This window comes from Coenobita brevimanus, chromosome 112 (assembly GCF_032717465.1).
Source record: "Coenobita brevimanus isolate Jiangsu-jjx chromosome 112, ASM3271746v2, whole genome shotgun sequence".
Classification (NCBI taxonomy): domain Eukaryota; kingdom Metazoa; phylum Arthropoda; class Malacostraca; order Decapoda; family Coenobitidae; genus Coenobita; species Coenobita brevimanus.
This window is the reverse complement of record NC_137065.1, coordinates 23,318,545-23,390,633: the sequence shown is the minus strand read 5'-3', so window position 1 is coordinate 23,390,633 and position 72,089 is coordinate 23,318,545.

The window sequence follows — 72,089 nt, the reverse complement described above, 5'->3', positions numbered from 1 at the left end:
TAGAGTCCCTGCCGTAGTACGAAGCCGAACCCTGAAGGGGTACCGTTAGCGTACTTCCACGAAGCGGGGCCTTAGAGGTCTGGTTATAGGAGGCGGCAAGGGTAGGCATTCTGTCTGGGCTAGGTTAGGCAAGACCCTCACGGGGCAGTGACGGGGTCTCTTGTGACACCCTCTAGAGGGTGGGGAGTTAGACCCCCCGTCATTGTAGGGAACCGCTGGACTGCAGCTGATAATTTGTTTTTCTTGTTGTTCTGTTAGAAGTATACATATAGGTTCATGCAATATATATATTGTTACGGAACAGAGAAAACTGTCCCGCAAAGTTCCAGGTTCAAAACAAAAGAGTTAGGTAAAATTACAAGTTAAAGTTTAATGCTCAAACTAATAATTAAACATCCAGGACTCATAAGGATAATGTAATGGCAAAAAACAGGTTAAATATATGGTTAACTGCAATAGCCGCTATTAACAGGAAATTAGCAAGAGTAAATTTCTCTAAGTCAGCCCTGGTAAAATGAGAAAACAGGATAATGTTCAGTTAATGCAAGATATATTATTACAGATACAAAATATTATTACTACTGGCTGACAGTAAAAACTTCACATTAATCACAAAAACCTCACCAGGCCCACAAACTAACACCTTATGCTATACAGTACAAGAAAAAATGTAATAACACTTATACTCAAATTACACAGCAGCTAGATGGTTGGAGACTTCCTGAGCACTCACAAAAATAATAACAAATGTACAGGGGAGGACAGAGATGTAAACAAAATGAGGAGTAGATCTAAGTGGCAATTAATGCAGAGACTGAGCTCATTATATAGGGGCTGGCAGAGCTTGATACAACTTATAAGAAGGACGAGCAAATGAAGCCATAGGGGACAAAGAGTTGACACTCCTGCTCTGAACAACAGAAAGAACGACTTACTCTACTATAAAGGAGGAGGGGGGGAGTGAGGTAGAACACGCACTATGGAAGCCACGAGGCGAATCGTGATCAAACATGCAGCATACTGTACGTTAGAATTATACAAAGGATGATGAAATCATAGGCTATGTAACACCTCCCCACAAAGAAAAAGAAATTTACAAAGGAAATTTCTTATTACTCTAAAACAATCTGTCTAAAGTCTAGATAAGCAATCTGCAATAACATTTTCTTTCCCCTTGACATGTTATATGTCTAATGAATACTCCTGAAGAAGTAGACTCCATCTTGTCAATCTCTGATTTTTATCTTTAAACTTACTAAGGAATTTCAGAGGGTTATGATCGGTATAAATGACTATGGGGTCAAAACCAGAACACAAATAAAATGAAAAATGCTGTAAACCCAAAATCAAGGCCAAAAGCTCTTTCTCAATAGTTGAGTAGTTCTTTTGAGGTGGAGTGAACTTCTTACTGTAATAAGATACAGGGTGTTCAATACCCTGATCATCCTCTTGCAGCAAAACAGCCCCAGCTCCTGTATCACTTGCATCAACAGCCATCTTAAAAGGCTTAGCAAAATTTGGAGTAGCGAGGACTGGCTGACTTAACAGGATAGCTTTAAGTTTGCTGAAAGAGGATTCACAGTCATCGGTCCAGACAAATTTAACCCCCTTTTTCAGTAGGTCTGTAAGTGGTGATACAAGAAATGAAACGTTAAGAACAAATCTCCTATAATAACCTACCATTCCCAAAGATCTTTGTAGCTCTTTCCTACTTTTAGGTCTGGGAAGATCACTTATAACCTGAACCTTAGCTCCTGGTGGTGCAACATGTCCATCACCAATTACATACCCAAAGTACTGAACTTTAGCTTGACCAAACTCACACTTTGATAAATTAGCTACAAGATTAGCCTGAACCAAACGCTCAAGAAATTTACTGACATGGCATAGGTGATCTTTCCAGTTGTCACTGAAGATTAATACATCATCAATATAAACAACACACCCTGCCAAACCCTCTGTTACAACATTCATGAGCTTCTGAAATGTGGCTGGTGCATTCTTCATACCATATGGCATTACTGAACATGCAAAAGTCTTTCCTAGTGTTACAAAACATGAGATCTCTCTAGCACGTTCAGTCATAGGTACTTCCCAGTATCCCTTTAACAAATCAAACTTACTTATGTACCTAGCCTTTCCGATCTTGTCTATGCAATCTTCCACGTGAGGGAGAGGGTAAGTGTCTGTTTTGGTTATCTGATTAACACGCCTGTAGTCGATGCAAAGCCGCTGTGACCCACCTGGCTTAGGGATTAGAGTGACAGGAGAACTCCACTCGCTCTGACAGGGCTCAATCATCTTGTGGTCCAACAGGTAGCAAGCTCCTTCTGGATGAGAGGAAATTTCACTGGGTTCACACGGTAAAGAGGCAGTTTAATTGGCTTTGCGTCTCCAACATCGACATCATGCATCAACACAGTGGTTCTTCCTGGAGTGGCACGGAACACTTGCGGGTATTCCTGCAGTAATGCCGAAAACTCCTGCCTTTCCTCGGGAGGTAGATGAGAAAGCTTACTCTGGAGATCATTCATGATATCAGGATTCTTCCCCAAATCACTCAGGCTCATGCTGCGTGGGAGAACTTCACTTGCAGACTCGGGTGGAACAGCTACAGTGCAGACTGGGTTATTTTCGTCCCGCCTGTGATATAACTTTAGCATGTTGATGTGACAAAGTTGCTTATTCTTTCTATGATCTGGTGTGGTGATGACATATTTGACATCACTGAGTTTCTTCTCCACGAAATAAGGACCACTAAACTTGGCTTGAAGAGGTTGCCCATGCACCGGTAGCAGAATCAAAACCTGATCTCCTGGCTGAAAGTGGCGTAACCTGGACTTCTTATCATACCAAGTCTTCATCTTCTCCTAAGCAGCTCCTAAATTTTCTCTCGCCAGCTGTAAAGCAGTGGACAGCCGTTCTTTGAACTTCATCACATACTCCAGCAGGTTGACGTCATCTTCCTCCGACAGCCAGCATTCCTTGAGTAGCTTAAGGGGTCCTCTCACTGCATGGCCGAACAGTAGTTCAAAGGGTGAGAAGCCCAGTGATTCATTTGGAGATTCTCTTGCGGCAAATACAACGAATGGATGACCTTTATCCCAGTCTTTCTGATGTTCCAAACAGTATTTCTTGAGCATCGATTTGAGTGTTTGATGATATCTCTCCAACGCTCCTTGGGTCTGGGGATGGTAAGCTGAAGACGTGATCTGGGTGATGCCCAATTCTTTCAGAGACTGCTTGAAAACATTTGACATGAAATTACTTCCCCGGTCTGACTGTATCTCCTTGGGCAGACCAAACTTTGTGAAGAACCCTAGCATTTCCCTAACCACGTTCTTTGCTGAGATATTTCTAAGTGGAATGGCTTCAGGTTAACGAGTAGCCATATCAATCAGGGTCAACACATAAGAAAATCCTGAAGAAGTCTTAGGAAGAGGGCCCACAATATCCACCAACACACAGGTGAATGGCGCCTCAAAAGGAGGAATGGTAACTAGAGGTGCAACCTTTTCGGTCTGATTACACTTCCCCACAACTTGACAGGTGTGACAAGACTTACAATACCAGGAAACATCTCTGAAGATACCTGGCCAGTAGAAGTGTTTCAAAATGCATGCCACAGTCTTCCTCACTCCAAGGTGTCCTGCCACACTGGAATCATGAGCCACTCTAATGATATCCTGCCTACAAACACGAGGGATGACAACTTGATGTACAACCTCCCATTCACAGTCGGCTGATGCTGTTGGGGGTCTCCACTTCCTCATAAGTACTCCTGACTTTACATAATAACAAGTAGAAGCACCAGCTGCCTCTTCCTCAATGTAAGCAGAGTTAATTAGACCTTTCAACTCAGGGTCAGCAACCTGCAACTCAACCAACTCTTGACGAGACAAATTATCAACACTACGGGGTACTGCCTCATCTGGTGAGTGGTCCAAATTAGCAAGAAAAGTGTCAGCTAGGATAACATCATCATCATCATTATCCTCTAAGTCACCAGTAACTTTAGACTTAGCCCTAGTGACAGCACATGCAGAGAACACATCAGGGACATCACAATCCTGGTTCGCAGCCACTGGCTCACTAGACAACTTAGGAGCTGGACACACTTGACTTCCACCAATATCATTTCCAAGTAAGAAAGTTACACCTGACATTGGGAGTGTCTCAACCAACCCAACCATAACGGAACCATTAACAAAAGCAGACTCTAAATTCACTCTTCACAAGTAATTATTCCCTACACCTTGTAAGATTACAGTTTCATCAGAGGAATTAACATTAGAGCCTAGAACACTGGTCAGCATAAGGGATTGGCAAGCACCTGTATCACGATATATTTTAACTGATTTCCTGTCATTACTGTCCAGAGGACTGACAAAACCATCAGACAAGAAATTAGCACATGAACTCTTGAGAGTGTCACCCACGTTACTGCTCAAAAGAGGAGCTTCATCATGAGAATTTAATTTACCTCTCAAAGCAGGTTCAGTTAACTCAGTTAAAGAATTCTGGGAACTCTCAAGGGTGGACACTAGACCAATTGACTGACTATTTAAAGACTCCTTTTTGTTCACATCACGCTGTCTCCTGAAACATTTCTCCGTAGTATGACCAAGCTTACTACAATAAGTACATTTACTTTTCTGAAATCTAGAGGTGAAGCTGGTATTTACTTCCTGAGAAACATCATCTTTATTCTCTTTCCTGTTACCTATACTCTGAGTAGAGGCAACGTACTTACTCTCAGCTTTCCTTTTTTCTTTAGAATATCTCTTGTGAGTGAGAACATATTCATCAGCTAAAACTGCAGCATCAGACAAATTATCTATTCTTTTCTCATCAAGATATAGGCTTACATCTTTATTAATACACCTTTTGAAGTCCTCCAGCAAAATCATCTGCTTAAATTTACCAAAATCAGAATCCACATTCTTAGAATTTAACCACTGCTCTAACAGATCTTCTTTGATTTTTGCATACTCAACATGGGATTGCTTACCTTGCTTATAAGTTGTCCTAAATTTTACTCTATAGGCTTCAGGAACAAGCTCATAGGCCTTAAGAATGATGCTCTTAACTACATCATAATTATCAGATTGATCCTGAGGCAAAGATGCATAAGTTACTTGAGCTTTACCGGTGAGAACACTCTGAAGGAGTACTGGCCAATACTTTTTGGGTCAATTAAAACCTGTAGCTACCCTCTCAAACAACTGAAAATACTTTGTTAAATCAGATTCATTAAAAGGAGGGACAAGTTTAACATTTTTAGCCACATCAAAATCATCAGAGCTAGATGATCCAGTTCCACATTGTTTCATGCAATACTCATGGTCTGCCTGAATCCTAGCAAGTTCAACTTGTGCGTGAAACTCAGCCTTCTTAGCACGAGCCTCCTGTAGGGCTAGCTGTAACTTAGCTAATTCAATCTGCGTTTGCGCATCTGGAGGAGTTACATTAAACAAGCTTTTATTAATTATGTCAACAATTTGATCTTTAGAATGATGAGAGCGAACAGCAATTCCCAATTGTTGAGCAACAAGCATAAGTTAATTCTTTGTTCTGTTTTCTTCATCACACACTGTTTGCACCTTTGATAAAAAATCTTTGGCTTCATCAAGAGTAGTAATAGTAGACATCATGAATAAATCACAGTCGCAAAATATCAAGCAATATCCTTATGATAATATCCTGGCGAGGTCGCCAAATTTATGTTACGGAACAGAGAAAACTGTCCCGCAAAGTTCCTGGTTCAAAACAAAAGAGTTAGGTAAAATTACAAGTTAAAGTTTAATGCTCAAACTAACAACTAAACATTCAGGACTCATAAGGATAATGTAATGGCAAAAACAGGTTAAATATATGGTTAGCTGCAATAGCCGCTATTAACACGAAATTAGCAAGAGTAAATTTATCTAAGTCAGCCCTGGTAAAATGAGAAAACCGGATAATGCTCAGTTAATGCAAGATATATTATTACAGATACAAAATATTATTACTACTGGCTGACAGTAAAAACTTCACATTAAAAAACCTCACTAGGCCCACAAACTAACATCTTATGCTATACAGTACAAGAAAAAATGTAATAACACTTATACTCAAATTACAGAGCAGCTAGATGGTTGGAGACTTCCTGAGCACTCACAAAAATAATAACTGTACAGGGGAGGACAGAGATGTGAACAAAATGAGGAGTAGATCTAAGTGGCATTTAATGCAGAGACTGAGCTCATTATATAGGGGCCGGCAAAGCTTGATACAACTTGTAAGAAGGACGCGCAAATTAAGCCATAGGGGACAAAGAGTTGACACTCCTGCTCTGAATAACAGAAAGAACGACTTACTCTACTATAAGGGAGGAGGGGGGGAGTGAGGTAGAACACGCACTATGGAAGCCACGAGGCGAATCGTGATCAAACATGCAGCATACTGTATGTTAGAATTATACAAAGGATGATGAAATCACAGGCTATGTAACAATATATATATATATATATATATATATATATATATATATATATATATATATATATATATATATTTATATATATAGAGAGAGAGAGAGAGAGAGAGAGAGAGAGAGAGAGAGAGAGAGAGACAAACATACATACATACTTATATATAATATTTTTTTCCTAGCTTGATCCATCACAAACTAGAGTATGTCTACGGGCATGGAGTCCACTCTTGCCTCAGAACTGACAGCCTCTTCTTGGCAGTCGTCCAAGAAACAACGAACCATCGGCCCTGAATACAACCCTGACGACTTTTTTTTATTCTACCCCGGTCATGAACACTGATGTCTCCTCACCTAAGATTGACGACACAGCTGCTTTCCCTGCTGCTGCTGCTGCTGCTCCACCACTTGGGTCGGCCTTGGCACACTCCTCAGACCTCACTGCAAGCCTCCACCCACAGCCTAACAAACGCCCCCAATGATGATGATGGCTTCACCCTTGTTCAGAGGAAGCGCCGTCCTGCTACCAAGGCAGGCAACCCCCCCGCCCCCTCCCCCAGTGGGACTGTCGATCACACCTCATGGACCATGCATCCCAACCCCACACTGCCAACCATCCACAAATGACCCCCATTTCACCTGTCACCACCCAACGTCCTCACAAATATCCAGTATTTGTAGTCACGCCCAATGAACACTTCTGCACCACCTTCGACATCAGCAATGCCATTGCACCTGCGCACCCCGGCATCAACTTTAGAAAGATCCCGCTCAGTGATCAAAACACTGCCATTGTTTCCCTTGATGACCCCACCCATGAGACCCTCCTCACCCTTGACACGGTAGCTGGCAAGTGGATCAACATCGAAAAAAGGGACCCCAGCCTCACCCCGCATAAATTTGTGTTAACCAGGTACCCACTGTCCATGGCTGTCCTAGATCACGCCCTCATTGAATCTGCTCAACACTGCAGCATCAAGGGGCAACCGACCTGCCAGTTACTTTTCATCCTGTGAGGATCAGTTCCCCCCAACCTCGACCTGGGTCAGTGGGGCACATACCAACTACGCCCTTTCACCCCAGAGCCCCTACGCTGCTTAAACTGCCAGAGGTACAGCCACCACCAGACACAGTGCTCCCGCAACCCGGTGTGTGCTATGTGCAGTGGCAGACATGCCACCAAGACCTATCTATCTATCTATTGCCAGATGCCTCAATCCCATTTGGGGCGGTCACAAACAAATCGCCTCCAAGTCGCCCTGTCCCCCACCATTTCACTGCCCTGCTCCCAACTTACACCCTCCTCTCTCATATACCTCTCCACCCCATCCCTCCGGCTCATCCTCGGCCTCCCCCTCCCTCTTACCCCCTCCACCAAGACCTGCCTCATGAAATTCAAAACGAACCAGCTGGTCGCTGCACGTTGCCAAAGCTGTGGCGGGAAGCACCATGCTTGGAACAAGGCCTACCCAGTCAGGAAAGAATGTGTGCAGTGGGGAATGGAGAGGGAGGTGCACTGGGTCCAAGAAAGACTCGGAACAAACCCAGCCCCCACAGGCTCGTTCACATGGGGACAAAACACCGCAACCCCCCAACCCACACTTCCTTCCCCCCCTTTCCCACTGCACACCGACTTCCCCCCCCTACCAGCCCCCACCATGACACCCCAGACAACCATGACTTCCAAATCAGCCCCCCACCCGCGAGCAAAGCCACCCCAGCACCTACACACACCACCAATTCAGACCACCCGCCAGCCTCCATCCGTCCTACACATACAACATGCCAGTACCGAAACCACTGTAGATACATCCACTCAGACTTCCCAACCTGTCACTGCTCCCCCAGGCCACATCATAATCAAGAGAGAGGACCTTCTGATCCTTGCTTGGGAGCTGAGTTCAGCATTCGTGCAAGCCTTGTCGGCCATGACCAGCCTCCCACTCAACCCAGCTGGACATCATTATATGGCAGAACAAATGGTCGAGGAGTGGCTAAAAAACCCTTCCCCGGACACCGCCGCTACCGAGACCCCAACCCACACCCCACCACCACCACCACCATCGCCAGCAGCTCAAGCTCAACAACCTACCAACAGTCAGAATGCCACAGTCAGAATGCCACACTGCACCGCTCGCTGGTGCAGTGGTAACGTTCTCGCTTGCCATCTGGTGGATGGGAGTTCGCGCCTCGCTCAGGTTGTGAAAAGTTTCACTGAAGAAGTGGGTGGTTACTGTCCCCCTTGAGCAAGGGGACCGGTGTGTGGGTGTGTGAAGGTCACAGCCTTGCCCTTAGTTCGGACTATATGAGCTCTCAGCTCCCTTCTGGGAGGGTAAAATGCTGACAATCACGACCATCAAGTGATCCTGACCGACCCGGTGAATTACATCAGCCGAGCCAACAAGCCACACGCCCTCACCAACAGAGTGCACCCCGAGACCCCAGGAGCAGCTCCAAGTCCACCAACAGGCCCCACAGACACCACCATACGCTAGTGGTCACCAACCCCCATCAGCCCTGCACCCAGTCTGGGGGGAGAGGGAGACGACGCTCCAGATCCCCCCTGCCCACACCCACTCCCCCACCCAAAGGAAATTGAGGTTCCACCCAAATGCCTTCCAATTCGCAGACTACCCCTCCCCATCTTCACTCCGCATACTGCAGTGGAACATCCTCTGGGCTGCTGCAAAGCACTCCCTGCTGGAGGAGGCCGTGCATTGAGATAGCATCGATGTCTTCCTCCTGCAGGAGACTCTTCTCAGCAGGTGCCACCCACTGCGTATGCGGGGTTTCACTTCCTTCCTTCTTCCCTGTGCTCATGGCTGCCCCCGGGGCTGCGCCGTTCTTGTCCAGAGCCACATCCCCACCATAGCCATCAACCCCCTCCTGAACTGCGGATCCCATGCAGAAGTCCAAGGACTCGACAGCATACTAGCAAATGGCCACCTTAAGATCTTTAACATTTATCGCCCTCCCACTGGCGACATTTCCTTGGATGAACTTTTCTCGCTCTCTACAACCGAGCAAATGTTTATCGGGGGTGACATAAATGCACACCACTCCTGTCTAGGATCACGCAGTCCCACCAACCCCACAGGCCGCCATCTAGCCATTCTCATGGAGGAAACACCCTCCATCACCCTCCTCAATGACCCACTGGTACCAACACACCTGCAGGGGGGCAGCTTAGACCTCTCCCTCATATCATCAAACCTAGCACACCTGACAAAATTGGAGATCCACCCCACCCTCACCTCAGACCGCCACGCCATCATATGCACCATCGCAATAGCCCCACTACCTCAACCGCCTGGACCCCCTCCACAGCGGAACACTAAACTCGCCGACTGGACCCTTTTCACCACCACTCTTGATCGCCTATCCACCATCATCTCCCCAGACTTGGATGAGCACACTGCCCAGGTCACAGCTGCCTTTGAAGAGGCAGCAGAAAGTGCCATCCCCACCACCGCCCCCCAAGACGTCGCCACAAAGACCAGTGGTTCTATTGCCCTCAAATCAAGGAAATGAACCATCAACTGAACAGGGCGAAAAAGATATAGAGCCAATCCCACCCCAGATGCGCTCCGCTACCTCCAAGCAGTCATCCGATACTCCATAGCTGAAAAGAACAGTATTAAGGAGAAATGGTTGGAGGGGTGTCAGTCTCTTGGAGCTCACTCCAGCCTTGGCTTCATCTGGAGAAAGCTGAAAACCATCTCTGGTCCCCTTCCAACCAACCCCTCCTCCCACCCAGACCCCCTGGGAGAGGCCGAAAACATGGCTGAAGGGTTCACCCATCGGACCTCCCCCACCCAACTCCCAGAAGACACACGGCTCCGACAAGAGGTACTCCACCACCACAAGACGGAAGTAATTCACCCCAGCCAAAACACCCCAGCTGAGTCTGACAGGCCCTGCACAACACACGAGCTTGTGCAGGCCTGCAAATCCAGCTCTGACACCGCCCCAGGCCCAGATGGCATTACATACAGTGTGCTCTCACATGCAGGCCCAGTGGCAAGGGATGCCTTCCTGGACCTCCTGAACCACTCCTGGACACTGGGTCATGTACCCTTGCAATGGAAACATGCTGTCATCCACCCCATCCCAAAGCCAAACGACCTCAAAAGCCACAGACCCATCTCCCTCCTCAGCTGCCTCGGAAAAACTGCTGAGAGAATGGTCCCACACCATCTCATCTGGTGCTAGCTCCCTCCTCACAGCCATATCTTTGCCTACACCAGGGGCAAAGGAGCTGCAGAATGCCTCAGCTCCCTCCTCTCTGAGCTCTGTGGGGGCAAAGGATTAGCCGTTTTCATCGACCTAGAGAAGGCCTTTGAGCTCACATGCCCAGAGGCCATCCTTGCGACCCTGGCACACCTGGGCACTAAGGGTTGCCTCCTCTGCTGGCTCGAAGACTTTTTTCGGGATCGTGAAGCAGCTGTCTGCTTCCAAGGCCACACATCCACTCCCTACCGACATCAAAATGGCACCCTGCAGGAGAGTGTCCTCAGCCCAACCCTCTTCAGTGCCCTTCTGGAGTGCCTCCTCCTCCTTGATCTGGGACCCGGAACCCTCCTTCTCTGCTACACTGACGACCTTGCCCTTGTCATCCATGGTGGCCCCAACCACCCGTGAGCGCAGAGGGTGCTAGCAAAAATCTCCAATTAATGCAGGGAACTGGGACTAAAAATCAATGCAAAAAAGACCAAAGCCCTTCCCATAGGCATCAGGCCTCTGGGGACCGTCTCTGCCTCAGCCAAATGCCTATAGAATACGTCAACACCCATATATACCTGGGTATAACACTTGACTCCAAACTCTCCTTCTGCCCAGAAATCATGCAACTGAGAGAGAAAACCCAGTAGCGCATCAATGCACTCAGGAGCCTTAACAGGGAAAGGGGGGTAGACATCTTTCAAGGTCCTCCGCCTGTTCTTTGTACAAGCCATCAGGTCCATCATAGACTATGCTGCTCCTACTCTCCTAACCATCGGACCCAACATAATCAACAAACTGGAAGTGGTACAGAATGAAGCCATGCAAATCATGACTGGCTTTCCAAGATGGACACGCATATGTAATCTCCACATGGAATGTGACCTAGAATCCCTCAACCATCACATTCAAGCAAGAGTGGCAGGCCTAGCAACAAAACTTGCCCACCGAACCTACCCCCTCGCCTTACTCCCTCGATTACAAGCAGCAACCAGACTGCACCCAGACATTCTCTCTTGCGGCTGGCTGCACAGTGCTGCCCATGCCATCCATGCACTTGGGCTCACCCAACAAATAATGCAAACCCACGACTCCCCAGCTGCCCACTACTGCCCTCCTGCCCCATGGGACCCTCCTCTGTGTAACCTCATTATCCCACACTCACCAGCCAAAGCACACTCTGCCACCCAGCAACTGTGCCAGGAGAGTCTACATCCCATGGCCTCCATGACCCCTCCAACCTCCACCATCTATTATATGGACGGCTCTGTTACAAACACTAAAGCTGGTGCCGCCTTCGTTTGTGGAGAACATACCCAAGGTTTCCGGCTCCCTAATGGAGCCTCCACGCTCCAAGCCGAGCTTGCTGCCATTGCAGCAGCGCTGAAAGATGCCCTCCTCATGCTCCCTCATTGATCATCATCATCCACACTGACTCAACAGCTGCAATACATGCCCTAAAGCAGCACTCACCCTCTGACAATGTCCACCTAATCACAGACGTCCTTGCCACCGCTGAACAAATCCGGGAAACAGTGGGATCCATTACCATCCACTGGGTCCCCAGTCATGTTGACATTAAGGGCAACGAACGAGCTGACAACGTCACCAAACAGGCCACAATGCACCCTGATCCAGACATCGACATCCAAACCAGTCTCTCCCAGATCAAACTCCTCATTAAAAAGAGCACAGCCACCTGTAACCGTGAAGACCACTAACTGCAAGTGTAACTCGGCTCCCCATCTGCTACCTGGTCGCACAAGCCACGAACTATACCCAGCTCCCACTACCACTACCCAGTGACAACCGACCACTCCTCTGCCTTCGTCAACTCCGACTGGGATACCTGTGCTACACCGAACTAAACGCAGCTGACAGTCCCCCCCCTCCCACTGAATGTGATCACTGCTAAGCCATCATTCCCCTCCCGCTCCTACACTACCTGCTCCATTGCCCTGCAACATCCTGTCTTCGAGTAGAACCGCCCTACCCTAACCCTGACATCCCAAGATCCCAAGCCACAGCCCTCCTACTCCAAACACTCCACAGTTATGCTGCCAGACTCACTGCCTCATCACCATACAACACTATAGCCGCAATGGTGCGCAGCACGCCACCTCCCAGGTAAGAAAAATAATAATAATAAGAAGACATTGTGTGAGCCTGGGGGGGCCCCACTGGGACCATCCCGCGCCCATGCCTCGTCTTAGCTCATACCATTCACAAGCTTAACCCCACTGACCTGGCTAATGTATGGCTCAGCCTCCACTACAGGTGGAGGAAAACTACAAATGAACGAACCAGTGTGAAAGAAGAGGAACTGTTAAGTGAAAGAAAAGGAACTGCAAGGCTTGGTGAATGAGTTTTGGAGTGTGCAAGAAACTGAATCTAAAGGTGTGTCACGAATTTGCGAGATCCTGTTATTATGCCAGTTCGTAACATTGTATTATTATGGGGACTAGCAACATTGTATTATTGTGCGGGCCTACGAACGCACTGGAAATCCCAGAAAATTGCGATCAGGCAGCTAACCGTCCTGAGATGGCACTCCAACTGTAACTGTTTTTCAAAACTTTCGTCACTGCTTCATAAGTGACTGTTCCTATGCACAACAATAGTGCTTCACTGAGTGATTTTTTTTTTTATGTGTGTGTATCGTTCGCCCCTCCTCTTTTAACTGATGAAGTTAGGCCACGCCCACTTCCGGTGATCATGCCTCTACCAGGCATGAGAACAAATTGTTTCAGTTGGAGAGGGACCTTCGTCATAGATAGATGTGTGTTGCATGAGGATTCCCCGGGATTTGTCTACTTTTGAGTTGCGAGCCTTAGCTCGGCGACGCCATGCCTCTCCACTCACTGTGGTTAGTAGGTCAGCGATGGACGGCTGAGAGAGAGATGGATAGCGCGCATCTCGATCTGTGGATTGTCTATGATTCCCGGAGATCTCCATCGGCAGCCCAGGGAGTGTGAACGTAGCAACAGAGGGGCAGGCAGGGAGATTGTCGAAGATTACCCTCCTCGTCTTGCAGTGTCTTAGCGGTGACTGCAGTCTGCAGCCCCATGACACCACATCTCCAATTAACAGTATCTTTTTCTGTTCTCATGGTTTAGGAGTATTATCTGGCTTAACTGAGTGAGTGAATTTACTTAATTGAGATTCTGAATTTAACTGCACTGCTTTTCTTGTAACGTAAGAAATTCTCTTGCTGTGATTAACAAATTTACAGTTCTTTTCTTTGAGCTCGATTAAATATAATAATCGTGTTTGATTTCTCCACACTGATCTTTAATTTGCTTACTTCCAGTTTGCACAAATATTCCCTGATATTAAGACTGATAGTTAAGCCAGTTCTTTCGTATTGGTTCATAACAAATCCTTTGTGCCAGCCAGGGGTTAGCATCAGCTAGAACCTGTATTATTATTATTATTATTATTATTATTGATTGTCAAGGGCAAGGGTCACACTTTCTCATAGGCCAACAGTATCAACAGTTCAGCATTTGTGAATTAGTTTCTGGTGTGTACTGTTGAGAAGATTTATGAAATTCTCCTATTTAGAGAATCGGTGAAGTAAGCCATAACAAAGTAAAACTTACTAATTGATTTCATAAGGCGATTCCCTTGTGATATATGGCTACTTTCCTCTTCTCCCATAAGTAGGATTATATTCAATATATTCTTTTCCTCTCACCAAACGGACTGGCGATCAGTAAGTCATTTATTCCATTAAACTGGATGTTTATCCCTTGACTACGTGAGTAAGGGGAAGAGTAAAGTCATTGAATGAAGTCACTGAATGCACAGTGAGGTTGGATAATAAGGGAATGGAAAATGTGAGGGCATTTAAGTACTTGAGTTGTGTGACAAGCAAATGAAAGTCTGAAGGATGAAGTGTTTGAAAGGGTACAACAGGGAAGAAAGGTTGGTTACTTTTTTAACGCAGTGGTAAGAAATAGGGAAGTGTGTACGGGATTTAAAAAGTCGCTGCATGACACTTTTGTGATACCAACTCTAACGTATGGAAGCGAAGCATGGGCCTTGATGAAGGACCTAAGTCAAGAGTGAGAGTAATGAAAATGAGTTATTTGAGAGGAGCATGTGGAGTTACATGGAGAGACAGACTGACAAATGAGGAAGTGAAGATGCCTTGTGTTGTGGACAGAAAGCGTTAGGGGAAATACACTGAGGTGGTTTGACCATGTGGAGAGGATGGAGAGCAAAAGGCTAACTAGAATAGTGTATGCGAGTGAGGTAGAGGGAGGGAGAAGGAGGTGGAGAACGAGGATGAGATGGAGGGATGGAGTGGGGAGGTATATGAGAGGAGGATGTGAGCTAGGGGTAGGGCAGCTAAATGTCAGGGGACAGAGGGCCATGAAGCCGATTTGTTTGTGGCCATCCCGTACGAGATTAAGACGTCTGGTTTTAGACAGATAGATAGGTTAGCAAGGTAGACAGACAGAGATTAGGCTGACCTAACAAAGAGTGGGGAGAGAGACATGTGAGGCATGCCTGGCAGAAATAAAACAAAAGATGTCGGGAATAAACTCAGTCAGGGAGTAGGAGGAGAATTCCTTGATATAGCAAATCCTGTGTGGTTAGTGAAGTGATTCTCATGTGGTCCAGTGGCAAAAGAGGCAATACTGCTCTAAACTCTCATCTCAACCCGACTCATGCTTCATCCCCCGTCCAGGTTTTCGATAATTTCACCTTTTCAATGGATAGGCATTCCAGGTGTGCTTGACAGGTGGAGGTGCCATTGAGACACATGCTAGATAGGATTTCAGGAAGACATGAAGGACGGAGATGGAAAAATGTGACGAACTCCATTGTATGCACAGCTGTCACGTGGCGTTACCTGAGTGAGGGGATGGGACAGAACGGAGCAGAGGCGTTTCAGGGGAAAGGGAAGAGGACCTACATGTTGTTGTCCATTTTGTGAGGAAATACACAAGGGAACATGAGTCTGAAATCAATAAGTGGGATATAATAATTATGAAGCTGAAAGGAAACCTAAACTTAGAAACATACAGGTAACAGATTAGAAAGAAAAATGCCAAGTTGGTAGCATCCAAAGCAGTGCTTTGGTGACGAGATTTAGGTCAGAGTTTGGGTAGCAGGACCCCGAGAGAATGGGACAGATTTCTAATTTACGGCCATCTACGGATTTTGTTATTTCCTGTGATAGTTAATAACGGAATCCGGACGATCTGGTGATATATATATATATATATATATATATATATATATATATATATATATATATATATATATATATATATATATATATATATATACACACACACACACACATACCGGTACATATATAAAACATCATCATCGTCTAATCCTGTACTGCCCCATAAGGAGCCTAGAAGCCCGGGGTAAGGGAAGTAGGTCCTGACATATAAGATGAGAGTGACCAGTCTCATTCATCCCTGAATGGCATTACGTGAGTGATAAACCCCAACCATCCCTTGGAAACCTACACAAGCTCAATCCCATTGGAGGGGCCTTAATTACCTACTAAACCACCAGGCGCCATAATTTGGTTCTACGGTTACCACCCAGCGCAATAAATGATTTCCTGTTGTACAGGAAACCATTTGGCTTGTCACTCAGTGTAGAGTCACTCATAAGCAGAAGGAAAACAAAAGACTGAATGAAAAAAAGAAGAGGGAGACTATAGTCACTCGTAGGCATAAGGAAGAGGAAGGAATGAAGGAAAGACAAGAGGACGGAAAGAAAGAAGGAAGGAAGAAATGTAAAGGCAGCCACCCGAGAGTAGCCCTATATCGAGTGAGTGGATGGTGAGTGCCCCTACCTAATAATATATATATATATATATATATATATATAAAGTCAAGTGTGTGTGTGTGTGTGTGTGTGTTTGAGTTTGTTTGCTTCTTTCACAAGAACGGTAATAGATACCGGCCCAGTTCTTTTTGTATTAGGTAGGGATAAGTTCAGGGGGTGTACGATATTTATCTATCTATACCTATATATTGATCTATATCTTTTTATGTATATATGGCGACCGCTAGCAACGCGACAGAAATTGTCAGAAATCGTCACAAGCAAAAGTTTGCAAAAACCTGTTATTCATTGATTTCACGAGTATGGTAATAGATATCGGCCTAATTTTTTTTTTTTTGCATTAGGTTGCATCTAGTCCAGGGAGTGCAAAAAATATAATAAATAAAACTTTGGCGATCGCGTGCGACGCCACTGCGCGAAATCGTCGGAAATCGAGAGAAGCAAAAATAGCCAAATGATTTTTTTAAACTTTTCGTCAGAGTTGGTCATTGTGGGTTCAAAAATGGTATAGAAACAAAGATAATGGTATTTTCAACCATTTTGTGATAGAAGGGCCATTAGTTAGTCCCGGATATGTTTGTGGGCATATATACATACACACACATATATATATATATATATATATATATATATATATATATATATATATATATATGTGTGTGTGTGTGTGTGTGTGTGGCGGGGGGGACACAACCTGGCCGCACTATGGGGAGGTACTACTACTCTGCGGCCAGGTTGTGTTAAGAAGAATACTGCCACCGTATTCCCTGCGTGTGGTAAAAGGCGACTAAAAGGGTTGGGGTGAGGGGACTAGGGACCCCCTCCTCTGTTTTTTAGTTCCTAAAAAGAGACAGGCCAGAGAAAGGGATGGGGGATGGAGTTATCCCCGTACCCTGAAGATTGGGTCTATGAATGTGCGTGGATGTAGTACGATTGAGGTTAATAGGGAGGAGATTGGGAGAATGTTTTTGAGAAGAAAGTTGGATGTGTTAGCTTTGAGTGAAACGAAGATGAAAGGGAAGGGGGAATCTATGTTTGCAAGTGTGAATGGAAGATTGTCAGGTGTTGATAGACGAAGGGCAAGAGAAGGTGTGGCCTTGTTAGTGAGTCCGGAAGTACAGCAATGTGTGATTGAATGGAAGGAGCTGTCATCGAGACTGATGTGGGTGAAAGCGAAATTTGAACGTGAGTTGTGGGTGTTTGTGAGTGCATATGGGCCTGGTAGTGAAAGGGATGAAGAAGAGAGGGAGTCTTTCTGGAATGATGTTGATGAGTGTCTGCAGAGTTTTGGAGCGAATGTGAATGTGGTAATGATGGGAGATCTGAATGCTAGAGTGGGAAATGTAGCAACTGAAGGCGTAGTTGGTATGCATGGTGTGCCTGGAAGAAATGAAAATGGGGAACGAATAATAGCGATGTGTGTTGAGCGAGAGATGGTGATTGGGAATACGCTGTTTGAGAAGAAAGATATTTATGTGTATACATGGGTGAGACAGGAGGGTGGAAGGGTTGTTGATAGAGCTTTGATGGACTATGTGGTTGTGTCTAGGAATGTAATAGGAAGATTGTTGGATGTGAGAGTTCTGAGAGGGGAGGGTGGAGGTATGTCTGACCACTACCTGGTGGAGGGAAAGTTAGGAGTAGGTAAGAGATGGGTGAGAGCTAGGAGGGTTAGGTGTGGCAGGGAGGTTTTGAAAGTGAGTGAGTTGGATAAAAGAGAGAAAAAGATAGAGTATCAGGAGAAATTGAAAGATGACTGGAACGCAGTGAAAGATCGGGAAAATGGTAGCGTGGAGGAGGAATGGCAGTTGTTTAAGAGTGCTGTGGTGGGGCTTGCAGAAGAGATGTGTGGTGTGAGACGTGTGGGTGGTGGTGTAAGAAAAGGAAGTGAATGGTGGTGCGAGGAAGTAAGTATGGCTGTGGCTGAGAAGAGACGTGCATGTCAAGTGTGGCTGCAGAGGAAGGATGAGATGTCATATGAAAGGTATAAGGAAAAGAGGAATAGAGCGAGAAGGGCTGTGTGTGATGCTAAAGTGGCAGCAGATGAGAGGTGGGGTAGGCGGCTGACAGAGAATTTTCAACAGAATAAGAAAATATTTTGGAAGGAGGTGAAAAGGGTGCGAAAGGGAGAGTCTGGGAAGGAAGAACGAGTAAAAGCAGAGGATGGAAGGATGTTAATTGAGATGGATACAGTAAGGAAGAGATGGGCAGAGTATTTTGAAAGATTGTTAAATTAGAGGAGGAAAGGGTGGCTGAGATTGTGGCGGATGGAAGGGTGCAAGGAATAAATGTGTTGGGAGAGTTGAATAATTCTTTGATCACGAAGGAGGAAGTGGAGAAGGCAGTAAAGGAGATGAAAACAGGGAAAGCTGCAGGTATGGATGGGTGTGCTGTGGAATGCCTGAAGGGTGGTGGAGTGACTATTGTTGACTGGTTAGTAAGATTGTTGAATGTGTGCTTTGAGAAAGGTATGGTGCCAATTGACTGGGCAAGTGCTTGTGTGGTCCCGTTGTATAAAGGCAAGGGTGATAAGTATGAATGTACTAGCTTTAGGGGTATAAGTCTGTTGAGTGTTGTAGGTAAGGTGTAAGGTACAGTGTTAATTATGAGAGTTAGGGAGGGTACAGAGAGAGTGATTGGTGATGAGCAGTGTGGCTTTAGGAGAGGGAGGGGATGCGTTGATCAGGTGTTTGCTGTGAGACAAGTGTGTGAAAAGTATTTAGCGAAAGGCAAGGATGTGTTTTGGGCATTTATGGATTTAGAGAAAGCATATGATAGAATTGATAGGGAGGCTTTGTGGACTGTTTTAAGATTGTATGGACTTGATGGTAGGTTACTAAAAGGGGTGAATAGTTTTTATGTAAATAGTAGAGCGTGTGTAAGAGTGGGAAATGCTGTGAGTGATTGGTTTCCCGTGAGAGTGGGGCTGTGACAGGGATGTGTGATGTCGCCTTGGTTGTTTAATATTTACATGGATGGTGTTGTAAGGGAGGTGAATGCAAGAGTTTTAGGTGGTCTGAGTTTGGTAAATGTTGATTGTGGAGAGTGGAATCTGAAGCAGCTGCTGTTTGCAGATGATACTGCACTGGTGACTGATTTAGAGGAGAGATTGAGACAGTTAATAGAGGAGTTTGGAAGGGTGTGTGAAAGGAGGAAATTGAAAGTAAATGAGAATAAGAGTAAAGTGATGAAGTGTACGAGGTTGATAGATGGTAGGGGGATGAATATAGTTTTGAATGGTGAGTTGCTTGAGGAGGTGGATTGTTTTAAATATCTAGGGTCACATGTTGCTGTGGATGGAAGAATAGATGCAGAAGTGAAGTTTAGAATAAGTGAAGTAGGAAAGGTGCTGGGAGGAATGAAAAAAGTGTTTAAATGTCGTTCGCTTAGAATGGATGTAAAGAGAAGGGTGTATGAGGGTGTTGTGGTACTGACTGCATTATATGGGGCTGAAACATGGAATATGGGTGTAGCAGAGAGGAAAAGTTTGAATGTAATGGAGATGAGGTGTCTGAGGAGTATGTGTGGAGTGATGCGTGTGGATCGGGTGCGAAATGATGATGTGCGAAGGAGAGCTGGAGTTGTTCGGGAGATGGCTGGTAGAGTTGAGCAGAGGGTGTTGCGATGGTTTGGGCATATGGAGAGAATGGATAATGAGCGATTGGTGAAAAAGATAACTAGATCTGATGTGAGAGGTGTAAGGCTGAGAGGAAGACCACGAATAGGATGGACGGACAGAGTGAAGAGAGCGATGGATGCGAGAGGGATGTCTGTTGAGCAAGGAAGAGTGGCTGTGCGTGACAGAAATAAATGGAGAGAAATTGTGAATGAATAAGTGATGACGCAGCCCTGAGGGGATATTCTCCCGCATGTGGTTGGATCAGCTAGTCAGGTCAGGTGCGGGTAAGGGGATGGGTCTGTTATGATGTGGCAGGGGTAAACCAGTTCTGCTGTCGGGCCCTGCTGCTGATGTCACTGATTGCATTGCGCAGTTGACCCTTGTGCGGTGTGGTGCGGTGAGGATCTGTCCGTTCTCCCCTTTGGGGCTAAGATGCGAATGAATGTGTTTGAATGGATGAGTAAATGGGGAGTGTGTCGTCCTCTCTCGGCTACCTCCCTTTCCTTGGGGGAAGCAGCCTAGGTATATATATATATATATATATATATATATATATATATATATGCATGCTAGCAGGGGTACCCAGTGTTGCCGGGCCAAAAAGGCAACCACTGTAAACCTCTTTGTTCTAGTTCAATCTTTCTTTCTACTCCAGAAAGACCATGTACCTCCTATGCTTTTGAAGACAGATTATAAGAGGTCCAGAAATTTTCTATTTCATCTTTAGCTGACTACTGCACAGTACTCGTGTGCACTTAATATTACTGGTGACCTCAAATGACATCCGACCAATGCCCTCAAATGACCTCGGAGATCAACCTCACATAGCCTATGTCCGAGATGGAGAACATGTGAGTGTTCACACCAGAAATTGGGATGCTGAGCCATATTATTGGAGCATGTATTACCAGTCAACTCAAATGACCTCTGACTGGTGGCCTCAAAAGTCCTCGGAGGTCAGCCTCACATGGCCTATGTCCGAACTGGAGGTCACGTGAGTGTCCATGCCAAAAATTGGGCTGCAAGGTTACCCAGCACAGCCTGGGCCAAAAAGGCGAACAACCTACCGGTGACCTCAAATGACCCAGATGGGAATTTTGACCCCCTCTAAAACCTTCCTTGGGTCACCCTGATTCAGAATATACAAGTACAGAGTGACCCAGAAAAAAATCCCACATTTCAAAGGTAAATGAAAAATAAAAAATGGTTAAAGATAATAAAAATTTTATTTGCACACATAAAACTTCATTCAATACAGTTTTTATTCATCATGTTTTAAAGATGACATCCTCCAAATGGTGGCCGTCATTGTCTATACGAGCTTTAAGACGATTTCTGAAGGCTGCCATGGCTCGACGGGTCATGTCCGGTGTAACAGCGGCTATCTCCTGGTGAATAGCAACCTTAAGGGCTTCAGGAGTTTGGGGTCGACGAGTACACATTCGATACACACAGCTCGAAGATTATCGCAAGTGCTGAGGGAAATGTTTCCGGATCGGGTGATCTCGTTGCTTGGCAATGTTGGGTGGCTGGCCCATTCCCTTGACCTCGCCCCTTGTAATTTTTTTCTGTGGGGCTACCTTAAATCACGAGTATATACTCATTGACCCCAAACTCTTGAAGCCTTTAAGATTGCTATTCAACAGGAGACAACCGCTGTTCCACCCGACATGACCCGTCGAGCCATGGCAGCCTTCAGAAATCTCCTCCAAGCGTGTAAAGACAATGATGGCCACCATTTGGAGGATGTTATCTTTAAAACATGATGAATAAAAACTGTATTGAATGAAGTTTCATGTGTGCAAATAATATTTTGATTATCTTTAACCATTTTTTTTTATTTACCTTTGAAATGTGGGAGGTTTTTCTGGGTCACCATGTATATGAGTCTGGAGGTCTCTGGCCCTTGATTTGGGTGTGATTGAAGGACAAACAAACAAACAACGCGGTTCATATATATATATATATATATATATATATATATATATATATATATATATATATATATATATATATATATATATCCATCCATCATCCAATCCTCCATTGCCCCATGAGGAGCGTAGGAGCCCGGGGCTAGGCAGTTGGTCACGACATTTAAGATGAGATTGATCAGCCTCACTCATTCCTGAGTGGCATTGCATGAGCAGTCAACCCCAACCATCCCTTGGATATAAAACTTCACCTGCTCAATCCAATTGGAACGCAATAATTACTCACCAAACCACCAGGCGCAAAAATTTGGTTATATGGTTACCACTCAGCGTAGTAAATGGTTTCCTGGTGTACAGGAAACCATTTGGCTTGTCACTCAGTGTAGTCACCCGAAGGCAGAAGGAAGAGGAAAGAATGAAGTAAAGAAAGACAGAAGGGGAAGTGTAATGTCACCCGTAGGCAGAAGGACAAGGAAAGAATGAAGGAAAGAAAGACAGAAGAGGATGGAAGGAAAGAAGGATGGAGGAGAGGAAAGGGCAGACACTCGAGAGCAGCACTACATCGAGTGAGTGGATGATGAGCGCCCCCATCTACCACACACACACACACACACACACACACACACACACACACACATATATATATATATATAGATAGATAGATAGATAGATATAGATATAGATATTGTGTGTGTGTGTGCGTGTGTTGGAGAGACACATTCATGCATATATACAAATGTTTTTTTTGCTCCTAGCCAGGAATCTGACACGAGACTTCTAGATGAAAGTCAGGCATTGTCACCACTACACCATGGCGTGATAAAAGTGAAGCCACCTGAATTCTGTGACGAACCAGGTAAATCCGTTATATGAGGATATGGTGCTAGGCAAAACTAATGATGTGTTGTGACTGAAATACACCCTTCCATAACTGATTTACCTGGTTCGTCCCGGAATTCAGGTGCTTTAGCTTTTGTCACGCCATAGTATAGTGGTAACTGTGCCTGAATTTCATCTAAAAGTCTTGGTTTGATTCACTGCCAGGAGCGTAAAATACACACGCACAGTTTGGAGCCGCGGATTGCGAGGCCCTCAGGCAGTACTTCTTTGATTTTTCCTAGGATGATTATTGCTTCCAAAGGTGGGAGCCACTTGAGTGTTCTAGCGCATTACGGAGGTTATTCTCTCGGTCATGGAAGCATACATTTCCTTCTCATATTCTTTGTCTTCTAACGCAAGAAATCCTTGGTTTAATCACGCTTTGTCCTAATGCTGTCTGCAACAAGGAGAGGGCCTATAAAAGGTACTGGAGCCAACCCACACCTGAATCACATCATCTTTACGCGTCTGCCCGGAATCGTGCTAAGTCTGTTCTTCGCTCTGCTAAAAATAATTTCATCTGTACTAAATGCTCTCAACTCTCCAACTCGAATTCTGCCCGCTTCCTCTGGCACCTTGCCAAAAACCTTTCTAACAACTTTACCTCATCATCCTTCCCTCCTCTTTTCTACTCTGATGGTTCTGTAGCCATTTCTTTTACTGATAAAGCAGATCTCTTCGCTCAGACTTTCTCCTCCAATTCCACCTTAGACGATTCCGGTGCTGTTCCTCCGTCACTTCCCCCCTCTGACTTCCTCATGGCTGACATTAAAATGTCTTCAGCTGATGTATTTTCTGCCATCACAGGCCTCAGTACTGACAAGGCATATGGGCCTGATGGAGTCCCTCCTGTTGTTCTCAAGAACTGTGCTTCTGTACTTACACCCTGCTTAGGTAAACTCTTTTGCCTTTGTCTGTCAACTTGTACCTTTCCTTCTTGGTGGAAGTTTGCTATCATTCAGCCAGGCCCAAAGAAGAGTGACCATTCCCAACCCTCTAATTATCGTCCAATTGCTTTAACATCCTGTATCTCAAAACTTTTTGAGTCAATTCTTAATAGAAAATTTTAAAGCATCTTTCCTATCACAACCTTCTTTCTGATTGTCAGTATGGGTTCCGTCAGGGATGCTCCACTGGCGATCTTCTCACCTACCTTTGCCATTGCACTTGACATCCCAAAGGCTTTCGATCGAGTCTGGCATACATCTTTAATTTCCAAACTACCCTCTTACGGTTTCTATCCTTCTATCTATGCCTTCATCTATAGCTTCCTTTCTGTTCGTTCTGTAGCCGCTGTTGTAGACGGCCATCGTTCTTCTCCTAGATCTACCAACAGTGGTGTTCCTCAGGGTTTTGTCCTATCACCAACTCTCTTCCTTTCATTCATCAGTGACCTTCTAAGCTGTACATCTAACCCTATCCACGTGTACGCTGATGACTCCACCCTTCACCTTTCCATTCGGTTCCCAGTACGTCCATCTCTGCAGTTACTTCAGCAAACAAGGGATGAGGCTATGGACACACCTAATGTCTGAATTGGCTCGTATCTCTGACTGGGGTATAAATAATCTTGTTGTTTTTAATGCATCAAAGACTCAGTTCTTAAAACTATCAACCGGACAAAATCTTCCACAGGTGTACCCACTAATTTTTAATAATGTTCAGCTTAATCCTGCATCATCCTTGAACATGCTTGGGGTTTCATTCACTCGGGGCTTATCTTGGAATGATCATATTACATCTCTTGTAAAATCTGCTTCCAAGAGATTAGGTGTGCTAAGCCTTCTCCGGTCCTTCTTTACCCCTGCACAATTGTTGACTATACACGGGTTTTATCTACCCCTGTGTAGAGTACAACTCGCATGTGTGGGGAGGTTCCCTACATACAGCTCTTCTCCATAGGGTGGAGTCAAAGGCTATTCGTCTCATTAACTCTCCTCCTCTTATGGGCTTCCTTCAAACTCCATCCCCTCGCTGCAGTGTTGCATCTTTATCTCTTTTCTATTGCTTCTTTAATGGTCACTGCTCCTCTGAACTGTCTGCTTGCATTCCTCCACCTCTACGACAGGCGCGTAGCACCCGTCTAACAGCAAACTCTCATCCATTTTCTGTCCAACTCTCTAATGCAAGATTTAACCGTTACTCCCAGTCCTTCATTTATGCAAGAGGTCAACTCTGGAACTGTCTCCCTCAGTCTGTATTTCCTGCTTCCTATGATCTCCAGTCTTTCAAGCGCAGTGTGTCCAAGCATCTTGAAATGATTGGATCTTGAATTTGGCTCTCCCTTGTATTTTGTTTTTCTCTTGGAAGGAACAATTATTGCAGGTTCGTGGCCTTTGGTTCCTTCTTCCTAGCATAAAACACACACACACACACACACACACACACACACACACACACATATATATATATATATATATATATATATATATATATATATATATATATATATATATATATATATATATAATGGAGGATATTACCACTATAGAGCGCTTTATGAGCATGCTACGATCGAGCGAGGTTTGTACATACGCCTCTATTTATAATTTCATCTTGGTGTAAACGTTCAAAATTTTTTTAGTGATGTAGATGAGCTGTAAGAGATGAATACTAATGCGATAATATCTACATTCTCACGTTTTCTCTCTGGTTTGCATACATTGAGGCGCCGCAACATTTATCACACGCACGATGTTCAGTTCTCTGCTTCCGACTTGCTGTGTCAACGAACTGCGATAGAATAAAAACATTAATGTAAAATTATGAACCTAATATCCGATATTTAATTGTTAGATTCATGCAAGAGTACAGTGTTAAAATATTAACTTTTTAAATTCGATTCTATAGTGGAGCATCTCAATTGAAACTCTTGGTACATTCCCTTGGAAAGCTGAGATTCCAAGGGGTTTCATTAGTCTCATGAGTAAATACATGGCAAAAAAAAAAAATTACTGACTTTATGCTGAGGAAATCTCTTCTCTATCTCACATAGTAGAAAATTAATCAGCCTCTGAAAACCATTGCAGGAAGGCTATGTCGTCTTGGGTTGTACCGGGTCGTGTCGGGCTACTCATTTCTCAGCTGAACGTAAACATCACTTTGCTTGCAGCACTCGCTAGCTCGTAATTATCCTCCGGCATGGTCAGTCTGAGAAATCTAAGGAACTGAATGGACGAAGCCTGTATGGAAAAGCACAAGTCAAGGGAATCCCACTTTCTTTTTAACTATTTGGCTGCAAGAAATCTCTCTCTCTCTCTCTCTCTCTCTCTCTCTCTCTCTCTCTCTCTCCCTAACAGTAGTGTTTACTCCCCTCCAATACGTTCATTAAAGCGTACTCACTGTCATCCATTCCAGTCTGCACTCACCTTCCTTCTGCAGTGCAGGAGAGGCATTAAAAAGAATGCTGGCTGAAGGATTTCCCCCTAATGTTCATCTCCAGGTATCCATTCGCATTTTTTGTGTTCGTATTCTGTCTTAGATTTCGCTTCACTGTACACATTTACTCTGAACATTACACCTCAGTGTCATCTTGTAGCCTAGGCTATTCCTGCAGACTGTCATTAATACGAACTAACAAACAAAAGAATGTTTATGCAGAATATGCAAAAGTCGCTGCTCCTGAGGATGTCTTGCAAAGCCTCCTATGCCACCTACACCATCGATATTAAGAATAGGTTTGCTGTCTTTCATAATCGCCCCACAATTTTCAGCCATATGAAAAGGATATACTCATATGTGAAGACCACGTTTTTCACATCTTTTTGTTGTTCATTTTTCTGTTAGCCTGATATACAGTGGTACTGACAGATACACACACCAAAAAACAAAAAACAAAAAAAAAAAGAGACCCAACTATTATTTAAAAATCTGAATTCATAAACAAATTATTGTATAAACATATCTTGAGCTTTAATAAATACGATCTGCTTATTACCACAACTATTCGAATCAATAAAGGAGATATGCAGATTCTTCCTGTGCATTCAAGAAAACATGGAACTGAATATCCAGTCCTGTGACGTGCATGCAGATTTGGAAAGAAAAAAAAAATACTGTCAAAAGAAGCTAGTATTCCGATGTAGAAGCCATATGATTGCAATGGTGGCATATATGAAGAGGGGATATCACAGGATACCGTACACTTAGTCAGCCGTAGTAGCAGCAGCAGCAGTAGTAGTACTAGTAGTAATAGTAGTATTCCACGGCTTCCCTTGCTTCCTGCCATCATCTAACACTGAAAATTTATACGTTACTTATTGTTGTTACTACTGTTGCCGAATGTTCATGTGGACGTTAACTATGTTGAATACAGGCTGAATTAGCCCTTTTCCTGCAGTCCACTATCCCCCTATTAGGGGAATGGGGGGGGGGAAGAAATTGAGTGACGTTCCTATAACCAGACACTGATGTGCCAGTTTGGTGCTACCATGTGAATGTGCCCTTTTTCTGCACTTACCTTGGTCAAAAAATAAAAATCCGGTTTTGCCACTGTTTGATTTCCCGACTAAAACAAGTACATAGAAAGCACTTTGCAGTGTACAACACTTTTAAAATTTTGAAAGACTCTTAATGTTTTTAATGCAAGAAAGGACCCAAAGCTAGAAGCCTGCAAATTGCTCTTTCCAGGAAAAAATAAAAACAAGATAATTGAGAACAAAATTCAAGATCTGTTCATCTCGAGATGCCTGGATACACTGCTTTTAAAAGACTCAAGATCATAGGTAGTAGGAAATACAGAGGAAGACAGTTCCAGAGTTGACTTATTGCATACAAGAGTAATGGTTAACTTTTGCATTAGAGTATTGGACAGAAAAAGGATGGGAGTTTGTTGTTAGATAGGTGCTACGTGCCAGCCATAGTGGTGCAGGGATGCAAGCAGAGAATTCAGAAGAGCGTTTCTTCTACTGATAAAGCAGACCTTTTTGTTCCGACTTTCTCTTCCAATTCCACTTAAAATGACTCTGGTATTGTTTCACCATCACTTCCCCTCCCTGACTTCCTCATGGCTGACATTAAAATTTCTTCTCTTGATGTGGTTTCTGCCATCACTGGCCTCAGTACTAACAAAGCATATAGGCCTGATGGGGTCCCTCCTGTTGTCCTCAAGAACTGTACTTCTGTGCTTAAACCTTGTGTAGGTAAATTCTTTCGCCTATGTCTGCCAACTTGTATCTTCTTGCTGGAACTTTGCAATTTTTCAGCTGGTCCCGATGAAAGGTGTCCATTCCCAGCCCTCTAACTATTGCCTAGTTGCTTTAACATCCTGCATATCTAAAGTTTTTGAATTTGATCCTAACAAGAAGATTTAAAGCATCTTTGCTATCATAGTGTTGTTTCTGAACATCAGTATGGGTTCTGTCAGGGACTCTTCACTGGCAATCTTCCCACCTTCCTTTCAGACTCCTGATTATCCTCCCTTTGGGAATTTGACTAAAGATTTGCCAGTGCACTTGGCATCTCCAAGGTTGTCGATCAATCTGGTATAAATCTTTTGCTTTCTAACTTACGTTTCCTTTCCTTCGATCTGTGTCTCCATCTCGAGCTTCCTTTCTGGTAGTTCTATAGGTGCTGTTGTATATGGTCACCGTTCCTCTCCTAGAGCTATGAGTAGTGGTGTTCCTCAGGGCTCTGTCCTATCACCAACTCTCTTCCTTCTTTTCATTACTGCCCCTCTAAGCTGTATATCAAATCCTTTCCAATCATACCATGATGACTCCACCCTTCACCTTTCCATTCGCCTCCAGCAACGCCCAGCTTAGCCATTACTTCCACCTTCACCTTTCCATTCGCCTCCAGCAACATCCATCTTAGCCGTAACTTCAGCAAACAAGAGATGAGGAAATGGCACACATAATGTCTGACTTGGCTCATATCTCTGACTGGGTTAAAAGTAATCTTGTTTATAATGCATCAAGAGCTCAGTTCTTACATATTTTGACCAGTCAAAGTCTGCCACAGGAATATCCCCTAATTTTTAACCTGCCCCGTCCCGACGACGTATGGGTACGTCACCACGATTTGCATTTGCCAGTCCCGGCGACGTACCAGTACGTCGTGCAATCGCAAGGTACCTAATTTGCACAATTTTCAATTTTCGCACGTGATTTTTCGTATGTATACACGGGACACCTTCCTCTATTCCTGTACAAGATACCAAGCAGGGACAATGCCTTACACTGCATAACCTCCCCCCTCCCCCCCTCACGCCATTGTCTTGGCAAAGGACCTGTTACCAGTGACCTGGCTAGTAAAGTTATTCAGGGCCAGAGTGATTCCCCAATCGATGACAATGTGGAGGACAATGTTTACATAGCATTAGAAGAAGAAACAGCCAGAAATAATGATCAGGTAGTGTGGCAAAAATAGGTCAGGTATGGTGATTAGTTAGTGAGTGAAACAATGCTTATAATGCCTTTATTACTGTTTGAAAACCAATATACTCTCATACTACATATAGATTCGTACCAAGTAAATAAATAAATACCGTTTATGAGTGGATAAAATAGTTACCCTCCCATAGAACTCGTTTTCTTTGGTGCCAGCATGTTAGAAAACCCACTCAGGTAAGGAGGAACTCCTACCTGGATTGGGCACTTTAAACCTCAGGTGAGCGATTTCTCTATGAATTTTCGATGTTTCTCACCAAAAGCGAAGGTTTTAGCCAAAAAAAAAAAAATCGAAAATACCTCGGGACTGCGGGATGTCGGAGGTGCGGAAAACCTCGGGACGTGACGGGTTAACAATACCCAACTCAATCCTGCATCATCTTTGAACATACTTGGGGTTTCATTTTCTAGGGATTTATCTTGGAAAGATCATATTACGTCTTGTAAAATCTGCTTCTAAGAGGTTATGTGTGTTAAGGCGACGCTGAGCCTTTTTTGCCATTGAACAGTTCTTGGTTTTAAACTTTTTTTTTTATACCCTGTGTCGAGTACAACTTTCATGTGTGGAGAGGCTCCTCACATGCAGCTCTTCTCAGCAAGGTGAAGTCAAAGGCTTTTCGTCTCAGTAATCCTCCTATTGGCTCCCTTCAGCCTATATCTCTTCGCTGCACTGTTGCATCTTCATCTCTTTTCTATTGCTACTTCAATGGTCACCAGTTACAGAGCCATCAGAGCAGAGAACAAGAGGAAAGGATGAAAAGGTAATGTTGTTAGAAAGGTTTTTGGCAAGATGCCAGAAGGAGTAGGAAGATCCGAGTTGGAGAGTTCAGAGCATTTAGTGCAAATGCATGATTCCGCTAAGAAACATAAAAGAGATGAGGTTCAGGAGTGGTTTGGGTACGGTACCTTTTGAAGGTCTCCTTGTTGTGGACAGCATAAGAACAAGTACGATTAAACCAATGTTTTCTTGCATTAGCCAGAGTATATGAGAAATGGTGCTTCCTTGTCTGCGAGAATTACCTCCGCAATGAGCGAGGCACAAACAGATGGCTCTCAGCCATGGAAGCTGTACGGGAATCATTTCAGGGAAAATCAAAGAAATGCTACCTGAGGGTCTCCCAGTCAGCAGCTCCAAAGTGCCCAAGCCACTGCTTCTTAGGAGGGTCCATATGCCTTACTGGCCAGGTTAATATGATGAGGCTGTGACTGTAAGAACCCAGTGGAGATAAAAGATTAACAGCATAAGGTGAAGGATTAGTAGTATGGAAAACGTCATGCATTTTGGAACTCTCTCCAAGGAAGTCAGGGATATGGGTAAGGTGCTGTACAAGCATGCCCACACACACATCAGCAAACAAGGGATGAGGCTATGGCACACCTAATGTCTGACTTGGCTCGTATCTCTGACTGGAGTAAAAATAACCTTGTTGTTTTTAATGCATCAAAGACTCAGTTTTTACAACAATCAGTCTGACAAAATCATCCACAGAAGTACCCACTAATGTTTAATAATATCCAGCTCAACCTTGCATCATCCTTAAACATGCCTGGGGTTTCATTCACTCGGGACTTATCTTGGAAAGCTCACATTACATCTCTTGTAAAATTTAATTCCAAGAGATTAGATGTGCTAAGCCGACTCCGTACCTTCTTAGCCCCTGCACAGTTGTTGACTTTATACACGGGTTTTATTCTCCCCTGTGTAAAGTACAACTCTCATGTGTGGGGAGGCTCCCTACATACAGCTCTTCTCCATAGGGTGGAGTCAAAGGCTTTTTTCTCATTAACTCTTCTCCTCTTACTGGCTCCCTTCAACCTCTGTCTCTTCGCCGCACTTTTGCATCTTTATCTCTTTTCTGTTGCTAATTCAATGGTCACTGTTCATCTAAGCTGTCTGTTTGCATTCCTCCATCTCTATGACGGGCGCGTCGCACCCGTCTTGCAACAAACTTTCATTCCTTTTCTGTCCAGCTCTCTAATGCAAGAGTTAAGTTACTCCCAGTCTTTCATTTATACAACAGGTCAACTCTGGAACTGTCTCCCTTTGTCTGTATTTCCTACTTCCTGTGATCTCCACTCTTTCAAACGCAGTGTGTCCAGGCATTTCGAAATGAACGGATCTCGAATTATGCTCTCTTTTTTATTGTTCTTTATTTCTTCTTGGAAGGACCTGTCTGTGGGCTCGTGGCGTTTGGTTCCTTCTTCCTTGCATAAAAGACACACACACACACACACACACACACACACACACACACCGGTCGGCTAAAACATAATATCCATTTCGTTTCGTGAGCTTGGGTTTAAAAATGTCATCAGACTGAAAGGTTTACCTTTGTCTATTTCTGGTGTGCGGTAAAGATGAATGCATTGTAGTCGGTTTATTTTTATCCGGTGGATGCCGGCTATTCACACAACTTGAATACTAAGTCATGGTTGCATGGAATTAGAGGAGCCTTAGTCATGAGATAGGAATAAGTTGCCTTTTGTTACTCGTCAAATCAACCCTCCACTCTGATTACACCTGGCCGTCGACTGAGGTGAAAGGGGAAATAAACCAACTACAGTAATGTACTGATGATTTGAACGACTTGCTTCCTTTGATACTTTGGGGGATATAACATTCAGACCAGGTGTTTTTTTGTCTTCATTTTACTCATTCCAAGCAGAGCCTCTGTGTCACTAATCATAATATGATAAATTGCATTGTCCTTTAACATTTTCCCTTATATGACTCGGCTGAGTTAAACTGTATGATGTGAGCTGGAAGAGAGTTGTTTCGACCAAGACTGGGTTAAAACTGACCGTATTAATATCCTCAAGCTCCTGCAACTCTCTCAGTTGTGTAATACACTTTGGCATTTGCTGAAATAAATTACTAGAACTGTCCCAAACATGAGTGGCTTCACATAATAAAGGATGTTGAATGAATCATATATGCATATTATGATGCAAAGACACAAACCAAAAAGAAAAACTTAAGAGTTTTATTCATCTCAATTTCGTTATAGAAACATTTTCCCTTGTATGCAACTGTTGGAGCTTTTCTCGGTGTTGGTACCATTTTTATCGCCCGCCTTTTAGCAAGGCGGAGCGATAATATTTTTGCCTGCCTTTGTGTGTGTGTGTGTGTGTGTGTGTGTGTGTGTGTGTGTGTGTGTGTGTGTGTGTTCCTATTATATCATGAGCGGCATAAGCTATCCACATGAAACCTTCAGGATATCAAGATATGGCCAAGATCTTGGACGAATTCGAAAATGGGCACTCGGGGTCAAGGTCAAGGTCATCAAAATGGCTGCAAAAGGTTAACTAGTTTTGTCGCTCGCCTTTAGCACCATCATTTCTCATGAACGGCTTCAGCTATTAACATGAAAACTTCAGGGTATCAAGATATGGCGAAATCTTGGACTTGGCCAACAGCATATTCCGGCGGGGTATCAGCATCCGGCTCCCGAATGCTTTTCTTTCCTTGTACCCTGTTTTTAGAAGGTGGAGCGATAATGTTTTTGCCTGCAAGTGTGTGTGTGTGTGTGTGTGTGTGTGTGTGTGTGTGTGTGTGTGTGTGTGTGTGTGTGTGTGTGTGTGTGTGTGCTCCCATTATATTTCAAGAACTGTTTGAGCTGTCAACATGAAACCTTCAGGGTATCCAAATGGGGCCAAAATCTTGGCCGGGTTCGAAAGTAGGCACTCGGGGTCAAGGTCAAGGTCACCAAAATTGCTGCCCAAGGTCCATTAGTTTTTATCGCTCTCCTTTATCGCCATTATATCTCATGAACCGTTTGAGCTATCAACATGAAACCTTCAGGGTATCAAGATATGGCCAAAATCTTGGACTTGGCTTAAAGCATATTATGGTGGGCATATGCTTTTCTTTCACTTAAAATGCTGCTCTTGACAACACGAGAAGGGAAGCAAGGGCGTTACCTGAATACAGGTCGCAGCCCCACTCCTCATACTGTAGATATGAGTATGGAAAAAAGTACGAGAATACGGAAGACCGTCCGGGGATCTGTGTTGCCAGTGGTGCAGTGGTTAGCACACTCAGCTCGTAACTGAAGAACCGTAGTTCGATTTTTGGGAGATCGGACTGGTGAATTTAGGATGTTCACTCTTCTCAATGTAACAGTATAACAAGACCAGGGTGTTACTGGACTACTGTGGGAGGTGTACTTGGGACAATCTGAATGAAAATTATATTGTCGGTCTCAACGACACTCGTGCAGTTGATAGCCATTAATCTAAGTCCCTCCTTCCTTAGGTCATGATTTTCAATAACCTTAACGAGCTAGGTCTCGGTATGAAATAGTTGAGGCTTGTACAAGGCGACCCGGTGTTTCAGAAACAGAGAGAAAAGTTAAATGAAAAGGTATGGAATGGAAATATGCAGCAGGGAAGGGTCAGGACCATGATTGCTGCCGCCTTTTTTCACTGTTGGGGGTTGCACTTCCACTCTCACCTCTTCTGAGCCACTACCTGAGGTATCGGCAGATGGTAGCAGGCGCCTCTTGGGTGTCTGTTCGCACCATCTGTCCTGTTTCTTAGTTGGAAGGAGGGATCGGGAGAGGGAAAGAAGTGCCTTGACTCCATGAATGATGGTAAATGCGGGATTACCCACATGCAGACAACCCAGGGTAGTCCCAGGCGATTCGCTCATCAAGCATACTATATGTAACGAATAGATGGGAAAAACCGAGTATGAAAAATATGAAACCCAGCATTATTTCTTCTGATTACGCAAGTAGTGCAGGAGATATGGGCAAAGTTGGGTGTTTTCATCAGGTGCTTTGACTCACTTATATCAAACAAAACATGTCATACAAACTTCAGTCTTCCTACTAACCTTTGCACGAAGAGAGACGTACGTAGGGATTCCAAAGACATAGAGTGAATATTGTGCTTTGTGAGGGAAAATTGCATGCCGCCCATGAAGGAGGGAGGGCTAAGGCAGCGTGATCTGACTTTGCCTCACTAGGGATTTGCAGCACTAAAATACATTTTATTCACTAATTCTCATGGTAAGGACACTTGTAGCATTTTGTTGCGGTATACACAAAAGCTAAACTTGCAGATGACAAGTGCAGCATGTGTTCCTACGTATGCCATGTGGGTGTTGTAGTAATTGAGGTTGCAGCATTTCTTTCTCCTTTTAATTTGTCATCTTCTTCCTAAATTCATCACTTATTATTTTCAAATAGTAATATAAGATCATTGCCAAGATATGGAAGTAACTTATATTTACATAGATTTGCCATGTGAGGGAAGAAGTGTAGTGTTCAGATTCACTAAAATTAATCATATAATGTGCTTGTTTCTCTACCGTTTATTACTAGCTCGGCACCCCCGAAGTTATTATAGGCAGAGTAGGGCTGGGAAAGGCAGAGTAGTGTAGGTAAAATAACGGCAGGGTAGGGAGAGGCATGGCAATAGGAAGAGGGAAGGTAGGGTAGGGGCAGGCGTGACAACAGGAAGAGGGAAGGCAGAGTGTTGTAACATAAGGCAAAGCATGGCTGGTGAAGGCCGGGTGCGGTAACGAAGGGCAAGCCATGGCGGCACTACAGTAAACGCTAAACATGTTACGTGAGCGTAATTGTAATCGAGGTGACAACACATCGTATGTACTTATTTTTCTCACGTTTCTTACTACTTCAGCACCCTCAAGGTTATTCTCCGCAGGGTAGTACTTGAAAAGGCAAACATGGAAGGGTAGGGTAAGGAAAGGCAAGGAAGAGAAGGAAGATACATGGTAGGGTATGGGAATGCAGGGCTGAATCGGGATATGTAGCACTGGATAAGGCTATGTAGATAGGGAGAGGAAAAGCTTGCCAGAGAAAGGCAGGGGAAAGGTAGGATAAGGTCGGAAAAGGCGGGGTAGGATAGGGAAAAGCAGGGAAAAGTAGGGAGATGTATAGGGTAAGCTAAGGAAAGGTAGTGTAGGGTATGGAGATATAAAATGGGTCAGGGAAATACAGGGTGAATAGGGATTTGCACCGTTAGGTAAGGAGATGCAGGTAGGGAAAGGAAAAGCTTGGCAGGGAAAGGTAAGGTAGGGTTGGGAAGGGTAAGTTAGGTAGGGAAAGGCAGAGTATAGTATGGAGGTGCAAAATAGGTTAGCAAAAGGCAGAGTAGAGTAAGGAAAGGCAGGGTAAAGTAGGGAGATGCAGGGTAGGGTAGGAAAAAGCAGGGTTGAATAGTTGATATACAGGGGTGGGTAGGAAAATGCAGGACAGGAAAGGAAAAGCTTAGCGGGGAAAGGCAGGGTAATGATGGAAAAGAGGGTGGGATAGGGAGAGGCAGGGTAGGATAGAGCAGACAGATGCAGAGTAGGGTAGGAAGATGAAGGGTTGAGTAGGAAAAGCAGAGGGAAAGGCAGAGTAGGGTAGGGAAATGCATGGTAGAGTATGGGGATGTAGAGTAGGCTAGGGAAAGGCAGGGTAGAGTATCAGAAAGTAAGGCAGGGTACAGAAAGGCAGGGTCATGTGCTCCAAGTATAGTAATTTTCCACTCACTTCCACCTTCTCTCCATTGGCCATTCTGTCGGTGTCGTCAGTAGAGGCCACTCATGTGGCTGGGCTAACTTCCTGCTGGAAATAAGGCACTATCCTAACTCTGTGAAGGCCAGATGCAGACTGACTGTGAGGGATCCGTGTGACACACTCAGCAAGACCAGTATAGAGTTAGGTGGGAATAATAGAGCGTGAAAAATATTCAAACTCCTGCCGTTTTCTGGAAGATCCATCGCAGTCCACCATACAGACCTTCCGGCATTTTTTTTTTTTTTTGCAGTTTAAGGGCTAACCAGTTTAGTTATGCAACACAATGATCCATTTTTATTATTATTATTGCTACTGTAAAGGATTCTATTAACCCATGGATTGAACAATTACCTTTTTTTTTTTTTATCCCATCCCGTGGTGCGCAAAAAACGAAGGATTTTTTTTTTTTTTTATGTTTTTGTTTATTATTTTATTATAAACCTGAAGATAAACGTCCAGGGCATCATCTGCTGAAAAATCTCTCTCTCTCTCTCTCTCTCTCTCTCTCTCTCTCTCTCAGTCTTGGCGTAGCGCCATGCGTAAGTTTGCGCAGTGGTCGAGTTGTTTGCGGTGATGCAGTCAGCACAGCCTGAGCTGGGGCTCGCAATCCACGGGTTAACTACTGTATATGAATTACTTTTCGAACAGGAGTATCTTGATTTAAACTTCACTAAAGAATAAACACACACACACACACACACACACACACACACACACACACACACACACACACACACACACACACACACACACAATCTCTCTCTCTCTCCCAAGAGAGAGAGAAAGAGAGTAATAATCATATTGAAAATTCAACCCCTTCACAACGAGTATGTTTTATTTTTGGTCTCGCTGCCTCCAGATGATATAGATTTGGGAGGAGCTCTTTTATGGAAGGGTTAAGTAAAAGCTACAATGAAACTGCTGCAGCTCTAAAAATATCTTTGGATTCGAACAAAATTGTCTGATCATAGCAAGAATGAACTGAGGAATGTGTCACCGGATCCAGGGCCTTATTTTTTTCACTACATGAACGTTTGTAAATATCTCTCTTCCTTTTCTCCGGACACCTTTATTTAAGATATAGATTTAGGGATTAGATATGCTTCTCAGTAATCCTCTCTTCTCTAGGGCCTCTGCTAAGCTGAATAAAATCGCCTGGTGAGGGAAAGGATAAAAACATAATATAAAGTACTCGTAGAGAGATCATCACAGTTGAATCCGATTAGTCAGTGAAGGTGAGGCAACCTCCTTTGATTATTCATTGCTTATTTAATTAATGCTATGATCTTATTAACCTGCCTGCCATCATCTCTCTCTCTCTCTCTCTCTCTCTCTCTCTCTCTCTCTCTGCCTTCCTTCCTCTTTCCCTCCTTTCCTTTCCCCAGTTCCCTTCTTACCTCACTCCTCCCCTGCCTCGCCCCCTACTTGTTCTCATAGTTACTTGTCTCATTCCTGGTTTTACTTGCGTCCTTCTATTATTCTCAGTTTCCTCCCTCTCACACATTCTCTCTGCTAGGCAAGTCCCTGTTCCTAATCTCTTACACCCTGCCATAACAGGTCTCCACTTCTTGTTCGCTTATCCGTCCTACTTGTTTAACTTCCTGGGTACACACAAATAGATCTTACCTGACACCCACTCATACGCAGCATTTACATATTCTCGTACAGCGTTCTCCTCTCCCAAACACACACATACACACACACACACACACACACACACACACACACACACACACACACACACACACACACACACACACACACAGAATCCTCACAAACGTCCTCAGCCTTACGTTACACCTACAGAGAGAGACTGACAGACAGAGTTACCACATACTTCTCCATCTTACTTGAGAGAGAGAGAGAGAGAGAGAGAGAGAGAGAGAGAGAGAGAGAGAGAGAGAGAGAGAGAGAGAGAGAGAGAGAGAGAGAGAGAGAGAGAGAGAGAGAGAGAGAGAGAGAGAGAGAGAGAGAGACACCTTTGCTCTAACTCTGACAGTATTCAAGATGTGAGAGAGAGACCCAGTGATTGGAGTGATTGATGTGGGAGGGGACTGAGAGACATCGCACTGTGCAGTACTGTAACCTTATTCAGAACCTAAACACGATCTCCGTACGAAAAGGGATTATTAATTTATTTACTTAATTCCGTTCTTGGTACCTCTGGACTACTCTGGAGAGTTTTCGAAATGGAGATGTTAGGTATGTCATCATCATCACCATTATTCTAATCTTTTGTCTCATAGGACAGAAGGGATCATCGTCATCATCATCATTAGTCTAACCCTCTGTCTCACATGGGATGGAAGGGATCATCGTCATCATATCATCACTGTAACCCTCTTTCGTACTTACATGGGGTGGAAAAGATTGTCATCATCGTTATTCCAACCGCCTCTCACTTACATAGGGTAAAAGGAATCCAAAAACAAGAGCGGGAAAATACAAAATTAAGAGAGCTATCATTAGGGTGCTTAGTGAAAAAGGGCCACACATCCATCTAATTATCATCCAAGCTTCCAGTAATCTTGGCTTTATCTCACAGATCAAACGAACTGCTAAAATTTCCGCTTAGCATAGCGTTAACCCTTTCAACTCGACGACGTATTATTCTTTTTTTTTTCCTTTGCTGCCGTCACGCGATTTTATTACCTCAGAAGAGAGTCTGGAAACTGGAGGGGTTAGATAAAGCCTTCATTTTCTCTTAACCATTTCAAAGAATTACTGTACCTTTTTAAATTTGCGTTTGCTACTTTTAGCCGATTTTATTCAGCTTAGAAAAAACTTTCCGAATTGGTAGGGGCAAATACAACCTTCATTAACCTGTTGAGTGAGAGAGACGTGTCGCAAGTTAAATGAAATCATCTAAAGAGAGGAAAAATAACCCTTAAAAAGACGTCACCATATTGAAGATGTTTATACGTTACTACAGTACAAGGAGACGAAACGTAGGGATGGGGTGGACTGGTATATGAGATAGAGGAATATGACTTGTAGGGACGGCGTGGAGATATATATGAGGGAGAGGGTATGATTCGGAGGGATGGGATGATGGAAAGATATATGAAGGAGCGGGGTATGATTCGGAGGGATGGAGAGGAGAGATATATGAGGGAGAGGAAGGGGTACGATTTGGAGAGAGGGCAGCCTGGTCTCCAGGCCAGGATGACAATGAGGCAGTCCTTTTGTGGCTATCCCTCTCGGGATTAGTGCGTTTGGGTATAGACTACAAACAAATTTACTTCCTTAACGCTTCCATTACGAAGGGGATCTTTGGATAAATCCTTTGGCTGATGGTTGTAGGAAAGAAATTATGACGCCGTCCCAAGCTAAAATTGGTAGTCTCTTCATGCTGATGATGAATATCCTCTTTTTCTGCTGCTATGAGATCCCTACAGTTAAAGAGAGAATTTTTTAACTAAACAGGTTAAATATAACCTGCATTAACTCCTTCACTATTAAATGTTTACCGTAATTTAAATCAGTCTTGCTGGTGATAACGAAAATAACATAATAAACGTCACCGGCGTAATAGGCTTAACATCCTTATCGGTGCTCCATTCCCGAACAAAACCACAGGGATTCTCTGGAACTTTACTTCTCTAACTTTCCATTAACTTTGCTAACTTTCATGCCTTTTCACTTAACGTCTTCTCACTCTTTTTCTGGAACACAGTGTTGCCCAGTACAAGCCTCACCTATTCCATACCGAGACGACGGTCTTTAAGGTTATTGAAAATCACGGCCTAAGGAAGGAGGGGCTTAAATTAATGCCCATCAACTGCCATAAGTCAAGAGTGAGAGCAGTGGAAATGAGTTATTTAAGAGGAGCCTGTGGAGTCACGTGGAGAGATAGGCTGACGAATGAGGATATAAAGGAGCGTTGTGGTGTTGATGTGGATGTGATAGGAAGCGTTATGAGGAACACACTGAGGTGGTTTGGCCATGTGGAGAGGATGGAGGGTGAAAGACTGACGAAGAGAGTGTATGTGAGTGAGGTGGAGGGGGAAAGAGGGAGGGGGAGGCCGAGGATGAGATGGAGAGATGGGGTGGAGAGGTATATGAGAGAGGGGGGTGTGAGTTGGGAGCAGGGGAGTGAAATGGCGGGGGACAGGGCGACTTGGAGGCGATTTGTTTGTGGCCACCCCAAACGGGATTGAGGCGTCTGGCAATAGATAGATAGATAGAACTGCCAGTGTGGATGAGGCGGACAGTGTAATTTTGATTCAGTTTGTCCCAAGAACACCTCCTGCAATAGTCCAATAACATCCTGGTCTCCATTAATACTGTTACATTGAGAAGAGAAAACATCCTAAATTCACCAGTCTGATCACCCGAAAATCTAACTAGGGTTCTTCAAGTTACAAGCTGAGTGTGCTAACCATTGCGCAACTGGCAACCAAGACCCCCGAACGGTCTTCCGTATCCTCGTATTCTTCCTAACTTCATATCTAAGAGGAGTGGGGCTGCGACCTGCATTCAGGTAACGCCCTTGTTTCCTCTCGTGTCGTTGAGAAAAAAAAATTGAAATGTATGGTAACTTCTGCGGTCGCTCTCTCAGTCACATAAATTCTTCATTGAGATTATTTTTCAAAATCTATTCTTTCCACTTGCAGACAGCTTTATTCAACTAAGGAGATTTTTTTTTTTTAATGGATTGGTTAGATATATCTTAAAAAGAAGCGGTGCTTAAGCACTGCAAAACCCGTCCCCGGCAGTTATGTTAGTCTTGACGTATAAACACCACAGGATATCTAGTCAAAGATGTCTTATATCTAATTTTGGAGTAAATCTGGTGAAATTTGACGATTTCTTGCCCATTTGAAATTTTAGGTCCGACCCACCTGACACTGACCCCCCCTACCGCTAACTGGGGAGTGACCCCCTGATGTAATGAGGCAAGTTATAGGATGTCGATATGACGAATTTGAAATGAGTTATGGCAAAAAAGACTATTTTTACCCATCCCCAAATTTTTTACATTTTGGGGGCCTGCAGTCTGGGCCTTGGCACAATTTTGTCCAGAATTTAATCAGGTGATCACAAAGCCATAGTCCATCATCCCTGTAATTTTAGTCAAAGTCGTACTAGTAGTTTTCGCGTAAAGTTGTTGAGAGACAGAGAAACAAACAAACAAACAAACAAATCAAGTGAAAGCAATACCCGTCCCCGAGCCCCTCTGGGGGGGAGAGGGGATATTAAGCTTATGACGACTAGTGATTCTTTGCAAGTTATGTAAAAATTGTTTTGGTGGTAACAAAACACTCTAAACAAGTAGCGGTGCCAAGGCACAGCAAACCCGTCCCCGGCAGTTATTTTAGTGCTGACGTATAAACACAGTAGGATATCTAGTCATCGATGTCACATACCAAATTTGGAGTAAATCGGGTGAAAATTGACGATTTTACGTCCATTTGAAATTTTAGGGGCGACCCACCTGACACTGCCCCCCCCCCTACAGCTAACTAGGGAGTGACCCCCCCTGATGTAATGAGGCATGTTATAGGATGCAGATTTGAAAGATGCACCTTAAGGTTTTGGTTTCATGTCGATATGACGAATTTGGAATGAGTTATGGCGAAAAAATGTTTTTTTTTTTTTTTTTTACATTTTTTGGGCCTACAGCCTAGGCCTTGACCCAGTTTGGCCCAAAATTTAATCAGGTAATCAGAAGGTCACAGCCTATCATCCCTGTAATCTTTGTCAAAATCGCACCGGTAGTTTTCACGTAAAGTTGTTAACGGACAGAGAGACAGACAAAGACATGCAAACACGGGTAAAAAATCCTTTACCAAATTCTAACGAGTTATTGGATATATCTACAATGCTTACTCCTCCCCTGTAGGGTACATCTCCTACAAAATTCCAGGAAAAATTGACATTATTTTTTCTTCAGATCGAATGATACATTACCTGCATCAACAAATCAAATCCAAGTCACTGTTAAGCTACGTCAAAAAATAAATAAAAATAAATAAATAAATATACTGTACATATATATCTATATCTATATCTATCTATCTATATATATATATATATATATATATATATATATATATATATATATATATATATATATATATATATATATAGAAATAGATATAGATATATATATATATATATGTGTTGTACCAACACCGAGAAGAGCCTCAACAGTTACATTCAAGGAAAAATGTTTTGATAACGAAATTGAATAAAGCTCTTACGTTTTTCGTTTTTGACTGTCTTTGCATCAGAATATGCAAATATGGTTAAATCTACTTCCCCTATTATGTTAACCTGCTCATAGTTGGGACAGTTCTAGTGATTTATTACAGCAAATGTCAAACCGTATTTCACAACTGAGAGAGAGTTGCAGAAACCTGAAAATAGGCCAATTTTAACTCTCTCTCGGTCGAAACAACTCTCTTCCAGCTCACATCATACGGTTTAACTCAGCCGAGTAAAAAAAAACAGAATGTTAAAGGACAGTTCAATTTATAATATTATGATCAGTGACACAGAGGCTCTGCTTCGAATGAGTAAAATGAAGACAACAAAACATTTGGTCTAAGTAAAATATCCTAAAAATTATCAAAGGAAGCAAGTTCTTTAAATCATCAACACATTACTGTAGTTGGTCTGCTTCCCCTTTCTCCTCAGTCGACGGCCAGGTGTAATCAAAGTGAAGGGCTGATTTGACCAGTAACAAAGGCAGCTTATTCCTACCTCATGACTAAGGCTTGAATTCCATGCAACCATAACTTAGTATCCAAGTTGTGTGACTAGCCGGGATCCATCAGATGAAAATAGGCCGATTATAATGCATGCACCTTTACCTCAAAGCGGAAACTGACAAAGTTAAACCCTTCAGTCTGATGACATTTTTAAACCGAAGCTCGCGAAACAAGACGGATATTATGTTTTTGTCGACCTGGGTTTGTGTGTACAGTAGGTGTGTGTGTGTGTGTGTGTGTGTGTGTGTGTGTGTGTGTGTGTGTGTGTGTGTGTGAACAAAGTAACTTGTAAAGTTTGCAACCGAATTTAACCAAACTTGATGGAGGGGTTCAGGGTCAGTCAAGGGATGGACTTCTTATTTTTGAGAAAGAAAGATCAGAGATCAAATCACAAGGCAAGGTCAATTTAAGCAATTAATTTTCCGACTGGAATCAAACTTTGTGACAGGGTTGAGAGTAAGGGTAGAAAGAAGGGATCCTATTCTGAAAATCAGTCAAAGGTCTAAGTCACAGGTCGAGTTAAACTCCGACCCATGTCCGTATCTATGTTAACAAAATAAGTAAAATAGTTTTTAATTTTCTACCATATTTGGAGACAAGGTTAAGGGGTAGACAAAGGGTTGACAATATTTCTGAGAACAAATCAAAGATCAAGGACACATGGCAAGGTCAGGTTAAGAACTTTTGATCCAGTTCAGACCAATCTTTGTAGAAGTGTTCAGCGTAAGGCAAGGATAAAGGGATTTGACCATAAGGCCAGTTTGTTAAAGGTCAAAGCCACACGGAAAGATCAGAAGTTAAGTTTTTAGTGCAACGTCAACTGAAAGAGTTTTGATCTGATTTTGATGAAAGTTGGTAGAAGGATGGGCTGAGGGTCAAGAAAGTTTGACGTTATTTGCTTTAGGGGAATCGGTCAAACGTAATAGAGAAAAATAAAATGTTTATCTATTAGACCAATTAGAGGGCGTGAGTATTGCTCTCGCTGAATGCTTCTTATTTACTTTATTCTTGCAGACCACTAGTCGGTGCAAATCTTCTTTGGATCGATCTCTAGTAATGAAATGGATACTAAAGTCTTCACGAGACTTCTGCAGTTAGAAAAAATCTCTCTTAAACTTAACGAAATCGTTTAGACAGGAAAGAATAAAATATGAAATACGTCATCGAAATAAAGATTACATCAATATTTTGTAATGCAATAAGGTTTAGCCCAATAATGCCCATTCAGTTAGCTAGTTATCCATAATCTGCTGATTGTTGGAAACCATCATCAGAGGAGAATAAACTAAATATTTCAACAAAATGTTTTATCAACTCTTGACATCACGAATCCCACAAAAAAATCTGACTTATTAGACTGCAAAACATGACAAGAGGAGTTTTTTTTTTTTTTTTTTTTTTTTAGCAGATCCAGGTGCTCACAGGTCACTAACGAAAATATGGCCAGACGTATTATTACTGATGACAGAAATGATTTTACATGGTGGCACCAATATAACCACGTGGCTCTGCTGCCCGGCTATGAAAACTTCCATGAACCCTATCTACATTCCAAAAAAGGAGGGCAGTGAAGTGCAGGAAATGAGAAACTTCCGCCTGCAGCTCACCAAGTTCACTTCCAGATGAGCCTGGGGTTGCAACGAAATTCTCCTGACTTTTAAATTTTGGAAGTAAAAGCTTCTCTTTGACTATGGAATGTCAAGAAGCTCACCCAGAACGGAAAATTTTGGAAATGTCATGGGGACTTTTCATTTGCTAGTCCAGTCTAATCCAGGTTACGACTGTGTTAATTCAAACACCTTAACCCACCCCGTCCCAACCACTTTTCCACCACTGACTCCCCCCAATCCTGACCATTTTTGGAAAAAAATTGTTCTGGCTCAAACCTCCGCTTTTGGTGAGGAACATCGAAAATTTATAGAGAAATCGCTCACCTGAGGTTTAAAATACTCATTACAGGTAGCAGTACCTCCTCACCTTACTGTGTTTTCTATCAGGCTGGCTCCAAACAAAACGAGTTCTATGGGAGGGTAACCATTCCACACCACTCATAAATGGTATTTATTTATTTATTTGGTACGAATTTATATGTAGTACGAGAATATATTGCTTTTCACACAGTAATATAGGCAATGTAAGCATTGTTTCACTCACGAAACACATCAACATACTAGACTTTTTTTGGCGACATTACCTGATCATCATTTCTGACTGTTCATTTCTCTAATGCTATGTAAAGTTTGTTCTCCACATTGTCATCGATTGGGGAATCACTCTGGCCCTGAATTTCGTACCGTGGCACGAAATGTTTTTACTGGCCAGGTCACTGGTAACAGGTGAATTGCCGAGACAATGGCATGTGGGGGGGGTAGGTCATGCAGGGTAAGGCATTGTCCCTGCCTGGAATCTTGTAGAGGAAGGTGTCCTGTGTATACGTACCAAAAATCACGCGCAAAAATTGAAAATTGTGCAAATTAGGGACCTTGCAATTGATTTGAGTTTATGTACGTCAACGGGATTGGCAGTGACAAAACGTGTGGATATTTATTTACGTCAACGGGATGGGGCTTGTTAAAACTGTATATTTTCTTCACAGGTAAAATAACAGGATACCGAATAGACATTAACATACGTATTACGTATTGCATGGAAAGAGAGAGAGAAAGTCTGTGTGTGTGTGTAATAACAACAATGTACTCAACCCCACCCAACCCCATCATACTCTTACCAACCTCATCTGTCAGTTTACCCCACACCTCACCCAACCCCGTCATTACCCATGGCCACTCTGTGCAACCCCGTCACACTATAGCTTAACTCACCTGTAAATTTGTACCCACTCCTCCCCTCCACCCGCCATTCCTCCAATTTACTGTATCTAATCCAGCTATACTGTGCCAACCTGACCAGTCAATTTTATCTATTCCATCTCACTAAACCTGACCATTACCCATCTCCACCCCACGCCTCCATCACTACTCCTCTCCACCATTTCTCATTCTGCCGTACTCTACCCTGCCTCACCTATCAGTTTTGTCCTATTCCACTCAGTCAATCTTTACAATATTCATGTCCATCACACCCAACCTCGCCATACTGTACCCAACTTACTCTATCCCAGTGCTTTGTAACCGATTTTACTTCACGACACATTATTCAGCTGTTGATTATATGATGATTATGATGATTGAACTCTTGTGGTACACTAAATAAGCATTTGTCATGATAAGTGTCAGAACTGCATAGTAAATTTTACTTTTGTTGACCTATGATGAAAGGAAACCACCGTTGGTAAGTGAGCAGTAGGCTACCATGTATTTCAAGTAACTTACTGAATTTATTAGTGTTCAAGGAATTTACAAAATTATGAACTAAATATGATTTTGAGTGCATGCAGTGATAAGCATGTGCTTACTGCGCATGAAATAACCTCTCAAAATAACATTTTTTTTTTTCCTCAGAAGATACTGTAAACTCAGCCGGTTTTGTCGAGAATGGTTAATATATTTACTTGAGAGGCAAGTAAAATACAGAATTTTCACTGAAACTTCCTGTAATAAATAGAAATCATTTTTTCCCTCAGAAAAAAAATATATGTGATCCTTTCGCTGGAAATTAATGAGAAACTTGAGCCTGTTTGGTGGAACACAGGTTTTTAATGTTTGGTTCTGTTTTAGATAGAGGCGCACGAAATGTTAATAATGAAACCATGATTAGCACAAATATGCTGTTGCAAAAAACAACAGCGCTTCAAGTGCACACTCAAAGATAGTTGGGTACTCTCATTTCAGCTCTTTCCAAATTATGTCTAAGGTTACTTCACTGAGTTACGTTTGAAGTTACCATCACTCTTTCTATCCACAATTTCCTTTTGTGCCCTCAAGGAAAGATAGAAGACTGATGCTCCAACAGCTGAAACAAAAGAATCACAAACCCTGTTGCAGTATTTTGTATGACACAGGAGCTTTCTTTTACCATATTCCTTCCAAGTGAAGAGCTCATTGTTAGGGCGAACTCTTGTAATAATAGCACTAAAACACGCCGGCAGCCAATGCTTCTACATTTGCAAGGGTCTCAAAAGGCCAATGCGCAACACACCAAATGGGTCAAGCATGCACTCCAAAACGTTTTTCTCACGTCAGAATGAGATTTCCTGACAACGGTTTCTTATTACACAACTATATGAAAATGAACAGTGAACTCCAATGCATCCGTTTATTTATTCCCAATATTACGTTATATCTATGATGCTTATTCGTATGGTGTTTTTCCCGTAACTACTGTTGCAGGGGAGGGTAATGTGCCGCGGTGCACCTCGAAGCTTTGGGCGGCATGCTGGTTGCGGAAAACTGCTCTTCCCTAACTCACCTGTCAATTTTACCCCACTCCACCTGATCTAACACCGCGAGTCCGCACTCCAGCCCTCTCACCGCCATCATTCTCTACCTCACTTCACCTCAGTTTTTCCCCACTGTACTCAGCCCAACCCAGACACCATCTTGCATACTTCAGCAGCTCAGCTGTTAATTTTACCACAATCCACCCCACTTACCACAACGATTACCACAGTGAAACCCACCCAAACCCGCTGTATTCGACTTTCTTTGCTTTTGAATGTTGTCCAACTCTTTCCCACTCAACTCCACCATTACCCTATTTCACCCCACACTCCCCCATCATATTCTTACCAAACTCACCTTTCAGCTTTACCCCGACACCACATCATCCAGCCGGATCATGCATTACCGAAGCTCATCTGTTAATTGTACCCAGCTCCAATCTAAGCACCCTTGCCGCTACCCCACTTCATGCCAGTCAAACCTGCTATTCTCTACCATTTTTGACTTGTTAGATTTAAACCACACTCTTCCACCCATCCCCTCCATTACCCAAATCCACCCTAACCAACCCTACTGTTCTCTAACCGACGTCACCTGTCAGTTGTATCCATCTCCAACTCGGGCAACCCCTCAGTACTTTATTGTACCTTTTCTGTCAGTTTTATCCTACTGCATGCTACTGAAGTCCACCAGTGTTCCACTTCTTCCCGTCAGTACTCTTGCCTGCCACATATGTCAATTTTACCCCTCTCCATCCAACGCAAACTCGTCATACTAAACCCAGCATCATGTGACAGTTCTCCCATACTCCATCCCACTGAATTCCACTATCCTACTCTATCCCAAAGCATCTTCCAATACTCTACCATCCTAACCTGTCAGTTTTACCCCATTTTACTCCACACAACTCCGTTATGCTCTTCACAAGTTCATCTGGTTATTGTGCTCCACCCCAGCCCACCCCACCCGGTAATAACCCCACTCTTCCCCACCCTGCTCCATCATGCTCTCCTCTTACTCACCTGTCCATTTTTACTATTCCACTTCAACCAACCCCTCAAGTACTCCACCCCCCACCCCCCAAACGCCACCACGCCTCTCAGTTTTACCCCACATCTTCTCACTCAACCTTGCAGTTTCCACTCTCCAACCTATCCTTCTCAGACAAACCCTGCCCAACCTCGCCTCTCAATATCATTCCACAGTTGCCCATCCAACCCCGTGAAACTCTTCCCTAATGCAAACGTCGGTTTTACTCCATCGCAGTTCATCCAACTGTATCTGTACCAAACTCTAGCTGACAGTTCCATCATACTCTACCATACCACGCTTGTTACACCTCTATCCGATCAATCCCCAACATACTTTGCTTTCCCTCGCCTGTGAATTTTACCTCTTTCCACCCCACCCAACACCATTACCCCAATCCACCCTCTATGTCCTGCCATTTTCCACTCCATCCTGCCAAACTCTGCTCTACCTCAGCTGTCTTCTTTTCCCCACACCATTATAGGCAACATCACTCTTACTCCGCTCACTCAATCAACCACACTATTACACTCTATCCAACGCAACCCGTCATACTACACTATCTCATCTGTCAGTCTTACCCTACACCACCCCAATCAATCTCCCGTTTATCCTACTCCACCCCTCTCAGTCCCGTCATACGCAGTCCTTTTTCAGCTGCCAATTTTACCTTACTACGCCCCAAACAACTGTGCCATACTCTGTGCTACCTCATAAGTCAGTTTTACCCCACTCTACCCCATCCAGCTTTACATTCCACTCCATTCCACTCAGTCACTACTGTAATCCACCCCGCCTCTCAATTTTACCCCACTTGTCCCGACCCATCCCCAACCTTACCCTAACCCACCTCACCTAGTCCCACCTTTACTCCAGTTCCGCCCACCAAACCTCGCCATTATTGCACTCCATTCCACCCAATCCCCTCATAACCTCTACCCTTCCTCATCTGTCAATTTTACCATTCATCACCCCATTCAACTGCGCCATTGCCCCACTCCTCCTCACACAACCTGCCCTAATCTACCATTCATCAGCTATCAATTTTACCCCATTCTAGTCCACCTCACCCACTCATTTCCCTACTTGACTCAACCAAATCCTGCCATAATGAACGTTACCAAGAGCCTACAGGTCGTGGAATTGTGTTCCCTGGATAGGGACCTGTGGTGTCCACCTGGTAGGCAAGCATTCTCCTATTTTCCCCGCACCTCGCCGTAGGAAGAACCTTGTTCCAACCTTGGTGCAGTGTTGTCTGCCACAAGGGTTCCCTATCTCTACACAGCATATGTACTATACTCTACGTGTAGGACGGCCCTGGAACCGTTTGCTAACGTGTCGTCGACGGGTCTGATCAGTCAGAAGGACAAGGGTTAAGCAAGAACAGAACAATCCTGACCTAACACATCCAACCCCACCATCTCCCCACTTCACCCCACTCAACCCGTCCCCACTTCACCCAACCTAACCTGTCAATTCTCCCCACTCCATGCCCGCCATACTGTGCCCTGCATCATCTGTCAATTTAATCCAACTCCACCTCACCCAAGGACAAATTTAACTGATTATACCCCACCCACCTTCGTCATAGTCTTCTCTATCTCATCTTTTAAATTTACCCAGCATCTTCTCTCACAACACAAATATGTCCTCAATCTAACCTACCCAAACCCGTCATACAGTACCCTTCCTCACCTCCCAGTTTAGTTACGAGTATATTCCACCCCACCAGACCTCACTACAGACCTCTCCACCCCTCCCAGCCCCTCTGTACTCTGCCCTACATCATAGGAAATTTTACTCAGTCCTCCCCACCCAGCTTCACTATACTCGACCCTGTTCAACATGTCGATACTCGATCCTGCCTCGCACCCTACACATTCTCTGGGTTATCTAATATGCCATTATTATCGAACTACATCCCAACAACACCGCCGTTACCCCCGCCCCAGTCCACCAAACCGGGCCATTACTCCACTCTAATTCACCCAATCTTGTCAGATTTTATTCTTCATCTCTTGGAAATTTTTTTCCACTCCATCTACCCATCACACTTTATACATTTTTTTTTCTCTTAGGGTTTTACGCCGTGTCCTCTTTTCTCGATTATGGCTAAGGCGTTGCCCCTGTTTAGAGGACGTGGGTTTGGAGCGTGTAGCACTTTATGACCCGATGCCCTTCCTGATGTCTACCAATGACCCATGGGCTGACTCGAACCTCCTACCCTTCGGCCAAAGCAGAGCGCTTTAACTCACTGAGCCACTGCAGCTACACCGCTAGGTGACGGGAGAGCGCTACTTCTCCCAGCAAGGCAGCTACCCGGGTGGGGCGCGAACTCTCGACCCTTCCCTCTTAAGTCAGGTGCTCTACTACTGAGCCAACCTGCCCTCTTGACCACTTAACTCCACATAATCCTCCATAATATCTTATCTGTTTTACCCCAGTTCAACTCACCTAACCTCATCAGTTTGTCAGATCACCACAGGCAACTCTGCCATAATCTACTATACATAATTTCTCACATTTGCCGTATCACCAGCCCAACCAACCAACCAGACCATTTCCCCACTCCACCCCACATAACATAATTCTACGATTAACCCGCCCCCAATTTAAACCAGCCCATCTCACCCAAACCCGTCATACACTACTCTAGTTCACCTATCAGGTTAACCCACTCGGCTCCACCCGACCAGGTCAATATTCCACTCCACCCAACCCAATACGACCATACTGAACCTCCCACACCTGTCACATTTACTTCTCTCCACCCCACCCAACCCAGCCATTGTCATACTCTGAACCACGCAACTCTTGTATTATTACAATCGACCCGACCTACTCCCTCCACAGTCCACCGTACATCAACTGTTAATTATCTCTACTATCACTCACCCAGTTCCATCAATATTATACTCCATCAGATCCAACCCTATCATTCTCAGCGTGACCCCACCTATCAGTTTCACTCTGCTCCATCTCACCCAACCTTATCATTTACTCACTCCACCCCATTCAGTTCCGTCACTGTCAACCAAATTTACCTTACTCCACCCTCACAACACCGCCATTGTATAGCTCTAGCCCACCAAGACTCACCATATTGTTCCCTTTCTGAACTTGCTAGTTTTATCCAATTGCACTTGTTACGGAACAGAGAAAGATAATGTACACTTTAAGTGAGAATAATAATAATCACTACTGTCCCGTAAAGTTCCAGGTTCAAAACAAAAGAGTTAGGTAAAATTACAAGTTAAAGTTTATTGCATAAACTAACAACAAAACATTCAGGACTCATAAGGATAATGTAATGACAAAAACAGGTTAAATATATGGTTAACTGCAATAGCCTCTATTAACACAAAATTAGCAAGAGTAAATTTATCTAAGTCAGCCCTGATAACATGAAAATACACTGGGTAATGCTCAGTTAATGCAAGATAAATTATTACAGATACAAAATATTATTAATGATGATGGACATAAAGATCCCTACATGAATTACAAAAACTTCACTAGGCCTACAAATTAAACTTATGCTATACAGTACAAGAAAAAATGCAACAACAGTTATACTCAAATTACACACAGCTGCTAGATGGCTGGAGACAGGGGAGGACAGAGATGTGAACAAAATGAGGCGCAGATCTAAGTGGCAATGATGCAGAGACTGAGCTCATTATATAGGGGCCAGCAGAGCTTGATACAACTTGTAAGAAGGACGCGCAAATGAAGCCATGGGGACAAAGAGCTGAAAATCCTGCTCTGAACAACAGAAAGGACGACTTACTCTACTATAACGGTAGAAGGGGGGAACTGAGGCAGAACACGCTCGTGATCAAACATGCAGCATACTGTGCGTTAAAATTACACAAAGGATGATGAAATCATAGGCTATGTAACACCTCCCCACAAACAAAAAAGAAATTTACAAAGGAAAATTCTTGCTACTCTAAAACAATCTGTATATGGCATTACGGAACATGCAAAAGTCTTTCCTAGGGTTACAAAACATGAGATCTCCCTAGCACGCTCAGTCATAGGTACTTGCCAGTATCCCTTTAACAAATCAAACTTACTTATGTACCTAGCCTTTCCGATCTTGTCTATGCAATCTTCCACACGAGGGAGAGGGTAAGTGTCTGTTTTGGTTATCTGATTAACACGTCCGTAGTCAATGCAAAGCCGCTGTGACCCACCTGGCTTAGGGACCAGAGTGACAGGAGAACTCCACTCGCTCTGACAGGGCTCAATCATCTTGTGGTCCAACAGGTAGCCAAGCTCCTTCTGGATGAGAGGAACTTTCACTGGGTTCACACGGTAAGGACGCAGTTTAATTGGCTTTGCGTCTCCAACATCGACATCATGCATCAACACAGTAGTTCTTCCTGGAGTGGCACGGAACACTTGCGGGTACTCCTGCAGTAATGCCGAAAACTCCTGCCTTTCCTCGGGAGGTAGGTGAGAAAGCTTAGTCTGGAGATCATTCATGATATCAGGATTCTTCCCCAAACTATCACTCAGGCTCATACTGCATGGGAGAGCTTCACTTGCAGACTCGGGTGGAACAGCTACAGTGCAGACTGGATTATTTTCGTCCCGCCTGTGATATAACTTTAGCATGTTGATGTGACATAGTTGCTTGTTCTTTCTACGATCTGGTGTAGCGATGACATAGTTGACGTCACTGAGTTTCCTCTCCACGAAATAAGGACCACTAACCTTGGCTTGAAGAGGTTGCCCATGAACCGGTAGCAGAATCAAAACCTGATCTCCTGGCTGAAAGTGGCGTAACCTGGACTTCTTATCATACCAAGTCTTCATTTTCTCCTGAGTAGCTCCTAAATTCTCTCTCGCCAGCTGTAAAGCAGTGGACAGCCGTTCTTTGAACTTCATCACATACTCCAGCAGGTTGACGTCATCTTCCTCCGACAGCCAGCATTCCTTGAGTAACTTAAGGGGTCCTCTTACTTCATGGCCAAACAGTAGTTCAAAAGGTGAGAAACCCAGTGATTCATTTGGAGATTCTCTTGCGGCAAATACAACGAATGGAAGACCTTTATCCCAGTCTTTCTGATGTTCCAAACAGTATTTCTTGAGCATCGATTTGAGTGTTTGATGATATCTCTCCAACGCTCTTTGGGTCTGGGGATGGTAAGCTGAAGACGTGATCTGGGTGATGCCCAACTCTTTCAGAGACTGCTTGAAAACATTTGACATGAAATTACTTCCCCGGCCTGACTGTACCTCCTTGGGCAGACCAAACTTTGTGAAGAACCCCAGCATTTCCTTAACCACGTTCTTTGCTGAGATATTTCTAAGTGGAATGGCTTCAGGATAACGAGTAGCCATATCAATCAGGGTCAACACATAAGAAAATCCTGAAGAAGTCTTAGGAAGAGGGCCCACAATATCCACCAACACACGGGTGAAAGGCCCCTCAAAAGGAGGAATGGGAACTAGAGGTGCAACCTTTTCGGTCTGATTACACTTCCCCACAACTTGACAGGTGTGACAAGACTTACAATACCAGGAAACATCCCTGAACATACCTGGCCAGTAGAAGTGTTTCAAAATGCGTGCCACAGTCTTCCTCACTCCAAGGTGTCCTGCCAAACTGGAATCATGAGCCACTCTAATGATATCCTGCCTACAAACACGAGGGATGACAACTTGATGTACAACCTCCCATTCACAGTCGGCTGATGCTGTTGGGGGTCTCCACTTCCTCAAAAGTACTCCTGACTTTACATAATAACAAGTAGAAGCACTGGCTGACTTTTCTTCACTGTAAGCAGAGTTAGCTAGACCTTTCAACTCAGGGTCAGCAACCTGCAACTCAACCAACTCTTGACGAGACAATTTATCAACACTACGGGGTACTGCCTCATCTGGTGAGTGGTCCAAATTAGCAAGAAAAGTGTCAGCTAGGATAACATCATCATCATCATTATCCTCTAAATCACCAGTAACTTTAGACTTAGCCCTAGTGACAGCATATGCAGGGAACACATCAGGGACACCACAATCCTGGGTCGCAGCCACTGGCTCACTAGACAACTGAGGAGCTGGACACACTTGACTTCCACCAATATCATTTCCAAGTAAGAAAGTTACACCTGACATAGGGAGTGTCTCAACCAACCCAACCATAACGGAACCATTAACAAAACCAGACTCTAAATTCACTCTGCACAGAGGGACAGAGAAGTAATTATTCCCTACACCTTGTAAGATTACAGTTTCATCAGAGGAATTAACATTAGAGCCTAGAACACTGGTCAGCATAAGGGATTGGCAAGCACCTGTATCACGATATATTTTAACTAATTTCCCGTCATTACTGTCCAGAGGACTGACAAAACCATCAGACAGGAAATTAGCACATGAACTCTTGAGAGTGTCACCCACGTTCCTGCTCAAAAGAGGAGCTCCATCCTGAGAATTTAAGTTACCCCTCAAAGCAGGTTCAGTTAACTCAGTTAAAGAATTCTGGGAACTCTCAAGAGTGGACACTAGACCAATTGACTGAATATTTAAAGACTCCTTTTTGTTCACATCACGCTGTCTCCTGAAACATTTCTCCGTAGTATGACCAAGGTTACTACAATAAGTACATTTACTTTTCCGATATCTAGAGGTGAAGCTGGTATTTACTTCCTGAGAAACATCATCTTTATTCTCTTTCCTGTTACCTGTACTCTGAGTAGAGGCAACGTACTTACTCTCAGCTTTCCCTTTTTCTTTAGAATATCTCTTGTGAGTGAGAACATATTCATCAGCTAAAACTACAGCATCAGACAAATTATCTATTCTTTTCTCACCAAGATATAGGCTTACATCTTTATAAATACACCTCTTGAAGTCCTCCAGCAAAATCATCTGCTTAAATTTACCAAAATCAGAATCCACATTCTTAGAATTTAACCACTGCTCTAACAGATCTTCTTTGATTTTTGCATACTCAACATGGGATTGCTTATCTTGCTTGTAAGTTGTCCTAAATTTTACTCTATAGGCTTCAGGAACAAGCTCATAGGCCTTAAGAATCAAGCTCTTAACTACATCATAATCATCAGATTGATCCTGAGGCAAAGATGCATAAGTTACATGAGCTTTACCGGTGAGAACAGTTTGAAGGAGTACTGGCCAATACTTTTTAGGCCAATTAAAACCTGTAGCTACCCTCTCAAACAACTGAAAATACTTTGTTAAATCAGATTCATTAAAAGGAGGGACAAGTTTAACATTTTTAGCCACATCAAAATCATCAGAGCTAGATGATCCAGTTCCACCTTGTTTCATGCAATACTCATGATCTGCCTGAATCCTAACAATTTCAACTCGATCCTCAGCCTCCTTAGAACGGGCCTGAAATTCCGCCTCCTTAGCCTGAGACTCAGCCTCCTTAGCACGTGCTTGAAATTCAGCCTCCTTAACACGAGACTCCGCCTCCTTAGCCTGAGCCTCCTGCAGGGCTAGCTGTAACTTAGCTAATTCAATCTGCGTTTGCTCATTTGGAGGAGTTACATTAAACAAGCTTTCATTAATCATGTCAACAATTTGATCTTTAGAATGATGAGAGCGAAGAGCAATTCCCAATTGTTGAGCAACAAGCTTAAGTTCATTCTTTGTTCTGTTTTCTACATCACACACTGTTTGGACATTTGACAAAAAATCTTTGGCTTCATCAAGTGTAGTAATAGTAGACATCATGAATAAGTCACAGTCACAAAATATCAAGCAATATCCTTATGATAATATCCTGAATATCCTGATAAGAGGTCGCCAAATTTATGTTACGGAACAGAGAAAGATAATGTACACTTTAAGTGAGAATACTAAAAATCACTACTGTCCCGTAAAGTTCCAGGTTCAAACAAAAAGAGTTAGGTAAAATTACAAGTTAAAGTTTAATGCACAAACTAACAACAAAACATTCAGGACTCATAAGGATAATGTAATGGCAAAAACAGGTTAAATATATGGTTAACTGCAATAGCCTCTATTAACACAAAATTAGCAAGAGTAAATTTATCTAAGTCAGCACTGATAAAATGAAAATACACTGGGTAATGCTCAGTTAATGCAAGATAAATTATTATAGATACAAAATATTATTAATGATGATGGACATAAAGATCCCTACATGAATTACAAAAACTTCACTAGGCCCTACAAATTATACTTATGCTATACAGTACAAGAAAAAAGGCAACAACAGTTATACTCAAATTACACACAGCTGCTAGATGGCTGGAGACAGGGGAGGACAGAGATGTGAACAAAATGAGGCGCAGATCTAAGTGGCAATGATGCAGAGACTGAGCTCATTATATAGGGACCAGCAGAGCTTGATACATCTTGTAAGAAGGATGCGCAAATGAAGCCATGGGGACAAAGAGCTGAAAATCCTGCTCTGAACAACAGAAAGGACGACTTACTCTACTATAACGGTAGAAGGGGGGAACTGAGGCAGAACACGCTCGCGATCAAACATGCAGCATACTGTGCGTTAAAATTACACAAAGGATGATGAAATCATAGGCTATGTAACACACTTCACTTAACTCCGCACCTCGATTAACCTCACGCAAAATCAGCATTGCAAAGTCCACTTTGTCCATCCTGGCCATACACTACGATTCATCGCCTGTCAGATTAACCCCACTCAATTCCATCCATCCCCGCTGTACTCTACCCTACTTCATTTGTCAGTTTTGCTACACTTCGTCTCATCCATTCCGGCGATGCTTGAACGTACCCCGCCTGCACAATTTTGTGTCACTCCACATCAAGCAACTTCACCATTCCGGGTTCCACCTCACTCACCCCGGACTCAGACTACACTACTTTACCTGTTAATTTTATCCCATTCCATCCCAAACAACAACGGCATTAATCAAACCCATCCCACTCATTCCCGCCATGCTCTACGTCCCTTCACCTGTCAGTTCTGTCCCACTTTAGACCATTCAACCCCGGCATTCTCTACCCTACCTCAACTGTCAGTTTTACTTCCCAGTACATCACCAAATACCACCATTAACCAAGTCCACCCCACTCATCCCAGTCATACTTTACCCTACATTTCATTTCAGCTTTACCTAGTTATAATCAGTTACACCCCATCGAATCCTACAATACTTTACCATGCCGTACTTCCCAGCTTTACCCTGCTCCATTCACCCAACGCTGCAAAAATCTACCATTCTTCACCTGTCAAGTTTGCGCCAGGGCACATTGTCAAAACCCACCATTATCACACTCCCTTGTACCCAAACCCGGAAATAACCCGCTGCACCACTCTCGACTGAGCAATAGTCTTCCCGACGTCGCCTGACATTTTTACACTGTTTCACTCCACTCAGGCACATATTCTGACCTACCTCATCTGTAACTTTTATCCCACTCCACCCAACTCATCCCCGCCATTACACCACTGCACTCGGCATAACCTGTCATATGATGCCTTTTCCTTACCTGTTAGTTTTGCCCTACTACCCCATCCGATCGCATCTTACTTCATGCTAGTTCGCTTGTCAGTTTTACTGTACTACACGCAACCCAACCTGAAATTCACTCCAGTTCACCCATACAGCCTCGGCACGCTCCACACTATCTTACCTGTCAATTTTACCTCATTCCACCCCGAGAAGCCCTACCATACCTTACTCTGTTAGAGTATGTCATTTTTATCTCACTGCACCTCAAACAACACCGTCATTACCCTTCTCCACCCTATCCTACCCAGCCATTATCCCAGGCCCGGCCATCCAACCTCGCCATTACACCATTGAGCCTCATATAACTCGCCATAAGTTACGCTTCCTAATCAGCCAGTTTTACCTCAGTCTATCCCACACAAACCTCCACACGCTCTACCCTACCTTACATGTACTTTTTCCCCCACTTCACCCCATCCACATTCTTCAGTACTCCAATACAAACCAGTCATTTTCGTAATACTCCCTTTATTCTCACCTGTCAATTTTAATCTCACCCAACCTTGCCATTACCACACTCCACCACACTAATGTCCGCCGTTCCGTACCTTACCTGATACATCAGTCTTCGCCACACGAATCCACCGAACCCAAATATTACGCCAATCCACTCCACCCAACCCCGGCATATCCCCCGTACACCCCACCCATCCCTGCCATATTGTACCCTATCTCATCTGCCAGCTTTAGTTCACTACACTCCAACCGAACCCACCATTACTCCACTCCACCCCTCCTAGTCCCTCCCCCGCCCTACCACTATTGTCAGCTTTTTCTTACTCCACGCAACCCATCACCGCCATTAAAGTACTTAACGCCACTTCACTCAGCCTCGTCATATTCTATCCTGCCTTACCTGTGAATTTTACTAGCTCCCTCCCACTGCACCCGAGTATTGCTCCACTCCACTCCACACCACCCAGCTCTACAATTAACACGATCTACCCCACCCATCTCTACTAGCAATCCAGTCCACCTCAACTTACTCCACCATACTCCACCACATTCTGCTTTTGTCATTTTTTTCCTACTCCAACTCGGCCAAACACACCTTCTTGTCACTTAATCTTCCTCCAACCCGATCAACCACACTATGGCCCCAAGCCATCCCACACAACCGGGCCACACTCATGTCCACCTCACCCTCCAGTCTTACCACACTCCGCTCCGTCAACCCTAACAAACTCTACCCTACATCAGTGGTCAGTTCTACCTCCCTCCGCTTCACAGAACCCACCATTACCGCACTGTATATCACCCACCCCCGTCATAATCCACTTTCACCTGGTAATTTTAACGAACTAGCCAGATCCAAGCCCGCCATTACCACAGTTCAACCCGCCTAATCTTACCATATTCTACGGTACGTAATCTGTCACTTTTACCTTGCACTTCACCCCCTCAACACCGTCATTATCCCAATCCACCCGAACCAAACGCATCTTATTATATCATACAGTACCTTAAATATCAATATTACACTACTCCACCCCACCCAACCCAACTATTACCGTAGTCCACAACACCCAAACTCAGGATAGGCTTCCCTGCCTCATAGGTCAATTTTGTTTTTCGTCACCCCACCAAACCCACCGGTACCCCAGCCAAATACAGCTTACTTTACCCTACCTAACCTGTCACTTTTATCCTACTCCATCCTCCCAACTCCACCAATACAGCAATCCATCAAACACAACCCCAATACTCCACTCAACTTCACCCAACTCCGCCAAAATCTACCCTGCTTCACCTTTCTCTTTTACCTCACTCTGTTCCACCAAACTCTGACAATAGTCCACTCCACCCCATCTAACCCTACTGTAGGCTACCCTACCGTTTATGTCAGTTTCATCTCACTCCATCCCACCAAAGCCTATCATACTATTCACCTATCAATTTTACGATACTATGCCCCACCCAACTCCACCATTCCCTCACTCAGCCTTACCTAATTTCGACATACTCTACCCTACCTCACCGGTCATTTTAACCCACTCCACCTTAGCCAGCCCCACAACCCTCTGCATGTAGTTTACCTCTACAGTCAGTTTTTTTCCCCTCTCCACCTTACCCTTACCCCACCATCATCCCATCTCACCCTCTCCAACCCTGACATAATCTGAAGTTACAGCTTACAATTTTACGCTCATTCCATCTCGTTTATCCATCCCCACCCGTACAAACGCGCCGTACTCTTCCCTACCTCAACTGTCATTTTTATTCCATCTCAGCTTCCTAGCACCCAGCCCCACGACGGTCTGTCCTACCTCACTACTCAGTTTAACCCCGTTCCAAGCCACAACGAAGGCCATTGCTACTCCACCACACCTAGTCTCACCATTACACTACCCTCTCCCACCACTCCCCTTCACTACCCCACTCTAAACACCCAGCCCCGCGACGCTCTGTCCTACCTCGCTACTCAGTTTAACCCCGTTCCAAGCCACAACAAAGGCCATTACGCTTTCTCATCTGCCAGTTGTATCCCACAGTAACATACCCAACCCCAACATTCCTCCCCCAGGCCACTAATTAACCCACACATAGAGTAGAGTAACCTACCTTAACTGTCAGTTATACCAATCTCCTCTCCGCCGACCCTCACGATTTACCAATTCCACCCAACCTATCCACTCAATACTCTACCCTTCCTCATCTGCCTGCCTCATAAGCTTACCACGCTCCACAGCACCCAACCTAGCCATATCTACCCTATCTACCCTGCACCCTCAGCATTACCAGACTGTACCTCGTCCACTCCTGCCATTACCCCACTCCACCTTACTATCTATTCTCCCTATTGCCAGATGCCTTAATCCCGTAAGGGGTGGCCACAAACAAATCTCCTCCATGTCACCCTATCCCCAGCCATTTCATTGCCCTGCTCCCAGCTCACAGCCCCCTCTCTCATATACCTCTCCAGTCCATCACTCCGTCTCATCCTTGGCCTTCCCCTTCCTCTCCCTCCCTCCACTTCACTCACATACACTCTCCTCGTCAGTCTCTCACTCTCCATCCTCTCCACATGGCCAAACCACCTCAGTGTGTTTCTCCAAACGCTTCCTATCACATCCACGTCCACACCACAACGCTCCTTCACTTCATTTGTCAGTCTGTCTCTCCATGTGACTCCACATGCTCCTCTCAAATAACTCATTTCCACTACTCTCACTCTTGACTTCCGTCGCTCCAACAAGGTCCAAGCTTCACTTCCATACGTTAGAGCTGGTATCACAATACTGTCATGTAGTAACTTTTTCACTTTCATGCTCACAGGAAGTGAACTCCATCTTACTCCACCCCGAATTACACAGCGCTGTCTCTGCTCTCACTTTTACCACACTCCATTCAGTGGTGGCTCAATCGGTAGAGAGGTGGCCTGCAGTCCTAGCGGACCCAGGTTCGAATCCCGGCTGGGGCAGGGAACAGTTTAAGGAATTGAATTTCATAAAATCAGGCTTTACTGATCTACCAGAAGACCCGCCGACATGTCGTAAAAATACCCCCGCTAATACCTATACACCAGTTCTGTATGGGACAGCCCTAGCATGTATTCAATATGGACGGTGGGTGTTAGCGCCGAAGTGGTGACATGTAGAGGTGTATGGCATGTAGGAGGACTTCTGGGCCTTGATGGCAGGCTGTGAAGCCTATGCCCAGAGTCGGACACATAAAAAAAAAAAAAAAAAAAAAAACTCCCCTACCTCACCTGTCTATTTTATCCCCAATCCTACCATAAGCCCACTCCTCTCTACATAACCCCACAACCCTTTACTCTACCTTGAGTGTTAGGTTTCATCCTACTCCTCCGCACCCTACCACGTCATCGTCTAATTCCATCCGCCTCTACCCCATCATAATTAATTTTTGTCTCTCAATGTTCAGTTTTACTCCACTTAACCGCACCCAAACTCACCATTATACTCAACTTTCCTATCCAGCCGAAGCATACTGACTCTACATGTCAATTTTACCCTTCTGTAGTCCACACAACCAGACAATTACCCCATTCCGCCCAATCCAACCCCACCAATACTTCACCTCACTGACCCTCTTCAGAGTCCACCCACCCAGATCCGCCATACCCTATCCTACTTATATGTGCTTCACTCCACCCTGGCTCCAACCCGCTGTAACACACCACTCCACCCCACCTATTTTCGCCACAGTCTGCCCTACCTCACCTGTCAATTTCACCTCGGTCCTCCTCTGCCAGTTCCGCCATTAACCCACCCCACCCCACCCTACCCCGCCATATCCAACCCAGCCTTACTTGAAAGATTTAATCTCCACAGTATCCTAAAGTAGCACACCATTACCTCGCTCCTGCACTCAACCCCTCCATATTTCATCCTACCTCACTTGTCAGTTGTACAGTATAATAAGTGCAATATTTTGCTCTTCAGCCACCACCACCACCACCATCACCACCACCATCACAATATAATAGTAATATTGGCCCTGCCGTTGCCAAGGTAGAAGGTGCTGATTCTTTTACACTAGTCTCTCTTCCATTTACACTCCCACCCATCCTCTTTTATTTACACTCCCTCCCTCCCTCTTCCATTTACACCCCCCTCTTTCTTTCTTCTACACTCGTTACCCTTCTATTTACTCTGCCTCCCTAATCCATTTTCATTTACATTGCCTTCTCTTCTATGTATGTTCATTGCATTCGTATTACATTTACATTTCCTCCTTCCATTTAAACTTCCTCCCTTTTCCTTGTACACTCCCTCCCTCTTACACTATCTCCCTCTTCCTTTTACACTCCCTCCAACCTCCACGTACCGTATATTCCCTCCCTCCTCCTCTCAAACTGGTCTCCCTTCCATTTACAATCCATCTCCCTTCCACTTACTCTTATCTCTCATTCTATTGAGTCTATCCCTCTCTTTTACCCTGGACCGCCTTACATTTACACTTCCTCCATCTTTCTTCATTGTTAACGTTAAAACTTGTACACTCTGGAATAAAAGTTGGCCTAATACATTCCCTCTTCCATTTCCCACTTTCCCTGCTGGCTAATATTTCCTGGTTAAGAGGCTTGGTATGTTTCTCTGCCTATAGATACAAAGGAACGAATAATATTGCATATGCTTTTCACTTTCCCAGGTCGGCCAATATTTGTAAGCTGCGAGAGATTCTGTATATTTCTCTGTCCTTAAAGAATTCCAATCATTACGATGCATCTAGAGGAAAGTGATGGACATGCTCGCTGTGTGAAATAACGAACTGAAACAGGAGACAAATTTTTGCTCACAACTGTACCCCTCTGCCTTCCCATCTTCCCGACTCTGGAACATAATGTATAAAGTGAGGGAGGAATATGGCAAATAACCTTGTATCCTCCTCCATTCGCGTTTTTCTCTACCACATTGACTCTGAGGGGTCTTTCGAGAGCTAACTATAATTGACTGGTAGTGGCAAGAAGAAAGTAAGCTAGGGATAAACTGCAAATGACTACTAATTTCTTGGCCAATTTTACTAGCGGGAATGCGAGGGCTCCTAGTCAGGTTCCTATGACATACTCTCAGTTGAATAAAATTATCTGGCGTTAGCTGGAATTAGGTACCAGAGCTGTCACAACCATGGGAGGATTAATGGTAACAATGGGAACTGGAAATGGGAGGGCCGTTAACACTTTCAGTCTACAGTGGCTTGCTCTCAGCAGATAAACATCGTTTTGTGTTTGTGGGTCGGAGTACAAAAGGGGATCCCGACTAGAAATGGTTAATGGTTACAATAATAACACTGCCAGGTTCTTTACTTCCTCTCAACTGAATATAATCGTTTCGTCGTAGCAAGGAGAAAGAAAAGGGGTGACAAAAGCTCTCTGGTTACAACGCTGAATTGCAAAAAACTCTCAAATTTCTGGCCCAGTATCGAGGGTGAGAATGTAAGGGCAGTTCGTGCACTTAACTCCTATGACTCACTCTCAGGTGAATATAATCACTGGATAGTGGCAGGAAAAATAAAGCAGACAGTATCTAAAGCAAACTAATAAATTTCGACAGTTTTCTGGCCAATTTTGAAAGTGTGAGAGCGAGGGTTGTCCCTTTCAGGCCAGGTGGAATACAATTAGGGTGGTTGTAATGGAAGCGGCTCGGCAGAGAGACTGGCCATTCCGATACACTGGAGGTGAGAAACACAACAGTGGAGTTACAATAGTTCCATTGGAAAAACTTCAACTGCCCAATACCTGCGTTACTGTGTCGGTTATTATCTGTGGAGGTTTCTACAGATGGTGAAAAATTAAAATTATAGGTAAAGATCAATTAAAATTCTCATCTGAGGAGACCAAATTTGGTGGAATTGTTGAGGGTAAGGCAAGGATGCAGGAAATCGATTTTAAGAATAATGAGTCAAAGGTTAAGGTCAAAAACAGTCAGTCTGCATTGTACTATGACCTTGACCTTTGAATAGCTGTCCAAATAAACAACGGGTCCTCCCTTATTCAGACCTTCAGCAGTTCCATCAAGTTTGGCTGTTCGTATAATCAGGTTAAATCTGTTCGAGGTGTACTGTTCACACACACACACACACACATACACACACACACACACATACAGACACACACACACACACACACACACACACACACACACACACATCCTGAGAGCAATATATCAGCCCAGCTATGGGGTGCCATGGAGTAAAGAATGAGAGAATGTCAATAAGTAACCGCTTTTATTTAACACAAAAAAAAAAAAAAAAACGAAAGCTTAATATGAGGGGGGACACCTCAAAGTTTCCGGAATAGAACAACAGCGAGAGAAAAGGAAATACTTTTACGCTGCGACGGTAGGCACCACTTGCATATAGTTTGGAGATCATGCTGCTACGTGGCATCGCACCGAGAGGGTTGAGTCCGTATTTCTATCGTATTTTCTTTGTTCGTGCACGTGACTTCTGCGATTTTCATCCTCAGACCACTATGGCTGATATGAATGAGCAGAATGTGCATTCTTCATCTTCTTATTATTATTATTTGCTCGGGAAAACCGCTGCTGAGGCAGAGGCAGTGCTTGAGCAAGTTTCAACGAGCAGGCTATATATATATATATATATATATATATATATATATATATATATATATATATATATATATATATATATATATTACGTGCGTTTTAAGAAAGGCAACATTTCTGTTCAAGACTCTCCACGTCCTGGCCGTCCCTCGACCCCGCAGACAGATGAAAACATTGAGAAATTTCGACAAGCAATCTTGGAAGATCGTCGTCGCAATAATGACGAACTAGTGGAGGCCACAGGCATTTCTTGCAGTTCAGTCCATCGGATTTTGACACAAGTTCTTGGCATGCACTGAGTCGGCAAAAATCGTCCCCTGTTTTCTAACGGAGGGTTAAAAAAAAAAAAAAAAAAAAAAATCACGTGAACGTGTGTCAGGACATGATAGAAGAGTTGAGAAATGACCCATAATTGCTCTCAAATGTCATTACGGGTGACTAGACCTCAATTTAAGAGAATGACCTCGAAACTAAGCAGTAGTCCGGTCTGTGGAAGGCATGAACATCTCCTTGACCGAAAAAAGTGCGCCAGGTCAAGTCCAACATAAAGACATTGATGTTTTTATTTACGCTGAGGGAGTTGTACCATGTGGACAGTCTGGGAACCAGCAGTTCTACATAACAGTGCTGAAGTGTCTGTGGGAAAGCATTAGAAACAAAAGTTCAGAGAAATGGTGCACCCAGAAATGGTTCTTGCTTCACGACAGTGTGCCCAATCACAAACACATCGTGTTGCCAGGTATGCAATTTTTGGCCAAAAACAACGTCTGTGTTACACCGCACCCCTCATACGCGTCAGATCTCGCTGGTTATGATTTTTTTTTTTTTTATTCCCACAAATTATGTTTGAAATGAAAGACAGAAGATTTGACAACACTGAAGCAATCCAGGGAAATATGCAGGAGTGGACAAGAAGACAAAAGACGACTGCAGGAAGTGTTTCCATGAATGGGACAAGCACTGGAACAAGAGAAAAGCAATGCTAGGGGAGTTCTTTGACGGGAACTAAAATGGATTAGCTGTAAGTTTTGCAATGAAATTTTTTTATTTACAATTCCGTGAATTACTGGGTCCTCCCTTGTATTTGCATTATAAGCATCCAGAAGCCAAGCATCATTATATATCCATTAGATAGGTTTATATCACACACTAAATTAGAAATGGTGCTTAAAATATCTGAATGATTAGACTAAAATTTGTTTTGTGTGATTACACTAAGCCAGAGCAAATTACCTGAATATGTATATCAAGCAATATGTCCATATACAAAACTCCCAAATATTTCCTGAACTATTTTGGTGGCCCTGCAAGTCGTACCATTTAGTTACTGAAGTTTAGTTACTGAAGATTTTTCCTTTTCTTTTGCTGATAGTATTTAGTCCTCTTTGTGTCTGTTGAGCCCCTTTTTTACAGTTTTCCATTTTTATTATTTTTGAACCCAAAATAAAGCACAGTATCAGGTCAGGCCTGAGAGAGAGAGAGAGAGAGAGAGAGAGAGAGAGAGAGAGAGAGAGAGAGAGGGCCATCCCTGCTTGGTTAACTAGCGTTTTTATATATCTGCTTCACTCCCTCCATCACTGGCTTTCAGCTCCTTTTACCGCAGTTGTTCATCTGGTGCTATAATCACTACCCTTCTTAGTCAAAGCGTTATGAAACTCTTATAAAATATTCTGAAAAGTTTGTTGGACCCTGAAAATGACATCACTGGGATTCAAAGTCAATGCCCTCTGCTCCTTTATGTAGTTACGAAATGTAACAGTATAATGTTGACATCTGTATATATACTTAATAACTTTTTTTCATCGTCCTTTCTACTACCAGATATTATTAAGAGCTTAGAGGAAACCCTACAAAGAAAAAGTAGAAGCAGAAGAAGAAGAAGAAGAAGAAGAAGTAGTAGCAGTAGCAGTAGTAGTAGTAGTAGTAGTAGTAGCATGTCACCGCAAACTGTCTCTTGAGGCTGCACACCAGAGGAATGAACAGCAAAAAAACTGAAACTGCCAAGAAAGAATCCAACATTTACACCACTGTCGATTCACTCCCGTTGCGTTCACAGCATTAAGTGGGATGGGTCCAGAGGTGAGGAAGTACTCGAAACTGTCAGAGGTCCTGTCTAAGAACAAAACATCAGCCCTGGAGCTCTGTTGCTGCCTGGTTGAGATGTTGACTTTCATTTTTCCTCGTGAGGTATGCATTCTATTCCTCAGGGGCACAAGATCATTATCCTCCAGGCCTGTCTATCTGTTGAGTACAGTGGCGTTCCTAGCACTCAGAAAGTGGGGGGGGGGCACTTTAGGGCGAAGGTAAATGTGGGGAAGCGGGCAAAACCAAAATTGTGTGTAAGGAGCGGTTTTTGGCATTATTACACCAAGTTTACTTACAGAAGTGAAATGACGGTATGAATTCGGTAGTTCATACGGTAGCAATATATTTGGTGCAGCTTAATCCTACGATTATCATGTCGGCTGTTAATTAAATCAATTCCCTCAGCCTGTGCACTGCCAATCGATAGTAGCGCGACGTTACTCAATCAGTCACTGGTCAGAAAATTTCTGAAAAATGTTTTCGCTAATTTCATTTTTTAAAAGCTTCTTTCGCATGAAGCGCTGGTATCAGAAAGAGTTACAGTAATCAACAATAACTTATACAGTCAAATGCAGCCTTATAAGGCCATATGAATGCTAGGAACTGAGCAATTGATGTAAGTTGTCTAGGTTCTTTCATGAATAATTTCTTGACCAGAGGTATCTCATGTTTTAAATCACTTTTGTTGACTGAGTTTTCAATTGCAAATGCCTTCAAGTCTTCTTCAGACAAAAATGTCTGTCCTTTAGGAAAGAGAGCTGAAGTACCACAGAATATTGCACATGAATCTTTGGAAAAACGACTGTCCAATTCGCCAATCAAACGGTCTAGGACTTCACTGAAGCTGCTAATGTGCACATGACTTGGGTCAGAAGATCTTTATCCGGTTGTTTCCAGCACGATGAATTCATCGAGCTGTCGAGGTGTTGTTGTCCGCTTTCGTGTCGTTGTTGGTGAAATGCTGAATTTCTTACAGAGTTCATCAACCTACTCAGAGTAATGCTCAATCATGCTGGAGTTTCGTATATCAGCTAGATCTTCACGAAGCGACAAAACGAGCTTTGCTGCTTTTCCTAAGTCTGCTTGTTTCTCCAGTAGCTGTTGTGATACTTTACTAACTCTTCCAAGTAAACAAATTCTGCATCTATCTGCCCAAGTACACCTCGAACGGATACGGCTCGAGCTCCAGTGTCATCTGCAGAGGTCTCTTTCAAGAGTCTTATTATGCATTCCAGACGCAGTAGAGCATTTTCACCCAAGGTGGTCCGACATTACCACCGTGTGTCACTGAGATGTTGCAGTTCTCTTATTTGTTCTTCAGGAAACATTTCTCGCTGAATAGGAAGGATTTTCTCCCGAATTACTAGCGAAAATATAGAACTCTTCAAGCTAACTGAAGAATTCTTCTCCTTGAGGCACATACTTCGCAACATTGATAAAACCAAATTGAGCCTGTCTCCAGAGCAGTGTACAGAATAGGCAAAAGGAGCTTTGTCACGAATGCGTTTCTGAACACCACAGATTTCTCCACTCATGACTGATGCTTCATCAAATCCTAAGCCAACAAGTGAAGATTTGTAATCCAAATCCACTTTTTCTAAACTTTTCAAAATTATATCCGTGATAGACGCTGCATAAAAAAAAAAAAAATGTGAGTAAAGAAAATAAAGCACTCCTGAATACAATGTGACGCTTCGTGATAAAAACTGACAACTAGTACCAACTGCACTGATTTACTAATATATTTGGCTTCATCAGCTTGAACAGAAAAGTAATGACACGATTTCACACTTTCTGCAGTTTCTTTTCTCACCATAGACGCTATTGTTTCAATCATCTCATTCTGTATTGCAGAACTAGCGTACTTCTCATTCTTTGGTCACTTTTGACACGATCAGCTATAACGGGATCATGTTTGGCGATGAATCTAAGGAACCTACGGACATTTCCTGTATTCAGTTCATCATCACCTTCTCAGTGTCCTCTCTGGGCAACGTCCTGCGTTCCTGTCAACAGGATTATTTCACCAACAGCCTTTATGTAATGACAATTTTCATGGACTTTCTTCTGGTATACCTCACTTATACTCTGAGCAATGGATGTCTTTTTAGCTTTACTGCATTAGTGGTCAGCCCATGCAACACAGGATGGTTTGTGGCATTGTGAGGTCAGGTGTTTTTCAATGGCACCATCTTCTCCATGTGCTTTTTTACATCTTCGAAAGCATCATCTGCATTGCCATGAGCTGGTGGTGCAAAGTGCCTGCACACGAAACAGAACATTGCATCACGTCCTTGAGAGTATTCAGTCCATTCATATATGCCAAACCAAGCACTCACGAATGACCGAGGATGAGACTTTCCTTCACTATGCTTAGGGTACTCCTTTAGACGTGGTTGAACAGGATTACCAGCAGCAGATTGAGAGATGTCAGTTGGTGCAGTATCTTCCTCCTTCATGTTCTGTTTCTGAGATGGATGTACAATTACAGTTACAGTTTCAATAGTTTCAGCATCAGAATCCCCCTTTGACTTCTTTGCAGACGGTTCTTCAGGTTCCCTGTTTTCTGTTGCACTGCATTTTTTTAATAATAACAAATTTATCCATAATCAATTGTAGTACAATTCAATCATTATCTCTGACAATATAACGCTTAAATTAAAATCAGATTCAAGATATACTGTACGAGTGGGCTTGCAAAAAGCTTGTGAAAATGTTTGCCAAGTGAATAGAAACTCAACTGAACATAGCCTAAACCTTATACGCAGTAAAATAGCAAACATTCATTGTCAAAACAAATCACAGAACTCTCGTAGAAATTACAAGTAAAAATGCAGAATGGTCAGTGGTGTTGCCATACCCGCAGATTGCACTCGATGCCTTTGGGAGTTGCCTTTTTTTTTTTTTTTTTTTTTTTTTAATATGAACATGACTGAACCTTAACTTCAAAGACTGAGTCAAATATCAAAATATAATAACTCTGAAACTTCACACAGAGTCACAAAGACTGGGTCCTACCGAACCCAGGTTCAAATCCCGGCTGGGGCAGGGAACAGTTTATGGATTTGAATTCCATAAAAAAGGAAAAAAAAAGATAAAACAGACTTTACTGATCTACCAGAAGACCCGCTGACATGTCATAAAAATACCCCTGCTAATACCAATGCACCAGTCCTGTATGAGACAGCCCTAGCATGTATTCAATATGGACGGTGGATGTTAGGGCCGAAGTGTGACATATGGAGGTGTATGGAATGTAGGACTACTGAGCCTTGAGAGCAGGCTGTGAAGCCTATGCCCAGATACATAAAAAAAAAAAAAAATCCGAATTTAAATCAAAATTACCTGATATTCATCCCATTTGAACTTAAAGCTTGTCAACAAAAAATGGGATTATGGGACAAGAATATGTTTCAAGGCATTCGAGAATGGAAAAATTAATATTTATAATTGAAATTCTACATCCATTATTCTGAGCAATTTAAAATATGTAAAACATTATAGTAGAACTGTGAAAGTATCTTATCAGTCTAAGATAAGCAATACGGGGTCAGTTGCATTTACATATACAATAAATAAAATAAGTTTCAAAGAAAACCTTAAGTATTAATAAAATAAGGGGTAACTATTCAGAGGGGCAGGCTGTTGCACCAGTCGAACAAAGCAGTGTTCCGGAGGTGGATGGCAAGCTGGTGATAGGGAGAGCTGGAACTCCCGTTTCAACAGCCCTAAGGACTTCATCCTGACCATCCACCTTTGCTGAACATTTTCAGTGCATTCACTTACAGAGAGAGTAGGCTAGCATGCTTTCTTAATACCTCTACCTTCAACTGTCTACACCACACTACATGTGCATGACATATCACACCTTCTATTCACTCTCCTTAGTAATGGACGCTGCAATGTTACTATCAAATGAGGTGGTACCTCGGATTGCCACCACCGGATGGGTAGGGCTGGCGGCACAGGGTCCTCCTGGTCGCCATCAAGCGACTGTGCAGGCAGCGACTGTTGATATTTCCGGCAATGCTCGTCAGAGAAGAAGTGAATGTGCGGCCTTATTCTTCACCAACATCCGCAGCCTTACCACAAATTTAAACTCAGTTCATTTTTTCCTTCAGTCCATATCCCCTTTGGCCCTTTACCTCACAGAACCACAAATCTCACCTTCTACTGATATATTCCCATTTTGTTTTCCCGATTACCATCTCCTTACAAACTTCCGTAACAAGGGCGGCACCTGTTGTTATATCAAATCCCAATATGCAGTCGACTCTATTTTAAACTTCACTTCATCCAGTTTTGATTACTCATTGTATTAATTAAATTGTCAAAATATTACCAAATATATTTGTGTAGTCTATCGCTCCTCCAATGCATCTTCGGAACCCAGTGAATTTGATTTCATATCCACACAGTTGAGTAACCTTAACCTTGTCCTTAGCACCGAAATTACCATTTTGGGTGATTTTAACATCCATAATGTTGAATGATTATTGCATTCTGCCAGGACTGACAACGCTCGTCTAGAGTGCAAGCTGTTTGCAGAATCGTTTAATCTTACCCAGCTGGTAAAGCAACCAGCCAGAATACCTGATAATCCTGACCATAATGCCCATCTCTTGTATTTATTCTCGACAAATAATCCAGATCAATACAGGATAGAGGTACTGTCACCACTTGGATCCTCTGACCACAATCTCATCAAAGCCTCTTTAGTTAACCCCCCCACACCTCCCTGTTCTGAACCTGTCAGGGTGACCCAATGGCACTTTGATAGGGCAAACTGAGATGGATTTAGAAATTATCTTGCTGACATTCTATGGCTGTCTTTCTTCTCTAGTGATCCCAGTTCTACCCAGTCAAACATTTGTGACTTAATACTAGCTGGTATGGATTTATTCATACCAAGTTAACAGTTCATCAAAAGATCGAACTCTCCAAAATGGTTTGATGGCAACTGTGCCAGAGCAACAGCCCAAAAGTCATTAGCATTTATCTCTTACTTAAAATCAAAAACATCTGAATCACACTCTCAATTTAAAATTGCTAGAAATCATGCAAAAGCTGTAATAAATCTAGCTAATCAAACTTTCTTCAAAAGCAAGCATCAAAACTACTTAACAACCCTAATGACAAGAGAATATTGTGGTCAACTCTTAATTCTTTCAATAATAACTTTAACAAGTCATCTTCCATTTCCTCACTAAAATCTTCAGATGGCAACATTACAAATGACCCGCATGGGAAAGCGGATATTTTTGCCAGTACATTTGCCAGAAATTCTACCATAGACGATACCAGACAGAAGGTCCCAGTACTAGAACTTGACTCTCCCGAAATTGACCCACTTAAAATACAGACACAATACGTAAAATCTATCTTGGACAATTTGCCTACCAACAAAGCCCCAGGCCCAGATGGAATTCCGCCAGTTGTTTTGAGAAAGTGTTCCCCTGAAATTGTCTTTGTTCTAGCTAAATTATTCATACTATGCATATGTACTTCTTCATTC